Source organism: Podarcis cretensis (assembly GCF_951804945.1).
Source record: "Podarcis cretensis genome assembly, chromosome: 13".
NCBI lineage: Eukaryota > Metazoa > Chordata > Lepidosauria > Squamata > Lacertidae > Podarcis > Podarcis cretensis.
The window spans coordinates 33,611,458-33,682,516 of NC_137182.1; the positions used below are offsets into that span (position 1 = coordinate 33,611,458).

General features: G+C 45.6%; 2 protein-coding genes and 1 long non-coding RNA gene across 12 annotated transcripts in view; 1 reads left to right on the forward strand and 2 right to left on the reverse strand.

The window, feature by feature from the left end:
• Positions 1-1,223: 1,223 nt before the first annotated feature.
• NDRG2 (NDRG family member 2) lies at positions 1,224-41,043 on the reverse strand. 7 transcript variants are annotated; one of them, XM_079951265.1, is made up of 17 exons: positions 40,907-41,043; positions 32,043-32,125; positions 29,787-29,831; positions 23,348-23,453; positions 20,579-20,699; positions 20,412-20,474; positions 19,667-19,727; positions 18,645-18,731; positions 16,767-16,823; positions 14,441-14,544; positions 10,921-10,965; positions 7,171-7,222; positions 6,954-7,001; positions 5,697-5,732; positions 4,912-4,963; positions 4,435-4,468; positions 1,224-3,256 (listed from the first exon to the last, which is right to left on the reverse strand). In XM_079951265.1, the coding sequence occupies exons 2-17, from the start codon at positions 32,118-32,120 to the stop codon at positions 3,058-3,060; spliced, it is 1,188 nt and encodes a 395-aa protein (XP_079807391.1). In that variant the 5' UTR covers positions 32,121-32,125; positions 40,907-41,043; the 3' UTR covers positions 1,224-3,057. The 7 variants fall into 7 exon arrangements, with proteins under 7 accessions (XP_079807391.1, XP_079807393.1, XP_079807392.1 ...); XM_079951267.1 differs by having other exon boundaries at positions 4,430-4,468; XM_079951266.1 differs by having other exon boundaries at positions 40,903-41,032.
• A 55-nt stretch (positions 41,044-41,098) lies between these two features.
• Positions 41,099-50,951, forward strand: LOC307201454. 3 transcript variants are annotated; one of them, XR_013832717.1, is made up of 4 exons: positions 41,099-41,772; positions 41,998-42,198; positions 44,286-44,393; positions 48,744-50,951. It is a non-coding gene; the product is annotated as an uncharacterized lncRNA (long non-coding RNA). The 3 variants fall into 3 exon arrangements; XR_013832715.1 differs by having other exon boundaries at positions 41,099-42,198; XR_013832716.1 differs by having other exon boundaries at positions 41,099-42,198; positions 49,236-50,951.
• Positions 50,952-65,931: 14,980 nt separating this feature from the next.
• LOC307201440 (von Willebrand factor A domain-containing protein 5A-like) overlaps positions 65,932-71,059 on the reverse strand; it is a 21,247-nt gene continuing 16,119 nt past the window's right edge. For both annotated transcript variants that reach the window (XM_079950659.1, XM_079950658.1), the window contains exons 15-18: positions 70,465-70,620; positions 67,701-67,852; positions 67,060-67,183; positions 65,932-66,584 (exon numbers count right to left, since the gene is read on the reverse strand). In XM_079950659.1, coding sequence (XP_079806785.1) covers positions 66,505-66,584; positions 67,060-67,183; positions 67,701-67,852; positions 70,465-70,620 — 512 coding nt within the window. In that variant the 3' untranslated portion in view covers positions 65,932-66,504. The remainder of the gene's footprint in view (positions 66,585-67,059; positions 67,184-67,700; positions 67,853-70,464; positions 70,621-71,059) is intronic.

A 71,059-nucleotide genomic window follows, 5' to 3' on the forward strand; every position in this document is an offset into this window, starting at 1 on the left:
CTGCCTTTCAGAGCACCAGATGCCAGTGCTGAAAGCAAAATAAAATGAATTATCTAAGCATGACATGCAGATCATTGGCTTGTGGTCTTCCTTGATGCATCACATCTGGCTTGGCCACCAATTCTATGTAGCATGTACACCAGGCACAGGGAGCCTTTTGCCCTCCAGATGTTGCTGGAACTACAAATCCCATCAGCTCCAGCTAGCAATACCAATGGTCAAAGATGATGGGAACTGTAGTCCAACAGCACCTGAAGGGCCATTGGTTCCTCACCCATGATGCAGACTGTGAAGATGAGCTTCAGTTTTGATGGGAAAACATAGGGGAGTGGATTTCCCCAGCCTTTCAAGGCAAAGTGGAGGTTCTAATCACCACTGAGGGTTGTGAGCAATGATCAGTTTTAGATTATTTGGTCTGGGACCAAAGTATTTCCTGCCCCCTCCCAGCATATGATCTCAAAGCCATAAGGAGGGCAGCAGAAACTTTTTGAGTTCTGTGGAAAGAAAAATGGATCTGGGGTTTCTATAGAGTCATGGGTAAATGTGGGCAGGCAAGTCTTACCCTACACATCAGTTTTCTACATGGCCTTACCTCTCTGCCTCCCTCCCACAATATGGAGGTAATAATATAGAAGAACTACCTTAGAGACTGTTGTGAAGATAACTGAATGTGTACAAGCTAAGTCTCATAGGTGGCACCTGCGATGAAATGTTAGAGTGCGCATCCTTACCTCCCAGCCCAAGAGCTCCTGTTCAAAGTTCAGGTCAACTAAGTATTCCTTTAGGATATGGTAAACTGTAAGAGGCTCCATGCTTCCACCCAATTTCCCTTTTCCATTTGACATTCAATATTTCCGGGCTACCAAGCATCCTCAATCTTCAGTGGGCTGGGTTGCCTGCTAATGGGGTTTTGTTTATAGTGTACTTCTGCAAACCTCAGGAAGCATGCTTGTTTGGGACTACAAAGCCAGTAGCACTTACCACCAGATTCACTACTAGGAGATGTGAATTGCTTGTGCATTTCCCCGAGGCATCCGATTGGCCAGTGCAAGATGGCGGCATGGTGAGGCTGAGCCTCAGTCTCTGTCTCCGACCCACCCTACCTGGCAACTTTGGTGTTTCATTTTCATCACAGTGTGCTGTGAACTTCCCTGTTCTGCAGAAAATGGCCCTGGCTTGTTGCATGAATGGGCCACCTTGGCCATAAGAAAAGAAGCAAAAACTCATTCCTCTAGAGACTTTATTGTTAAGAGTCAGAATTCACCATCAATGGCTCTGGGGGAGAAAAAAAAAACACAGAGCCCACACATTCTCAAATACAACAGGATCCCATTACATGATGGAGTTTAAATTCCAGCTGGAATCCATTTCAAACAATGCCCGTATATACAGGCAGCTGAACTGTTAACCCCCAGTGCCTATTCAGGTTTGTGGAATAGGTAAGGTGACTTTCTAACTGGACCATTGTCTTTTGGGTTCACAAACAACTCTTTATTCTGGGTTTCGACGAAGCGTTCTGTGCCACTCAGAAGTTTACATACTGGATACCCTCACCTACAACTGATTCCAAGAAAATATTTTACCTTATTTGTTTTGGATTCCTTATTCTGTGAGATCAACATGGCAAACACTATCGATACATTTAGGTTTGTTGTTGTTTTTTTTTTAATACAGCTGATAACATTCAGAGAACTGATACAGTTGGAATCCCATTACAGAGTTAAGCTGACGCAAAGTTTGCCCTCCACGGCACCACAAGAGCCCTGCTCAAAGCCAGCACCCAGAACCCACTACAGTCAGCCCTTGTTGCAATAATAATAATAATAATAATAATAATCACAGCCGTTAACAGTCGGGAGTCTCCTCCACTCATCTCATTACACAAAGCCAGTATAACTGTAGCCTGTTGACATCTGTGCCTGGCACAGTCACAACAAAGCAATCCGGCTCAAGCCTCCAGCAAGTCTCCCCTCCCAGCATCCCCCCTGAAACATCCTGAAAAAGGAACAACCCCACCCTCCCCAACCCCTAATTTTAGCTTTGCCCAGCCTCCCAAAATGCCCCTAACTGCCCAAATCACTCGCTGTCTTAGCAGGAACCATACATGCACATCACAACGCAGCTACCATCTACAAGGGGTTTCAGGTGGGAAAGAGAATGGCTAAGGTGAGGTGTCTGCATGGGACGGGCAAGGGGAAGATGAGAAACGAAAGCGAGAGAGATGATGGGCAAGGAGGAGCGGCTGAGGGCTCCGTTTCTATTGAAGTGATAATGGGGAAGAATAGAAGTTGTCTAGGCCCTGGAGAAGGAGCTCTAACCTCCCAAGACAGACGGAATGGACAGAAATCTCAGGAGATGAGGCGGGTAAGGAGGGCAGGGGGTGATGGGGGGTGGGGTGAAGCAATTGCCACGCTGGGGGGCACTACGTCAGCATGACAGGAGCATGACAAGTCCTTCTAAGGGGGCTTGTGCGTCTCTCTTGTGAGGTCCTGCTTTTTTTGCCTACGTACACTCCGGAGGGGACAAAGAGAGAGAGAGCTAGCAAGGCAATCTGTTGCCCATCCAGGCTACTCCAAGAACGAATCACTCAGAAATCAGGGGGAGGAGGAACCATGGTTAGTTATGATCTAGACAGGAGAGAAGGAAAGAAAAAAAGAAACCCAACGCTAATCCAGACTTCCCTTATTAAGGAACCTAAGTGTGCAAAAGAAGGGAGGATCGAGGAGAAATTCAGAACAGGTGCAGGATGATCTAACAGTTTAGAAAATGTATAGTATTCCATCCATACCTCCCTAGGTGCCGAGGGGGGTCACTAAGGGAACCGGGATGGGGGGCCGACACTAGTCTTGAGGTTACGGGAGAGAAGAGGGCAGGGTTGGCGAGGGAGGGTGTGTATGTGTTGGGTGAGAAGGAAGGGTCAAGGGGAGTTAATGTTTGTTTTAAAAAGAGTACAATTGCATCCCATCTGGGCCTCCCTGGACGTTTAGTACCGTTAGGGGAGATCGTCACATGGCCCAGTGGCCGGAGTGCATTGTGGGATAGCAGAAGAAGTCCTGTTTAGAGGTGGGAGGCGGCCTCGTCCCCTGGCCCGGCGCTCAGCAGGACACCTCCATGGTGGGGGCTGGCGGCTGAGGTGCCCCCGCCTCGCTGCTCTGGGACAGCGTGCGCGAGCGGGAGCGGTTCCCGTCCCCTGAGGCGGCACTGGACAGAGAGGCGGTGCGCGAGCGGGAGAGGCGCGTCATGCAGGACGAAGCCACTGTGGGGAGGAGAAAAGAGAAACGGGCAGAGTCAGACAAAGCTCCTGCACGTAGCCAGACATAGGTCGCTCCTCCCAGGTCTTGCTCCTCCAAGGCAGGGTGAGCAATCAGTGCAAGGTCAGCATAGTCTTCACATGGCCACTGCAGCTTCTAAGACACATTTGGGACTGAGCACCTTTGGGTGTGAAATACGGATCTGGAACTACCAGGGAATTGTGCAATACTTGCTGGTTTTATATATGTGTATAAGCTCAGCTTTCTTCAAATTCCCAGCACCTGTGTGCACTGAGACCCACAGAGCAAGTTAAGGGCTGACTAGGGCAGTGGGAAGTGAGAAGCATAGGCACCATCTCTGGGGGACCCTGGGTTCTGGGGCACCCACAAAATTTTCACTGTGGTTGCCCGTTGGGCCTTTTGGGGCCTATCGCAGCCACAGCAGGGTGTGATGGGGCCCGTTGAGTCATGTACGCCTCACAATGTGTGATGTCACACACGTGACATCACGCACGCACACCAGGCACCCCGAATGTGAGGCAGAACCCACTGCAACTGGGCGGGGGAAGGGAGAAGGACCTTAAGGCAGACTCCTCTGGAGAAGGCTCATGCAGCAGATTTCAGATCATGTGAATAACTTGCATAGTCATCAACAAGGCCTGTGGTCCTGCTCCCTCCATCACTTATTGCCATTTTGCATTTTATCCCTTCTCCAAAACAAAGCCATGCATCATCACCACTTTCTTTCCCCCACCCCCAAATATTTTGCACAGTCAAAGCCCAGATTGGGGTGCAAATTGATCGAATTTGTACATAATTAGGTCATTTGCATAACATGTTGATAATGTGAGCAATTTTGTTTTGGAATGCAAACTTAGGGTTTGCATGGTGCAGAACTGCGGCAGTCCTTGTTGTCTGATAGTGTCATACAGCGTACGACATTATACAAAGGCACATCACCAGCCTTATTGACTTAGGTGCATGACAGAAATCTAAATAAACTAAATTTTGCTTTCTCATCGTCACAGCAAACAGTGTGTCCTAACTGGAGGTGGTGTAAGTGTGAGTTTTAGAGAACACGGGAGTGAGGAAGTCACAAGGGAGGGTGTGCAGGCAAGTTGGGGAGAGAGTGTGTCAAAGGGTTATAGGTGGTTGGGTGGAAATACCATAGAAGGTACCTGACCCCTGACTCAGTTTCTTGTCCAGTACATAAGGGACTGAGGAGAAACAGGAAAATATACCTCAGTCTACAAAGAAAAGAACCTCCCCCCCCCCCGGGACAAGAATTCACCGCTGGCCACTTTTCAAGGGTTTTGGTCAGAACTGGCACTGGCTTCAGTTTCCGGACACCCCTAGTTCCCAGGCAACTTAATCTAAGAGGCCCCCAGGAATGTCACAAGAAGGAGAATGTCAGCTGGGGGAAGGATGGAGGGAACATGGTGCTTGGAAAGAGACAGATCCCTTTGTTGTTGCAAGGAGCTATGGGGAGCACTGTAACTGGGTGCAGGGCCCAGTCAAGGTGGAGACAGTGAACTGGGTCTTCAGATGCTCACAAAGGAATTCTGAGAAATCTCTGCTCTGGCTCAAACATTCCCAGTAATGCATGCCCTCTGAGGGATGTATGGGGGAGGGGGCAGAAGGTCTAGGATCCAATACTCACTGTATCCCATGCCTTGTACGAAGTACTTGAAAGCCTCAGTCAGTTTACCAGGCTGAAGGACGGAAGAGAGGGAAGAGAGAGAGCGCCAAGGAAAACATCAGAGGTGTGCTAACATCAAGGTGGAAACATAACCAGCCAATCCTTTTTTGCATCATATTTGTAATCTTGCCTCCCTCTTTATAAGGTAACCACTCCACACCAATGCTTGGGGTTGGAGGCAGAAGAACCCACAATAAGTTGGAAAATGTCTGGCATGTTAACCTCTTCAAGTTAAAAGCAAAAATTGGACATAAGTTTAGTCACATTTTGGGAAGGGGTCTATGCCCAGTTTCAGGACAAAGACAATTTTTCTATGAATGTTGAATTTTATTTTTTCTTATCCCCAAAAGTCTGATATTCTGGGGAAGCAGGTTTCTTGTACAAGATCTGCCAATCAATTGTAATTGATTGATCCTACTAGAAAACAGCAACAGTCCAGAAGCACCCACAGGTATATATTTGCAAATTATTGGGACCTTGAAAACTTTTGTGAGATGCATTTGGAACTGGAGAAACAGCAGCAGGGAAGGAGAAATTAAGTGCTTGCTCTCCTATCTCTAAACCACCCCTTCCCAAAGTGACTTTTCTATTTAAATCAAAGAAGTGTGCACAAACTTTTGAAGCATGTCCTAGCAGAAGGTACAATGCACTGAGGAACATTAGGGATGGTTTAACTAAGTGCAGCAGAATGGACAGAATCCAGTCCTGCCCCCGACCCTCCCACCAGTCGTGCCAGCCTGTCTCACCTGGGTCAGCTGTGGTTGTCCTCCAGAATCTGCCATCTGAAAGAAACAAAGAGAAACCTAAATGGGGAGCAACTGTCTACAGGCTGGAGAATATGCAAGACTAAGGAGGAAGACCTGGCCATCTTTCTTAAGTGGCTGCCTCCCACTCTCAACGATTCCCTCTGCAAAGCACAGGTTGTTGTTCAGTGACAGCAGAGGATGAGGAAAAGTTGAATTTGGTTTGTATGTGTGCGTGGGAACCTGAGCTGATTTCTGTATAAACATGAATAGACACACCAAAGCTTTGACACCAGTCACAATCTACCAAGAATACTCCTGTGCCCTACCTCCTAGCACAGAGAATCTGTGTTCAGAAAAATCCTGCCCCTCCCCAAAAGGAAACCTTAAGAAAGCATTTATGCATTCATCCTTCAAAGTTTTAAAGTTATATAAACAAAGAAGTAGCTGTGGTGTGTGGTGTGTGGGAGGCAGCAAAAAAGATTTAGGCAAACTTTAGGAATCTCAAATGTGATGTTATGGGGATGGTAGACCAGCCCTGAAAGACAGAGATAGAGGAAGTGGGAGGTGTGGGGAGACAAAATGGTCATAGAAGAAACATGGAGCAACCAGGTTTTTAGCACTGAATTTCATGGGTATTCTTAATAGATTAAATTGCTTTATGTAAGATGCTTAGAGGCTTTTGTTGGTGATTGTATATAAGTCTAGCCTAATAAAATAACAAATGGGAGAAGAGATGATAGAATATTTGATTTCTGCACTTCTTGCCTGTAAAATCTATGAAGACGACCAAATCGGATTGGCGACTTGTATTATCTGAAAATTTCCAGGCAGGACTTCTGAATGGTAACTGGCCTACCTTTTGGCAGATTCAAACAAGTTATTAACAGAGATTGTGGCTAACTTTCTCTTTCTGACTACAAAGCATGAAAGGAAATCTTTCCTGATCAAACCTATCCTGTATGGCTGTTCTCATGCGTTACAGTTTTTAATCTGGTTATGTTATTTATTTTGTTCGGCTCACGTTTAAGCTCCATATTTTAAGGTATCATGTTGTAGATCTCATTTTAGACATTCCTGCTATTTTATATCCTTTGTGCATTGCAACCCATTGTAATGTATTTTGAATGTTATGCTATGTATCGCTGTTGGCTTAATTTTGTTCAGGTCTACGAAATAACAAAGGTACAGCAGCAAAGTTAATGGAAGCCGAAAGCTAGACTGGCATTCTCTGCAGTAGCCTTGAGAGGCATTGCTTACCTTAAGGAAAGAGGTCTGGGTAGGGTCCAGTTTGGAATTGCACTCCACCTGGCAGGAGAGATAATGGCAGAGTGAGCATAAAGAGCAGAGCCAAAGTGAGACAATAGGTATCTTAGTTCCTGTCAAAACCAGAAAGTAGAGGATGGGCGGAAGGTCCAATGGCTCCATAGTCTTTTGCTGTGGAATTTTTGAGAAGATATTTGGCACTATCACTCACCACTGCATCTTCATGAGGGGCCTGGTCTCCCACCACCAGCATCACAGGACACCTGGCAATGTGAAGAAGAAGAAAAATGTGTCAGAAAGTTAAAGCTGCTGTAAAGGCTGCAACTCAGCTTACTTGGGTCTTGCAAACAGGTGAACAGCTTTTGAGTTGGGGCATCAAGAGCCCTACTCTATGTTTCATGAAAAGCTAGACAGCAAGCTTTTGAGTTTTCCACCAATCTTGAGCAAGCTAAGCAGGATGGGGGAGCAAAGAAGACAAGAAATGTTTGCAGGTTGAAACAGTCTGAAGATGGGAATCCAGGAATCTGGGCCCTTGCAGACTCCTGCTATTTTCAGGTGGGATGCAGTCACAGAGTGGCAAATTCAGGTTGTGCAATCAAAGCCAATAGGGCACTTTTTTTGCACAACGAACTCCGGGATGGGAAAATAGACTTGAAGTATCAGATCACATTTGCTTCCTGCAACACCACACCCCATAATGTCCCCACAAACAAATAAAAACGGATGGTCATTAAGCAGGCTGCCCAGAAGCGGCCTACAGGCTACAACAGCCTCCTGCAGCCTAGTGATCTCCAGATGTCTTGGATGGCTGCGCTGGCTGGGGCTGATGGGAATTGTAGTCCAAAACATCTGAAGGGCTCCTGAGGTCTCTGGGTTGGGAAGGGCTGTGTTATACTGACCACAGGAGAGCAGCTGTACTGCCGGAGAACTCTGAAAACTCCTCTCTTCCACACAGGCAGAAAAAGGCAGAGGACAGAAACTGCAGTGATGGAGTAGCTGTTGGCTGCCTCCCCCCCCCCCCTTGCCCCAAGTGACTAATTTTTCCCAGGCACTCAGGAAGAGAAGTCGGGGAAGTTAGCTGTTAAGAAAGAAAAACAAATAAGAGGAGATAAACAAGAGGGGGGGAACAGCCAATGATTCCTCCTCCACTACAATTGATCTCTATCACTTCCCACTCTCTCTGACTCTTGGTGCAGGAGCCATTAGAAATCACAACAAACAGATCTCATGTGGTCAATGTAACATGTAGTTATGCTCTCAGGTACTGCTGGTGATATGTCAGGCCTTTCTGGGTGGTGGGGACAGCAGGAATCCTTGCCTTGGTGTCAGTCCAGGGCATGTCTATCCTGGAAGCTTGTGGAAAAGGAGACCTGGCAATCAGCTACACACTCTTGCACACTGCATCAGCTCAGACCCAGCCATTTTGTTTGGGGTGCAGAGGTGCTTCCTAAGGTTGCTTAGCAACCACAGTACACTACTGATACCCTCCTGTCTCAGGGTCAGCTCAGCCCTAAAGGCCATACAGACCATTTTGGGTGGGTGGAGAGTGGTGTCAAACTTCGAGAGCCACAGTTTTACTGTCAAAAACCCTCAAGGGAGGAGCACACTACCCGCCACCCTGCGAACATTTGAGGAAGCAGGGCAGCCGCCATTTTCCCAGTAGCAGCTCCATCTCCTCACTCCATCCAGTTGTGAACCAGGGGCACAAGACTGCAATTGGGAAGACCCTTAAGGAAGGACCGTAATCTCCCTGCATATAAGGTGTCAATATTGGGAACAGCAAAATTATAATTACTGATTATTATTCATTATTGTTGTACTATGTATTTTGGGTCTACAGACTGCAATAAGGCTGTGTGTGAATTTTTCTTTTGCCTGGAGAAGCAATATAGCTTGAGCCAGCCCAGGCCCCTCATGAAACCTGGCACAAGAACCAAGGCCTATATCCAAATTCCACAGAGATGGAAGCCCTCCTTCCCATTAACTTCCCATTCCAGCAGAGTTTTGCTGTTATAAAATGGTGTGCAGCTGAATTTTGTGTCAATTCAGGGCGTTGGTTTCTTTTTGAAAATAAAATAGCTCAACCAAAAGAACAGCTCGTGGTTCCTCAAAGGAGCAAGTGTACAAGAATGGGAAACTCATGAAGATGAGCACACACACAAAAAAAATCAGGGTTATAAACAGCTTTTTCTGGGTCCCTCAGAAGAACATAGTCAGGGACCCTCCTTTTTATTGTGAATTCATGATGATGGTGGGGAAGTTATATGTGATTCCATTTTCAATACTGTTTGTGCCTACAAGTTGCAAGGTGGACATACTGCTTCATTTCCAATTGGTGCATGCCCTGTGACTTCCTGCTGAAATCCTTTAACTTTTTATACTCAGATTTTCCACTTTATTCCCCCCCCCCTTCACTGCCCTATAGCACAAGAGTGCCCCTCCAAACGGCAATGCCATAACATTGGAGAAGCACTGCAGAATAACTTATCAATGTGTGGACCTCTGGTATATATTCACCACTATTGCACTATTATTGTGCCAATGACATACAGAAATTTAGGAAGCTTCCTTGTACTGAGTCAGACCATTGACCCATCTAGTTCAATCCTGTCTACACTGACTGGAAGTGCTTGTCTAGCCCTACCAGGAGATGCCAGGGACTGAACTTAGGATTTTATGCATGCAAGACTTTACCACTGAGTTATAGCCCTTCCCAGTGGCAAAATGCACCTCGGGGAATCTGGAGGCGCCCCCCAGTGGCCCTTCTGTGTAGCCCCTGCTTGATGCCTGCAGAATTGGCTCCATTTTCCTCACTGGTGTGCCCAGAAAGCTGGCAAGTGAGCACGTGACAGTAGCGAGGATTTTTGGGGTGGCTGTTACTGGGGTCTTGACAGATACCCATGGACGCTGACCCACTAAGTTGGGATCAGTGAAAACAAGAAGGAACAAAAACTGCAATGCAAGATTGCCTTCGTTCAGACACAACGTAAGAAATTGCTATTTTTAGCATCTCTCTTTCCACATCCCTCTTGCCACCCCTGGGAGTTATTCACAAGGTCACACCTTTTATTTTCGATTAATTAATCATGCAAGCCAGTCCCTGAAGTTTCAGAGTGAAGAAAATAAAAGAATTGCTGGGAAAACAGAGCAAGCTTGTTACTAATTAATCTAAAATAAGATTAATGAGGATGAGAAGCAATGTAGGAATAGGTGGGAAGGCACTGACGCATCTTAAAAAATTATGCTCTTACAGCTTTTCCTCCTAGAGATTCTAAAGTACTTATATATGTTTGAATGCAGAAGTGCTTTAAAAGCACAGTCATACCTTGTTTTGCGACCGGGATCCATTCTGGAGCCCCGGCCGCTAGCCGAAAAGGACGCAGGGCAAAGCGCCGCGTCTACGTGCGCACGCGGAGCGGTTTGGGCTTCTGCGCATGCGTGAAGCGCAATTTATCGCTTCTGCACATGCACGAGCAGCAAACCTGGAAGCAACCCGTTCTGGTACTTCCGGGTTTGTAGCAGACATTCGCCGGAATGGACGCTAGACGAGACGGATGTTCGCGGAGGTATTACTGTATATAAATAATTGCTAATTTTTCAACTTGCCACTGTTCCTATGCCTTTAAGCAATGCTTAATCTGCAGGCTTTAGGTAATAAATTTCATATCCAGTTTCATGAATAGCTGCACTGCTAGCACCTCAAGCCGCTGTTCAAAGGCACAAGAGCAGGCCAGACCAGTTTTCCTGTTCGGCTGGCAACCCTCTTAATGTGCATCTTTTTCAGTGCTGTGTTAGGATGAACTGTGCATCAAGTGTCAACCCAAGCCTCTAATCTGTTTTAAAAAACCAATTTTAAAAAACCAGTTTGCTACTGACAGCATGTGATCCCTCCCAGAAGCAAAGGTGGCAACTTGAGGACACAAATGTGTGAAAGAAAATGCAGGTGCTGGCTGGCACTCACTTGAAAGTGATGTCTCCTCCGCGCTCCAAGCTCAGGTCTCTGCGGCTGTAAGGGGGGAAAGAAGGGAATTGTAAGCTTATTTTTTTTCCAGCCTCCTAAACAAAGACCTCCTTATGCAACCCGCTCCCTGCCCCTGCATACCAATACCATCACCAGGCTCTCCATATGTTGGTCTCCCTTGTTATATAATTCTAGGTCTAAGAGTTGCCAACCCCTAACACTTCAAAAAAGTGCTCCTCTGTCTTGATCACTGTGGCCACTCCAAACATCTCCTCTCCATACAATTGTTGAAGGCACATAAATATCCTTCTAACCCAGAGGTTGGCAACCTTGCCAACTTTCAGGACCAAGCGTACTGGTCAAATACAAAGAAAACAAAACAATCCCAGCACAATCAGTCTGAATTCTTCAGTCAATCTACATCCTACACCAAGCAGAGCATAATTCTCTAACCTGATGACAATTTGCATCATCCTCTTATTTTGCATTGTTCAGTCACAACTCTTTTAAAAAGTTTGCATCATTGAGGATATGAGCCTGATGTTTACTTCTGGGGAGGAAGGGGCAAGGAGAATCACAACTACTTGCCTTTTCCATCTCCTTCTGCCAGTGGAGAGGAACACTGCTCTCAGTAGAAGCCCTGAGCTTTGCTCAACGGGTGGGAAGTTGCCACTGGGGCATTTTGGGGTGGCATGCTGAAGCCTTGACTCTCATGTCACATTCACATCATGCATTCAAAATACATTTAAAGTGAATGGTTCCCCCCAAAGAATCCTGGGAACTTTAGTTCACATCTCACAAAGATACAATTTCCAGCACCCTTAACCATCTACAGTTCCCACGATTCTTTAGTGGAAGCCATGTGTTTTAAAACAGGGTTGCCAAGTGTCCTCTTTTCCCAGGACACACCTTCTTTTTCAGGGGTAAGATCTGGGACAAATTGCATTCATTTGCTTTGAATGTCTGTCATAGGATCCTCTTTTTTGCTCTTCAAAATATGCCATCCCTAATATATACTATATTGGACCCCTCAGCTGCATTCGCCTGGAGCTAGCCCATGGGAAAGAAAAAATAATAATTCCCACCTTATATCCTGGCTTGCAGGGCTTTAGAAGTGGGATTGCTTTGCCTTTCTGTTTTTACTAGTCATATGACGAAGCAAAGAAGTATGCAAGCCATACCCTAATGTCTGGAAATCTTATTCTGCCACTCATCCAGCACCTGAGATTTCTCTTTGGCATTGCCAACAGACCTTCCAACATTTTCTTGCAGCCATGAGGCCTGGAAACTTGCTTTTTCCTTTTTCTTTTTATAAATAAAGTTAAGATTCTCTGAAGATTGAATTCGACCACCAATATAACATCCTGCATTTCCCCCCCCTTGGAACTGCTGCAGAATCCCAGCACACACACACACACACACACACACACACACACACACACACACAATCCTCCCTGTGTCTCATCCCTTTCTCTGGGCCAACCAAATGGTGCAGTGACTAAACAACTGCAGTTATTATTTATCATTATCCCATCTTTTCACAACCACGCACAAGGCAGCTTACGTATGATTGAAATAATACAAAGGCTTCAGTCATCTGCCTTTTAACTTGAACAGTCCATCAGTTCATTGATTTATGTTTAAATAACACACACCAGCATATTGTCAAAACCTTTAAACAGAGCAGCCTTTCTGAGAAGCATGAGGTTAAATTTATGAGTGAGCAAAAAAAAAAACACACACAAAAAGCAGCAAATTCATTAGAATGGCAACTCCTTAAACTGTGTTCTATGAGAAGAAATGAGGATTGAAGGAAATTAATAAGGGCTTTCGTGAACCTAAACCATCTACCCAGGCCCAGGTTCAGCAAGTGGCTCCTTTCAGCTCTGGTACACCAGCAGAACACAACTTACATTTAAATTAAAACATGTGAGTTCCCTCAAAGAACCCTGAGAACTATAGTTTTTTGAGGGTGCTGGGAACTGTAGTTCTGTGCAGGGTAAATTACAGTTTGCAGGATTCTTTGGGTAAAACCACATGCTTGATATATGCTGTTAAGTGTATGGTGTGTACACAACATCACTGTGGGTGCCTGTTTTTAGCCCTCTTTAGACTAACACTCATATTGACACCAGACGGTGGCTGTGTTTTTTTCAAACTCTTTTTACAGTGCCCTGGAAGTTAAGTTATGGTGAAATAAAAAACAGGGTCGTTATCCAGAACTACAAAATTAGCCACACAGAGGGCCTATCCCCAAGACCCTGTAGGAGTGGAACGGGTCCAGATGGCACTTCTCCAAGGGCTCATTCAACTTTGGAAACAGCCACCCCTTTCCAATCCATTTCAGCTGGAGACGGGCGATTCTACTGTGATTCTGCATTGAGTCTGAATGGATGTTCGGCTATTCCCCAAAGGAGAGATGCAGCAGAACCACCCATTTCATCCTTGCATGAGTCACACTGCCCTGGGCTTGCTGCCTTCCAGTCAGGAGACATCCTCAGAGCAGTGAGCCATGCGGTAACACACAGGGTGTGCTTCTCTAAAGGCAAGTAGTTCTTTCAATAGAAAAAGCAAGCAGTTAATACAGAACAGAAAACCCGTAGCTGTCAGAAGTCCGAGGAAAGCCTGTGTGGGAATCAAAGAGCGTTTCAGTCACAGGGGGCCTTGCCATTAGGCAGAATGAGGCAATTGCCTCAGGCGGTAAGTGCTGGTGGGGGAGAATTATCATTCTGAGCATCCCCTGGTTGTACCCTTCTGTCACTTGCTATGCAGCCAGTGCTGTGCAGCCACAATGAGCCTGCTGTCCTCAGTCCTTAGCACTGTTAGAAGTGCTAAGCAAAATTGAACTGCCAGCCCAGTCAACCTCTGTATGTGGAATTGTGTGTGCATGCAAATGTCTTGTGCCAGTCCTGGTTCCAGTTATTTTTTTAGATACCTTAATATTTATATCCCTGCCAACTACCTAACATTGCTAAACTCTAGTCTGCTGGAGAACTAGAGGCCACCAGGTCTTGAGCAGGGAATCTGCACCTATGTTATTGTTATTATTATCATCTACAACTTTGTTGTTGTTGTTGATTTCATTTCTATGCTACTTTATATTTTTAAGAAAAACACCACAAAGCGCTTTACAACCCAAATTAAAACATCGCATGAAACATTCCAAAATCAAGCATTACATAAGAAGATAAAATATAGAATAGATGTTCAAAGCAACATAATTGACAAGAAAATAAAATGTCTCTTAAAATTCAAAAGAAGACATTACAGAGGGAACATATTCCTGCGCAGTAAAATCTTATTGGTGTCTGGACCAGCCCTGCCTACCCAGGCTGGCCACTGGATGTACCTAGACAGGAAGAGGTCTAATAAAAGACTTCCTGCTTAGTCTGGATCTGTTTCTTGCACAACAACTATCTTTCTTGCTCTGGCTTGCTGCTGCCAACACAACCTTGTCATGCCCTCACGCTGGTCTTTGATGCTGTGTCCCCACCCAGGTAAGTCCTGCCCACACACACACCTGTTGTAGCTGCTCCAGTAGAGCTGGATATTGGGCAAATTGGTTGCATGACTCAGGACATGCCGCTGTTGTTGCACCAGCTCAGTGTTCTTGGACAGTTCCTCCTGTGGAAGAACATAAACGGGGTGTTAATGCAATATCCTAATCCCACTCAATTAAGACATGCCGTAATTAGTACATGGAAATGCTTATTTCTGTGCTATGAAAAGCTCTGCTATCTGATTTCCACAGATCCGAACAGTAACAAGAACAGGCCAAGATATTTTCTTCTGCAAGTTTGGCAACCCCAATCACTTCTCTCAAATGTAAATTACATTATTATTATTATTTTGCAAAAATGCAAAGAATGCCAAACATCCCCTCCCCCTAAAAATACACTGGCCTGTCATCAAATCCCCACTATTTTTTTTTAAGATGCATAATTGGATACCAACTCCAGCCATCCCTTGTTTAGAGAAAGCAAAACCATCTTCATTCATTTTCATCAAATTTGCAAAACAGGCCGTGCTCTGGCCCTCGAGTTTAGATGGTGATTGTTGAGGTAACCAAAGCTGACATTGTGATGTGTCTCTCTTCTTCCCCTTGTTCTCCAGTCATGATTCTGAACATCCAAGGTTGCTAATCCTGGCAAAACTGAGAAATGTGTGTGTCTCACTCACAGGGCTAGCCATTGCTGAATCCCAGTTCAGTTGGGACTGCTGTGACATGGATAACACAGAGCCCCTCAGTTCTTCACTCAAACAAGGGAACTATACTGGCATTTCCCCACATAGTGGCTCAATATTATTATTCTCTATTATATTTAAATCCTGCCCTCTTTCCCGAAGGAGCCCAGGATGGCAAACAATAAGTGACAAAACAAGAAAAATGTCTTTAAAAGCATCTTAAGAAATCATGAGGTAAAGTGAAGTGGTAGCCAGATGGCTTTTGGAGACAGCTTATCCACTGAGGCAGGGTCAAGTGGGAAGTTCTCCCGAGCAAGCCCTATTGAGAAGAGTGGGGGCTACCCAAGAGGGCCCACCCTTCATTTGAATGGATCTTTTTCAGAAGAAGAGAGGACATTCCATATTTTCTATCCCTTCTGCACACTTATGTCCAGGCAGAAGCTATTCTCTTTCTACAGTTTTGTGTACCCTTTCCATCTTTCTTTCCTCTGTTGTTTTCTCCACATTTTAGAAATTTAGATTTTACTTAGTTCCAGGTTTTTGGTCATAATGCTTAAAAAAAAACCCCATTTGATAGCATTGATTCCCCACCCCCAACTGTAGAATTATTACCAATATACCAGTCAACCTGAATACAAATGGAGTGGTGGTGGTACCTAACATTTACATGTTGGAACAAAATAAATATATGTTGGCCTTAGGTTCACTGAATAGGTCTGGCAAGGCTATTTTTTTAAAAAAAAGATGGAGATTTCTTCTTTTGTTTTATTACTCTGTAAAGTGACATGCACAACAGTTATACGTGCAATTACTTTTGTTATTAAAATAAACACACCTGCATAAAACTCACAAATATTACAGTCAGTGAGGGTAACTGGGGAAATGCAAGCACTATAGAAAAATTACATAGTTTGGAATAAGGTGTAGGGTAAAGCACAACCATATAATTTCCTGGTAATTTTGCAAAAGAGAGAGAAAATAGTTGGATAGATAATGTTGGAACACTGACGATGGAATACCTTCTGTACTGATGTGTGACTGTTGCTGACATGATTTACAGTGCCAGGTTGAAATTTTATTTTATTTGCCCAGCCATTTTAACAGTTCACATTGATTAGTCTGCCTTATTGTTTTAGCTGCTTCTATATTGACTCCATGAAGATGTCTTGTTGTTTTATTTATGTTATAAAGGTGGCCAATTTTAACCATGCTTATTATATACTGATAAAGAGCTATCTATACAAATACCGGTACGTGGTAATGTACATATAGCAAAAAGTGGGGGTGGGGAAGTATGAAGTAAAGATAAAAAAGACAGTGTTTTTTAAATCAATAATAATAATAAATCCATAAAGTTCTAAATCCATGAATTTTAAAGAATGGTTTCAGCTTGGTCCCACACCAACCTTCACCAATCTGCTGAGCTCCAAAGGTTTTGGGCTACAGGTCCAATCCACCCCAGTCAGCATGATTATGCTGACTGAGGCTGATAGGACTTGCAGTTCAAATAATCTGGACGGTACCAGGTTGGCGAAGGCTCTCACATCACTAGAGAGCACCTTCTCAGATGGGGGGGGGGGTATCCCTGGTCCATTCTATCTCCGACACACCGCTCCATGCACCAACTACTGTCGCCCTTCTCCCCTCTTGCAAATGCTTACCTGGCTGAAGAGATGTTGCAGAATCATCTCAGAGTTGGAGGATGTGAGGCCAGTCAGCTGAAGAGAGAAACAGAATGAGATCAGAGGAGATGCAAAAGTAGACACTGGTTTGAATGGGCCAGATTGGCACCTGCATGAGAATTATGGGGATTGGCTTATTCCCCAGAGGGAAAGCAGAGATCTCTGAGAATCTATTGCCTTCCAGAGCACAGCCTGTACTCAAACGCTAAAATCTCATTTCAGTACCAGGGCTTCATCCTGGAACATGCAAAGAAATCAGAATTAAGTGCTTCTGAGAATATGCAGAATGCATTTTATTCCACTGCTGAATTACTGTATCCCACCTCTAAAAGACATCAAGATAATGTGAGATGTGTTATGTATTCAGTGGTCTGTGTTTGCCTGAGCTTGAGTCTGGACTAAGGATTCTGAGCTCCTGTGTTCTGATTCGATACATGATGTCTAATCATAGAACATTTCAGGATTTGGGCCTCTGCCATTGGCCCTTGAACTCTGAGTCATGATTTGCAGCTTGGAAGTTTAGACAGCCAATCACGTTGGGAGTGGAAGTGGCCCAGACTATCAGGAATGTACATAAGCAGTTGCTTTGCCCGTTTCCCAGTTATGTAGTTCAATAAAGGTTCTTGCTGTTTTCGCTGTGTCTTGCCTCATGGGAAGCCACCTACACATCAAGAGGGATAGCTTTTATGTAAGTCACAGCCCTTGAATTTTTTTCCTTCAGAAATTGGCCTTTACCCTTCCTATCTCCTAAGTTCCCAGAGCCAAAAATTGGGAAAGAGGAGGCTCACTAGAAAGCTTAGCCAGGTGGTGCTACCTGGCCACAATTGTCTAAGCATCCCGCCCTTTAGGTTGTTTGGGGGAGTAGGTTGCACATCTGAGTCTTCGATAAACTTGGGAGGAATATGGAGGAAAAGTCGGGGGGGGGGGGAGTAAAGCGTTTGGTGAAAGTGGGCGAAGAAAAAGTTGAAGAGAAACCAGAGGGGGAAAAAGAGGGAGACAGAAATGTAAGCAGATGAAACAGGGCAGCAGACAGAGGAAGAAGAGTAAAATGGAGGTTGCTTTCAGACAACCTGTTTATGGAGCACTCATCTTGGTTTCTTTGAACAAGGTTTGTGGGGAAGAGATTAGATGTCAAGCAACTATTGAGCATTCATTTGTTTGTGGGGAGATTATACACCCCATCTAGTAACTGTTATCCTCCACTTTCAGTTACAACATCTCGCCACTTTCTTTTTTTAAAAAAATCAAATTAGTTTTCCAGTATACCCCAATAATAGCTAAATTATAACAATGAATTAAGCCTCTCATCACTTTCTTTAGCACAAAACGTATCTCCCCCCCCTCCCCCCTGGAAATAGGCTTGTTGTGCAGAAGTGCCACTTTAATTGTATGACCTCAATTTGCTGGTATGTGGTTGAATCCCATCCGCAAAAGTGCAACAGTCTAGAAGTGCCTGCAGCTGAGAGGTTGATAGACTGAAAGGAATTTCTGCTATCTCGATAGTGATGGGTAACTGGCACCAACACCAAAGTTTATGGGCTTTTTTTGTTTTTGTTTTTGTCATTATAAACAGGCAAAGAATAGGTTGTGTTAGCTGTTTAAATTTGTAGAAATAAGAACAATGATTCAAGCGCCCATTGGAGCAGCCTGCCACAACTGTGAGCCTTCCGAATGTTTAGACTACAACTCCCATCATCCCAGCCAGCATGGCAATGGTCAGGAATGATGGGAGCTGCAATCCAAAATATCTGGAGGACACCAAGTGAGCAAAGGCTGCATCAGACCCCTTCACTTCATCTGCAATTGATTACTAGGCGCATTAGACAGTGGTAAGCCCCTTCACTTTCCCAGTCTCACCTTGTGAGCAGCCCAGTCCATCCAGCCCTTGGCATTGGGGTCAATGTTGACCAGAACCAACCCCTCCACGGTGTCTGCATGAGAGAGCTGTGGAAAATCATAATAACATTCATGACTAGCGGATAAAATGTTCGCATGGCGCTCACCATACTGCTTATGTATAATTTCAGGGACATAAAACAGAGGCTTCTCAGTGCCTCATAGGCAGCTGGCTGGCCAGGGAAGGAAATAAGATGTGGCAATTGCAGAATCCTTGGCCTGATCCAACAGGCTCTGCTTATGCTAAACTTTTTCCCCCTTCTGGTTCTGGCTGAAGTGAGATCTGAACCAGAGCATTGCTTGTCCTCTCCTCCTCGTTGTCACACTAGCTCTCATAAATAGCTTTTGACACATATTCAAGTTGCTCTGTGTACATTATTGCAGCAATCCCTACTGAAACCAGAGAGATAGGGTGGTGCGTTTGGAGCATCAAGCTAAGCCTGAGGTTCAAATCCCTGCTCAGCCATGAAGTTCACTGGGTGACTTTGGGACATGTACTCCCTCTCAGTCTAATCTACCTCACAGGTTGGTGTGAAGATAAATATATATATATATATATTTTAAAAAAAGGGAGCAGGGAGCACACATGCAGATCTGGCGTCTCTGAAACAAATCAATCGATAACATCAGAACGAAGTTTCTCCATTCATCCTGTGGCAAAGTCTTGGCCTCTAAGAGAGAGCCACTTATGTAATTTCACCACACGCGTTCATGCCTCCCCTGAGATTTGAAACAGGAATTTCCTGTCTCTCAACTAATTCTCTTAATTACTGCAGCACATCACACTTGCTGGAATCAAATGTTGGGCCCATCCTTCCTCTGTACTTCAGCTCAGGAAACAACCGAAACGCTGCTCTGTGGTTGTTAATAGGAACACAGATGTCAGCTACTCTGCAGCCCTGCTGCTTTTGGAGAGGTTCAAACTGGGCACGGAGAACATTTACTTAATCCGACCACCACTCATGGGTCCCCCACCCACTTACGCTGTAGCGTGCCAGGATGTAGGCACCGGCTCCGACTCCAATTCCGATGATGCTGGTGAAGCTAAAGGAGGAAGAAAGAGGCCAGTTTCAAAATACGCAAAGGAGCAGGAGCTGCCTGGCACCTTTTTGGCACTTGGGAGCAGAAGTGGGCTCCAGCCATTTGCTTATCTTGTGCCTTTGGAATTTTCTCTAAAGTGAACACTTTGAAATGGCACAGACTGAGTGCCTCATGTTTTCATGGCCCCCCCCCCCGGCTCCAATTCCCTTCCCCCTCTCTTTCTCTTTCTCCCACGTGTTAAGTGTGTGTTCAGCTATCTATCTATATTTATCTGTGTGTGTGTGTGTGTGTGTGTGTGTGTGTGTGTGTGTGTGTGTAATCTGCCAAACCGAATATAACACTTCATGATGAAAAGGCGGGAAGCCTAGGCCACAATTACTCTGTTAGTGTTTAAGATGCCAAAAGACACTTGCATTTCCTGTAACAGACACACACGGCTGGCTATCCCACTGGAAGAATGATAATAATGGGAAATACCCAAGAAGGAATCTTACTTTGGTAGGTTACCTTGGGTCCCCAGATGTTGTTTCTGTGCTTTGTTTTGTTTGATTGATGTGAATGAAAGGCTGTGCCTTTTCTGATTTTACACTCCAGGGCAAAGAACCCTTGTTTGAGAAGGCTGGCAGGTGACCCCGTCGCAGGTTGTTGTCGCAACCCACCCACCCGTGTGATCTCGCCCCAACTCACTTCACATATTGCAAGATGCAGGGGATCATGTCAGCCAGCTGGTCCAGCGAGGGATACTGATACCTAGGAAGAGAGCAGAGAGCAGGGGCTGTGTTAGACTGCTAGGCTGTTGTCCCCATCACACCCAACGATGCGGGTGGGGCAGGAATGGAGGCTGCAAGGCTCACCCCAGAGGGAAGGCCGGGGCCCCCTCCTCCATGCCAGGCGCGTCCACATGTATCACCACGAAGTTCTTTATGATCTCTTGCATGTCCTCAAAGTGGAAGAGGGTGTCGAAGCACGAAAGATCTGGGGTGGGGGTGGGGAGACAGAAGAAGTGGGTGTCAGGCTGCAGAAGGCCAAGCGGTAGTGCCGTCGAGACTGGCGAGCTGCAAATCAAGACAGCGGCTGCCGTCTTGCTCCAGGAGTCAGTAAACAGGGCAGCAAACTGACTGTTGTTGTTGTTTTACACTGGAAGGTGCTATTTGGATTCCTCGCTTTACCATGCAAGCCTATGCAAGTTTACAGTCGTACCTTGGTTGTCGAACGCCTTGGTACTCGGGACGTTTTGGCTCCCGAATGTCGCAAACCCAGAAGTGAGTGTTCCGGTTTGCGAACTTTTTTTGGAAGCTGAATGTCTGAAGCGGCTTCCGATTGAGTGCAGGAAGCTCCTGCAGCCAATCGAAAGCTGCACCTTGGTTTTTGAACCGTTACGGGAGTCGAATGGACTCCCGGAACGGATTAAGTTCGACAACCAAGGTACCACTGTACTCAGAAGTGAAACCCACTGTGTTCAGTGAGGCTTTTCCCCCAGGTAAGTATCCTAAGGGCTGCAGTCTAAGGGATCAAAATGTCTTCAGCTGGCCTGGCAAAAGAGCAAGAGATGGGGGCATTCAGATAAGCAAGCAACCTTGAATAGGAGAGAGCTCCTATGTTCTCCTTAACAAGGGTGAAAGCTTTTGAAGAGAAGAAGAGCCTTCTAGGCCAGGCTTCTCCAACCTGGTGCCCTCCAGATGTTTTGGACTACAACTCCCATCAGCACAGCCATGGAAGCACAGCCATGCTGGCTGGGGCTGATGGGAGTTGCAGGAAGGCACCATGATGGGAAAGGATGCTTTCAAAACCAGGAGATGATTGGCCTCAAGGGATGGTGGGGAATTCTGGAACAGAGTGCAGATAACTTGGGAAACATTAACGATAAATAGGACAATGTTTAAAATTTCAAATTAAAGTTTTAGAATGGAATCTGGTGATTCTAACATCAAGGTATGAATCCCCCCCCTTTTTTTAAAGAGTTAGGGAATAAAAAGCAGGCCTTTTGGGGGTATGAGAAAGTAGACCAGAGTGCACCAAAATGCAAAGGTGCATGACTGAAAGCTTTCCTCAAGTTTTCTTCTTCTTCTTAGCAGTGATCGTTTAAATGGTCCCTTGGCTGTGGAAAGAATGCAAGACAACCCATGTTTCGTTCACTTTCACAACCCAGTGAGGAAGACCGCTATCATACCTGTTTTCTAGGACGGGAACTAAGGACTTGGCTAGACATTACACTCACTCTGAGAGAGCAGGCTCCACCATTCCATGGGGAATTTTGGAGACTCCCTCACAGACCAGCATAAATGGTTAGAGGGAATAAAAATGTCACACGTGCTGGAGGAGGCGCTGCTGGCTGCATTTCTCTGCCCCTTGTTTATCTCCCCTACTTGGTGGTTATTTTTCTCTAGGAGTTGGAAGGGAGAGTAGTAGGGGAAATTAGCTGCTAAAGATAAGGTTGAGATAAACAACCAAGTAAGAACGAAAGCCAGCAGTTCCTCCTCCCCTGGATGAGTGTTTTTTCTCTCTCCTCCAGCTTTCAATGCCTGTTGCAGAAGGCAGAAGGCAGGCAGGCAGGCAGGTGGGTGGGTGGGAAACTTCAGAGACAGCAGGAGTCAGATGCCTACAGACAGACTCTGAGGCAGAGCAACCGACTTGCTTGAGAGTCGACCACAACGTAAACTCGAGCATCCTCAAAGGCCACAAAGATCTGGTATTCTAGAACAGGAGAGTGGAAACATGCTCACAGACGCCTCTCCCCACACCTCCGCCCTCAAGCAACCCAAAGGCATGATCAGAGTTCAGGGACATATTCCAGCCAGGCAACAACTCTCAAGGACAGTGGTGAGGGGAGTGGCCAAAGAGAGGTGTGGTCCGAGGAGAGTCCTGAGGGGCTGTATTTGCCCCTCCCTCCTCTACATTGTTAGGAAGTGTTGGTTCTTCGTCCTCAAGCAGCTATGGTAGGATTGATTGTGATGGGTGGGGTAGAGTGCATCCCCAGGGGGCGGGCAGATCAAGGCAAATTAGGATCCACCAGTAGATCGCAGGATGATTTGCAATCAGAAAGCAAAGGCTTTTGATTCCCCATTGTTCAAGAATAGTGTCCACAAATGGCTCTCCTTCCCTACATTAATCTGTTAGAATTTCTGATCCACACAAACTTAGATGTAGGTTTGTGCTCATACATGCAGGTCTTCCCAATGTTTTGTTCATGGGGGGCAGCAGGTACCTGGCTCCAGCCTCCAAATAGGCCTTGACATCTGTTTATAGTATTCTCCAAATAGGCCCTTGTATTTTGCACCTGACTGGTGGATCTTGGGGTTGTAGCCTGAAGTTTGCCCACACCAATGGTATAGTATCAAGGAACCTCCACACAATAGGAGACCCAGTGTGTGTGTGTGTGTGTGTGTGTGTGTGTGTGTGTGTGTGTGTGTGTTGCATAGGTGTGAATATGTGCTGGGACTTCCTGACCCCACCAAAACAAAAAATTCTTGGGGTTCTTCCAGAATGGCAAGATCCTTGATGCAAACGTTCTACGAACTGGACTGTAGGGCAAATTGCCAAGTTCTCTCTTGGGGTTGCACCGCTTGGAAAGCCCCCAATCTCCCCTCCCTCCTGCCCCAACCAAGTGGGTGCTCCAGTCTTACGGTTTTGTCCCACATCATGGTAGGTGAGGATGGCTGGACGTTTGGGCTTGGGTGTCCCATGGATGGTGATTGTCACAACCCCATAAGGTGTCTCCACTGTGTGTTTCTGTAGAAGGGGGAAAAGAGAGAGAGATAGAAAGAAAGAAGGGTGAGCAAATGTGACATCACAGGGCTAGACCATAACCCAGTGCAGACAGCCATAACCAGACTTATGCTGAGGGCATGGAGGGAGAAGTCGGGTCATAAGTGGTGGTGGCCCCATCTCTGACTTCTGTGCTTAGATGGTTCCTTGTAACCCGTAAACTGATTGTATATGTGTGGGCTTCCTCTGTGAAATCTGGGATCCAGCTAAATGCAGGTGTTGCACATCACATGGCCATAAAGATTTTGCATGCATAGATTCTATGTACAATGCACAATCAACATGGGCATGGGGAAGGAGCTGGTTGCTGTGATCCTAGTCCCCCTCCCCTTCCAGGCTTCCAGTGTATGCTGATCATAGCAGCTGTCTGCACAGAAAACATACAGTGCATGAGTAAAGACGTAGGTTCAATCCTAGTTTGTTTGCACTTTTGAAATTAGGGTACCTCAAGGGACAGGGCTGAGACTGGGTTCAGAGACGGCAGCGAAATGGGCCAAGTCAAAAGACCACTCAGGGCCCAGTCAGTTGTTGCTTTCCCATACATCTGAGGCTGTGTGTGGTGCATGGTTAAAAACAAGGAGTGGGAAATGAAAATTACATGCGCGCACACAAAACTGGATATTTTCACTTATTTTGCACAGTTTATTCTACTTATGCTAGTTATGGGGTGGTGAAAACTACTATGCATGTACCATGGCCCATCCCGGCTGCTAGAACTTCTGCTCAGAACTTGAGTCCCCAGCATTGCCAACAATGCACAGCAATACATAATCACCAGGTGGACCTTATCACAGTACGGAGATAAAATATTATCCCCCTTCTATTATCTGCACATCATGATACTGTTAAAGACCCAGTTACCAGTGTGATTAAAAATTGATAATATTCTTCTCTTCTATTCCACCACCCTCAGCTTCTGATTTTCTGACCCTTCTATTTTCATGCCTATCTTCACAGCCTTGAGGACTAGAACCTTGGTGTTTTGTTTTAAAGAAGACTCTGATTCATGGGATGCTCACTTTTGTTCCCCTGCCCAAGTACCCGCCAAGACCATCAAGATCACTAGTTGCTTACTTTGTCCCTACAACTACTTCAACTCTATGTTTTTTGACCTGTAGATTAAAATCAGCATCCCTTCCAAGGCTCTCAGGGTAAAATTGAGAATAGTAGCCAAACCATGGTTTAAATATGAGTTAGGAATCAAACCCAGAACATGTTGTTTATATGGTAAAGTCCAGTCCAGGAATATGCCAAGTAAGATAGATTAGCTTTGAGTATACAGGGTTCATTTTCTTCTCATCCCAATTTGGAATTTTATGAAATGCCATATATTATAATCCGCTTTCCTCTGTGCTTTTTCCTAATGTACAAATCATCTCCAAGCCATGTTGTAATCTTGAAATACATCTGAAGCGTGTGCAAGGTCAGGCGGTATGACTCATAAGTGAAGACTATGCTGGCACTCGCTGCCTTAAAAACGAAACACTGCCCACAACATTCCAGAACAAGTGCAGAATTCAGTGTCAGAGGACTGATCGTCTCCACCTTATCATTCCCATGATACACTGGGAGAAACCTGGGCCAATATTCAAAACAATCACATTTCTTCTCTCTCCCTCTCTCTTTTTAAAGTTCCTTGTTTGTTCTACAAGCCCTTCCTGCTAAGGCTTTCTCTTATAGCACACAAGGGAACTCAATGTATTCAAAAGCAATTGGACACTCAGAGAAAGGTTGAGTGATTTGGCACCGGCAGATACTCCTTTCCAGAAAGGCAATAACACAGGCGTGAAAAGGGTAAAAGGTGGAGATGAAAGAAACAGTTCAGAAGAGAGGCAAGCGACCGCGAGCCTAGATTTAAGACTTGCTGGCAAGGCTGCCACCAGCCCAAAGCGGGAAGCAGTGACTAATGGTTACAGATGATAGTCCGGGACAGCACCCACTGAGCCAAACAGAGGCCACCAGCCAGGCATTGTGGCTTGCCAGGAAGGTTGTTTGCTGAACCCTGAGTACTGTATTCAGGTCCTACACAAGACCTATTCAGGCGTTCTCCTTGTCCTGAGCCCACATGCACTGGGGAAGAAGAGTGCTAGTTCCCTCAACCCGTCCCATGGGGGTCAAGTGAGACAGAAGCAAAGAGTTAGTTGGAGGGTTAACTTTTGAAGCAGGAAGTCTTCTCTGCTCATGCACCGTTCCTGGCATACAGCCCATGACATCAGGTTCTGTATCCCGAAGAGAAGCTATACCTCCAACTCATGGAGAATGACAGGTATGGCAATGGGGGGTGGAGGAGCTGTCCCTGCCTTTCCCCCTCTCACACAACGATTAAACACAACAGGAGAATGCCTGCATGAAGCCCCTGTTGGTGTACAAACTATGGGAGGCAACTAACAGGCATTTCTAATGGGGTCATATACAGCTTCCTGGTAGGACTCTTAATACAGTCCTGCAGCAGGGTTTCTACTAAGGCAGGGGTGAGGAACTTATTTTAGCCTGAGAGTCACATTCCCTTCTAGGAAACATCAGGTGGTAGTGGCAGTGCAGGCAAAAGTGGGCAGGATGACAAATGTTAACTTACTCTCACACCCCTCTCCATCCTCCACCCAGGCATGGGAAAGGAGGATTATAAGAGTTTGGGGACACGTTCTAGCCAGGCAAAAACATTCAAGTAAAGGAGCCAGCGAAACATGGCCTGTGAGGAACAAGAGTCCCAAAAGTCAAACAGAAAGACCTGGAGGCGATTCCTGGACCTGAGGCTTCCCATTCCTATCCTATGCCAAGGGAACATGGCAGAATGGAAGTCTGGCTTATACTAAAGGGTACAACTTGTAGAGAATGGACTGTGCCTAAACACAACATACTTGGCAGCTTCTGTAGTTTTGCAAACCCAGGCAGGAAGTCAAAAGAGGAAATCCCTTGTGGGCTGCTGCTGCTGCTGCAGAAAAGTGTTGGGCTGTGTTTGGCTTGGTGGGTTTTCAGTCATGGTACAAAGGCAGACATTGCTCCCATGTCTTTAACAGCTGTGTAGGGGTGGCGAATAATGCCAGTGCAGGAGTGCACAACATGGTACCAGCTGACCATACACAGAGGCCTCTTCCCTTTTTGCATCTGGTCACTCAACTAGCCATAAACCCCTTGGGAGGTTTTTGCTTCATCCATGTCGGCACACCAGCTACTGTTGTTTATTGCAGCCTAATCTAATCTTACGTTTTCTTATCTACTCTCCTGCATTCTGATTTGTTTTATGGGTTGTAGTTTTATTGCTTTTGTGTTGACTTTGGATGATTTGGCACCTGTGTGCATGTTTGTGTTCCCAAAAACATTTCAATAGAAATATTGTGATTAATGCAGCAGTGTGGTGGAACAGAGAGGGGCAGGGATGTTGGCGTCATCTCGGCGGGGGGGGGGGGGGGCATTACTTGCCAATTCTTTATGTGCCAAATAATTAAGCTTAACTCAAAGAGAAACCCACCAAATAAACTAAACAGAGGAAGAGGGAGGTAGCCTTAGCAAGCATAGCTAAGAGGTTAAAACCGGCAGTTTCCTTTCTGAAATAATCCCAGATCCCTACATCATGACCAACCAAAATGTCACAAAATACTGACCAAGACTTTGAGCCCACCCAAACTGTTCAAAGTGGGGGATGGGTTGAAGGGAAAAAATGCTGTCAAAGGTTTTTCTTCTTCTTTTGTATAGGCTTAGGAGGGGCTTGGCTATCAGGCCTGTCATGAAGAAGGCACGAACATCAGCATTTACCCACTACACCACTGAATGAATGATCAAATGAATAAACAAAGTGGAATTGCAAAAAATTTTTGCAGTACATCCTCCCCCTGACTGCTTGGGCTGGTGGTTTTTTGTGGTGTGTTTTTGGTCCATCTAGGTTGTCTTTTTCTCTCTCTGTTTGGTCCAACTGGGTTTTATTTCATTCCTTTAAAATATATTTTTGGACTTGGGAAAACATCAGGGCTACCAATACTGCCCCTCCTGTTACTCAGCAACCTCATTTTGGCTCCATTTTTCTTGGCACACCCCACCTCCGTTCGCTCTTAGAGGGAGCAATAAATAAAGCTAAACTTGTCACCCACCAAGTGCAGCTCAGAATCCTAACAGCTGGTAAGGTCTGGAAGCCAAGCCTCCAGGAGTCTGCCTCTAGCTCTGGGATGAAATGCAAATATAGTTTAAGAATCTGACCTGCCCAGGGCTTGACCTGGACAGATCCCTGTCATGCTGGGTGGTCTTGGAGAGACCTAAGTTTCCTGATCTTTAGTTCCTCGTTTGGAAAATGGGCACAAGAATGACTTACCTTGCGTGTGGGTGGACTGGTGCAATAAGATTTTTGCAATCAGGAAGAGCAGCTATTATTTAGCATTTCCATTATATAAAGGGTTGCCTCTTTCCGTTTACACCTGCTGTGTCACTAAACCTCGTAACAACCCTATAATTATATTGTCCTATTTTACCAAATGGGACTTTGCCTTGCCTAAGGTTGGTCAATGAGGTCATGACTAAACAGAGAAGAGTTGCCACCTTTTTAGGTGCAGGGATTTCAACAGGTGCAGCTTTCCTCAACATAGTGGTGGTGACAGAACTTGTCCTGGCTGCTCCTGCATTTTTGAAAGCAGCTTGATTTACAGAAGTCAGCAGGAAAAGCTTTTCATAACATAAGGGATGAGCACGGCTGGACTTGCTCGTTAAAGGCACAGGAGCAGGGATATTTCTAAGACCTGGCAACCCAAGTGATGGAATAAGCTGCAGATGTTGAGGTTCTGCACATCCTACAGCCATTTAAGGCCAGAGAGTGGAAGCAAGGATGGTAGAAGCTTTAATTCAAGCCCATCAAGGTCCTGGCACTGACCAAGGAATTGACTGGTAGATGGCAAGGAAGAATAGTGTTAGCCTGCTGGAGTTGGCAAAGGTGCCTCCTATATATCTCGAAGACAAGAAACAAGAAACAGGCTGGGCCAGAGCCAAGATTCCATGGGAGAGCTGTTATGCCTTTAATGATTATACAATGGAGAAATTAAAGGTGGCTCATTGCGAGATCTTGTGCAAGAGGTCTTTTGAATCTCCAAGTAAGGCTAGGAAAGACCCCTGCCTGAAACCCTGCAGAGTATAGACAAGAGCATAGTCAGCAAGCATAGGCAATAAGAAAGCTAGATAGACCAGTGGTCTGACACACCCTAAGGCAGTGCTCTGTTTCAGTTTGACAGAGGCAACTTTTCTCAGCATACAGAGAAAGGTGGCAACCCCAGAAGTGCCCTCAGCTCCTGCTCACAAGGCCTTAAGTTGGTTACACAGAAGTCATGACTCTATTATCTGCTTATGTTAGATTTGGGGAAACTTTGTCCCTCCAGATGTTATGGAACGACAACTCCTGTCTTCTCTGGCCATTGGCTATGCATGCTGGGGCTGATGGGAGTTGTAATTCTGAAACATCTGGAGGGCCAAATGTTCCCAACACCTGGCTAACACTGACTTGATAAATAAACCGTGGGGATGTGGACCCTCCAGAAGGACTCCAACTCCCACCAGCCATGACCAGCATGGCCAGTGGTGATGGGAGTTGGGGGTCCAACAACAACTGGAAGGCCACAACTTCTCCATCCCTGTGCTGAAAGCTCACTCTTCCTTCACAGACTGGGGTTGCTGCTTCTCCCTCAAGAAGCACTCAGTGTCTTATCCCAGAGTCGCAAATCAACAGGAGTTGTTGGCAGAAATTCAACAGGAGCAGAACCAGGGGCGCCAACAAAAACTTTGTTGTGGGTGCTCAGCACCCACACTGCAGAGCCCCCAGTGCAACTTCTGGTGCCTTGAAAGCACCAGAAGTCATGTCCAAGGTCTTGTGAGACCTCAGTGATGCTGTCCAAGGCCTTGCGAGACCTTGGTACCTGAATTCTGGTGGCAGTGGAAGTCGGGTTCCGAGACCTCGCGAGTCCTCAGACAGCGTCCCTGAGGCCTTGCCACCAGAAGTCAGGTTCCAAGGCCAGGGCACACGTGACGTCATGACGTCATGGGCACCCATAACTTTAGGCCCAAGTTGGCTCCCCTGGGTAGAACTCTGAAACTCCAGGCTGAGGGAAAGGTGCACTTGCAAGATTTCTGCTCAATCAATCAGGCAGCAACTGCAATGCTTGGATGTACAGTATACCCAGCGTGGATGGAACAAGGAGAGAAGGAACGAACATTGAGGGGTTAACACAGCTTCTTTCTGTTTGGCATTTTTGGCATGGGGGCATTCTGAGGGTTCGGGGAACCAGTTCTGTCCCCGTGAACAAGAGGGGAAGGGGTGGTGATTACCTGGCCTTGTTCCTGCAGAAGTTTGGCTGCTATCAGTTCAGCATCCTAGAACACAGAGAGAGAGAAAGAGAAAGGAGGGGGGAAGACAGACAGACAGACGGAGAATGCAGGGTGGGAAGTAAGTGAGGAAAAAGAATCAGAGTTATGGGAATAGGGAAGGGGAGCGGAAATCAAGGGGGTGCAGAGACTTCCTGCTATAGATAGGGGCCCTTTTTACCAGCACGGGCAATGAGCAGACATTGAGCAAAACTGGACTCCCCAGAAAGCTAACTGCACTCTAGAGCTGTAACGCTAAGGGTTCAACCTGCTTTCTTACATGCTTTCTGTTAAATGATGCATTGCTTAGCTGAGGTCATACTGTGTCTTTGGGGGAAAGCAAAGGCCTGCTCCCTACCCATGCTTCCCCAAAGAAACTAGCCATTTAGACTGTATAGTTCACCAGAGCAGTCCCAGCAACCTGTGTCCAATGGTAAGGACAACTGGGCTAAAAGCACACCTGTGCCAGATGTTTTCCCTGCCACATATCCTAGGACTTCTATGATTAAGAATATGACTTCCTGGGAACATTTGCACACACCCACACCTTACTTAACCCAGGCGATTTCACAGTTTTGAGATCAGTTGCCGGGAAGTGATTAGCACCTGAGTAAAAAGGAATTAACTTGACTGCACTGTCCCTTGCAAGGGCTGAGCTGCTTTCGCATGGAACACAAGCTTGGGGGGCGGGGAGATCCTTTGTTGACAGCACCCCTAAGTATTGAGTACGACAAAGCAGATAGCACCAAGGCATTTAGATACAAAGCAACCTGTTGATCGTATAAATCAATGGTTTGATTTCTATCCAAATACAGTCTGTGGTTTATTAAAACAGATACCACATCATCTCTTCGGTCAGGTCAAACTCTGTTGCCTCCGTAAATTAAAATAAGTAGTCTAGGGGCTCCAGTCACCTAACTTTTACTCAAAAGGAGACCCACTGAAATTAATGTACCTACGTTAGCCATTTTAATGGGTCTACTCTGAGTATGACTAACACTGGGTACAGTTCATAATGTCTGTGGATTTGCAGTGCAGCTCCAGAAACACAACAACAGGCTGGACAAGTCTGGACCTAAATCTCCTCCAGCAGCATGACTGCAAAGGATTCTAAGTGCAACATTTCTGCAAGTGTTTTTTTGCTGTTTTATTTACTGCATTCATTCATATTTCAGCGTTTACATCTGGAAGCTCAAGGCTCTACTGGGTATCCAAGAACAGGCCAGCTTTGGCAATCCTGATAATGCCCTGGACCTGGTATGTGATTCTCCGGTCAACCAGTTTATATAAATGTCTCACTTCATCATCAATGGAAGGCAAAACAAGTCCTCTGCATAGACCAAGGGAGGATAAGGGTTTATACCACTATTCATAGAGTTAAAGCTCTCAAATAGCAACTCCCAGTGAAGGGCTGCAGCGCAGTGGTTGAGCATGAGTTTCTGAATTTCCCCCCTCCTCAATAGAGATGGTCCAGCTGTTGCATCCCTGTCCTGCAGTGCTTTGAAAGAGACATGCTTCATCTTTCAGTAGAGCTCTGTCACCTCTATGGATGTGGCCAGCAGAATTGGTGGATTGGAAGAGGTTGAAATTTTTAGGTATCTGGAGGGGCCATGGATTGGTGGTAGAGTCAGTGGCGGTGGCTGCCCATTGGGATTGGTAGGGTGGAAGGCAGGGAGGCCACCAGTAGGTGGAGCCAAAGCCAGGCACAGCCAACTACCATAATTCTGGTTTTGTCCTCCTCCTGCTCCCTGTTGCATTCTGCAAGGGCAACACTTGAGATTGAGGGGGGAAGAAACTGACACCCAGAGCTGCCCCCTGGACTGGATGTAAGGAAGAAGGCAGGCAGGTAAGGTTGGTGGGGCATTTGCGATAAGGGACCAGCCTCCAATGGGTAGAGCACATATTTTGCACATGAAAGAGCCCAAGTTCATTTGCCAGCCTCTCCAGCTACAAGGATATAGCAACAGTGTGATGTGGGAAAAACGAAAACAAAACTTCTGCCTGAAGCACTGGGCCCTTCCGCCATTGGGCCAGATGGACTAACTACTGAGCTCAGCGTAAGGGAGAATTTTTATGCGTCTGCTTTGCCAATCTGCTTCAGACGGGAAAGAGCAAGGAGAGAAACAGGCAAGACTGGACAGCTTTGGGTACACTGGTGAGAAGGAGAAAGAGGGATGGCAGGGAAAGGGAGAGTCAGGGGAATCCTGTCCTTTTGCTGACCTTGCCCGGATCAGGTGCTCCTGGAGCTCGCAGAAGCGGCTTCTCCTCAGTTATCTGCACTTCCTGAAGCTCCGTCATGGCTCCTGAAGCAAAATATAAGAGACACAGACATCAAGCAGTGTATTAGCTGGGGCACAGCCACATGCATCCGATAAGTCACTGGTTGAGGATGGGGCTCCTGTCAGGACTCTGCGTCATGGCAGAGCCAGATTTTGGGCGGTACAAGCAGTTCCCCTGCACAGAATGCAGAGCCAAGGGGGCACAAAATGATGATAATAACCACCTATATTATATGGATACCTACTGAGAAGATTGAAAAAGCAATAGTACCAAAAGGAATTATTGTGAAAATAATAAATATTTAGGGTCTGTGTGTGTGCCAGATTTTGTCCTTGCTCAGGGCGCTGTATTACCAAAGTACACCGCTGATCATGGTTTTCCTCAAAGCTGGCTTTCTGCTGTATCTTAGTGATGGCTCACACAGGAAGAGTCCTCATCTGATGGCTATTCTATCATGCAGGGATGGCAGATGTGAATCAGTCATCCTGGACCAAATGCTAGCCAATGGAACTAGAATATTATCCAGGTTGAGCTCAACTGTGATGCTTTCCAATGTGGCATCACTTTACAGTGACACATTTATCTGCTGGCCATTAAGTGAAGAGGTCAAGAAATGTATCTGTGCACCAACCCAGAGTCTTGGCCTTACTTTAACAAAGAGATGAACCTCATTGTCCATCAAAGAGTGCTTTTGCACACCACACATAAAACTGCCCATACTGTGGATCTCCGGCAGGTTGTATTGATTTTATTGTATATCAATTGATTGCATGTGTATTATTTCTGCTGGACACTTTTGAGACCATTCCTCAGAAAGGCAAGATACAAATTTAAATAAGAAATAATTGAAAACAAATGTGTGCCAAGTTGTGAGTGTGGGATTGAAAGTGGAACAGAGAACATATGAGGTAGGTGTCACTTTAAAATTACTGATGCAGGTGATGCAAAATAAATTTTAAAATCTCAAACACTCTGAATCTTGATTACTTGTGAAAATAACTGAAGCCTATAAGGATGCTATTATTTTGGTTTAACTATCACGGAGGCAGCTGCAAAGACAAAGTGTAAGAATGGAGGACATAACACAAGTTGTAAAAATATCATACCTAAAATGGTGTTCTGTGTTTTGTTGTTGTGGTTGAAATAATATCTTTTAAAAGTCTGCGGGTATGTGTGATATTTTGCGGCACCGTGCTGTTGTTTAATCTGTGGAATTTATGTGACTGTGTTTTGACCAATGGTCCTATGCCTAATGCAACAAACCTCCCATTTTGCAGGTTGGGGGACTGAGGGAGAGAGACTTGTCTAAGGGTACACAGGGGGTCCTGGACAGAGCTGAAGAAGTGAACCCAGCTGTCCTAGATCCAAATCCTCTGGTTATGTAATGGAGTGTAACTTTATATAAAGGACCATTCCTTGGCAGGGGCCCAGGGTCAGCCTGACATCAAAAACAACCCAAGTGGTATCGCTCAGCTTAAGGGTTCCAATTAAAAAACAGTGCTCTGAGACGTGTACCCCAGAATCTTTTGCAATATCCCAATGGGTGTCAGGATGCAATTCTGATGAACGCCATTGCACCCTATAATTCTCGGCAAAGGAGCAAGAGATTGTGGGGAGGCACTTCTTGAACTGTGCCATGCTGTTGCTTCCTGTGGCAGCGGAACCCCTTGGCTAAGCCCTGCAGCTGGCACAGCACCAGCCCTGCTCATACATGATCAAGCGCTACAGTAGTTAACGAGAGCCGCTGTGACATGTGGAGCAGAGTGGTACACCAGCAGACACAGCATCAAACCATTGGTGCACCCAGCTCAGTATTACCTGCACTGACTGGCAGAGGCTCCCCAGGGTGTTGGGAAAGCCCTACACGGAGATGGCAGGGATTGAATCTGTGACCTTCTGCATGCAAAGCCAATGTTACAAGCATGCATACACTGAAGGTGTATGCGCCATGGTACTATCCTCCCCAATCCAAATTCTGCACCGAGGGAACCAAATCTCTATACACAACACAACTGTGATCTTTCCAATCATACAAAAAAGAAATCTATACTTATATTTCACAATTTATTTTCTTTTTTAGTAACTACCTGGAGGGGCCAGAAGTAAAAAACTTAAAAGCCTAGCTGAAAGATTAGCTCTCCAGCCCCATGCATATCCGCACCCTAAATCCTGAGGTTTCCTCAAGCCCACGTCATCCTTTTCCCAATTCCTACCTTCCCCCTTCTCTGGACTGGTATGTTCAGTGGCTAGACTATTCCCTGTTCAGTTGATGCGGAAAGCTACCCCCCTTCAGGATAAATAAAAATCAGTGTGATTGTTTTTAAAATTGACTTTTTAACAAAACATTTCAAAATACATCATAGGTCTCCCCCAACCCCCAAGCAACCCATCTAAAGTAACACCTGAATGGGACAGGTTCCAGTTCATACTGCCAAACTCTTAAAACTGAATCACAGCCATCTATCAAACAGATTACTGTATAAAGTCTGGTCTGTTTAAAAAAAGCTCTGGTGGGCAGAGGGCGCTTGACTGCTGAGGTTAAGCATCATAACGATGCATAAGTTTTGAGTATCCTGTTTATTGCCAAGGGCTTCCTAATGCACCTGGTGCCTGTGGACACTAGGATACAGATGTGCTCTCCTACACGCCACTAGGATCATCCACATTGGTGATCTTGGGCTCTTTTATAGTGTGCGCTATCAAAGCTCTTCAGTGCGTCCCAGTTCTTAAATTATGAATATTTGTGCATCGGCCTCCACAAATCCACTTGCCAGCTCACCTGGGACGAGCGCCCTCCGTCCTCTAGCAAACAGGACATTCAGCACCTGACAAAGGTTCAATTGCCAGTGCAGTTTTTGAGCAGGTAAGAAACAGCAGGAGTACCTTCCAATCAGCATGAGACTTGAGCTGTTTCCTGTCCTCTCCATGCCAGGCACAGACAACAGATGATCCTGCATTGGACTAGATGAGCCTTGGGGTCCCTTCCAACTCTACAATTCTATGATTCTGTGACCCTGCCTCTCCCAAAGCCCTCTGTGCATGCCAGAGGAGTTAAGGAAGGGAATAGGTGGTGACTGCATATAATAGTTGACTAGTAAGACACTTGTTTTTGAACCTACTAAACAAACTACGTGGAGATTTATTTTCCATCTGATGGGCAAACAGTGTTTTGCCCAGCAATGACTAACCTATGTTTACAGAAAGCTCTGGACATTTACAGCCCAGTCCTATGCTTGTTTACTGGAAGTATATCCCACTTTGTTCAACAGGACTTAGCTCCAAATAAATATGCACATGACTGCAACCTTAACTTCCAAGTAAGTGATCTTGCTTAGTATTCTCACATAGCACAGAGAGAGCCCAAAAGAAATTTATCTTCTAACAGATGTAGTTGTGAATACCATGGCCACACATTTTGGATCATGTTCCTAGCTGATATTAAGACTTCATTTAGTTTCAAACCAGCAGGTTAGATCCAGACTAAGTCGACCAAAGTTAGGCTGCAGCCCTATGCACATTTACTTGGGAGAAAGTCTCACTGACTTCAGCAGGGCTTACTTCTGGGAATATGCATATATGATTGCAGAGTTAGTTGCCACTGAAATCAATGGGAGAAGTTAGTTGTGACTTAAATTAAGCCTCACTGATTTCAGTGGGAATTAAGGGTGCCAAATGGCAACCTATTTGAGCATTCCTCCTGATTCATTTGCAGGAAAATCAGACAACGTGGGCCATTTAATAAGCATTCGTACATACTAATTTGTTTGCAGAGAAAGCTTCCCAGTGCATTTTTTAAAAAATTGCAGAAAGTCCAACCATTGGGGGAGGAAGTGTTTGTTGCGCAAGCTCTCCCAATCAACTCTAATTGCACTACCCAAATTTGCCAGTACGCGACTGAATTCCACTTGAGAATAGCAACAGCCTGGAAGTGCCCAGAGTGCAACTGACTTGAGCCTGGATGCAAGCCAATGTTTGAATTGTGCTACAGCAATTCGCCAGCTTGCTCATGCCTGTTCAGGAAATATGTGAATTTCAAAATGTAGAAGTTGATTTATTTAAGTCAATGATCTAAGCCTATCTTCTTCTTTTCTCATCCTGGCTGTGCCTAGGAAAAAAATGCTGTATGGGAAATAGCCCTGAGCTACTACAAAGTTCACTGGGTGGTCTTGGGCAAATCTCTCTCCCAGGGCTGATTCACACATGCAGGTGTATCAGAATTTCTCTCTGTGCCTGCAACACGACATAATGCATTTTAGTCCCACTATGGGGGTAGTTCAGTAATACAGGGACAGCCAAGGTAGACTACAACTCCCATCACTCCTGATGGTCATGGTGGCTGGGACTGAAAGGAGCTGGAAGTCCAACAACATTGGCCATCATGGTACACGTGTTGAGGACTGCAGCCTTTATTACTGTTCATGTGGTGACTGTCATGTGAACATGCACACTACAGTGGTACCTTGGGTTACAAACACTTCGGGATACAAACTCCGCTAACCTGGAGGTAGTACCTTGGGTTGAGAACTTGCCCCAGGATGAGAACGGAAATCGTGCACCGGTGGCACAGCAGCAGCAGGAGGCCCCATTAGTGAAAGTGCGCCTCAGGTTAAGAATGGTTTCGGGTTTAGAACGGACCTCCAGAACGAATTAAGTTCATAACCAGAGGTACCACTGTACTGAGGAAGACAATCCCTAAAGGAAGTTAGAACCATGGCAGCTCATTCAAACATGCAAGTCTACCCTTGATGGTGCAGACATCCCTTTGAGGAGTAGCCCATGGGGCTGTTGGAAGGATTACAAAGAAGAAGAAGAAAGGCAGGAACTGTGAAGCTCTTTGGACCATTCTGGAACATGCAGTAATGAACTGTGCTTGTAAGGGGTGTGTCTGCATACAGTCTGCCAACACTCACATATTTTGATGCATCTGAAAAATGGAACCATCCTCCCTCCTGCCCCAGGGCACTCTGGAGAAGGGGAAAGTACGTGTGCGGGTGTCTGTGTGTGCATGCCCCCCCCCACAGTGTCCAAGAGCACGCCAAACAACCACCACGAACACATAGACCCCCTAGAACCATGGAAGGAGCCATTATCTGGCAGCTAACCAAAGACACAGGAACCTGTGACCCAAACTAGGGGTTTTTATCCAAACTGGGGCAACATCTATCTCCTCTCTTCTCCCTGGTAGATACCTTCAAGCAAGCCTTACCTACTGAGGGTTTGTTTGTTTTGTTTATTTTGCACTGGAGTTAAATTTTATGAACAGAAAAAAGAGAGGAGCAACGAGGGAGCAGGATGGCTAGGCATCCTCTTTCCCGGACCTCTTTTGCTCTTTCAAACTAGGCTACTTTCCCCTTGCTGAGCTGTGAACCTTCCTTACTTCCCTCCCTCCTTCCCACCACCAGGTGCCACTCCATTGCTGGCACAAGCAGAGGGGCGGCCAGGAGCCCCATAAAAGCAGGAGGTCCCCCCTTTTCCCAGGCTCCGTCTTCTCCTCCTCCTCCTCTCTTTCCCTCTTCTTCTCCCTCCCAGGTGCTGTGGCTGGTTTCCACTCTGGCCTCCATCCAAGGATCCCCCTCCTGGGCCATAAATAGCTGTTTTGATCACCCTGGCACGGGCAGCGATCCAGTTCCCCCGGGGTGCTCCTTGTCACTCTGGGGCCCTTAACGGGGCCTGGAAGGAACAGGCATCCAGAAGAGAATTCTTCCAGCCAACCACTGAAGCAGCAGCTGCACACAGAGATCTTCCCAGGGCAGAGAAGGCCAGGCCGAAGTGGGGGAAGCCAGGATCTCCCCGGTCCCTGGCTAGGAAGGTACAAAGGGGAGAATGAGGTTTGCAGAGAGAACGGCGGCCGATCTGCTGGCACAGAATGCAATAAAGTACTTTTGGGGGCTAGGTATTCTACTCCTGACAAGCCATAAATTTAAAGCACATATCCCCCTTCCCCCAAGAATCCTGGGAATTGTAGTTTGTTAAGGGTGCTGGGAACTGTAGCCCTGCAAGGGGTGAACTATCATTCCCAGGATTCTTGGGTGGGTGGGTGCTTTAGATTTATGCTGCATTCACAGATTTTGTCTCACTTGCTGTATAGTCCTTTCTACAGTCACTGTTTTGTTGTTGTTGTTGTTGTTGCTATTTTTCTTCACCTTGGTAGGTCTCCAGTGTTTTCAGGTGCTGAATGGTAAGCCAAAAAATCGGACTGCTCTGCTGGAAGGAAAGCCCCACCTGTTGAATGTACGCCTGCTGCACAGCTGTTAAAGACACAGCCCTGCCAGGAAGGTTTCCATTCACCAAGCCAATGCTGCACAGAACCTCAGAAGCCGTGGTTAAAAGGCTCCTTAGCTGGGTGGGGGTATCCCCTCTCCCACCCACCCCTTTCTCTTTTTCTCTCTCTCACTCACTCACTTACTCACACAGCCAGGTTTGATCCAGGGCTGAATAAGCCTGAGAATCTCCCTCCCTCCCTGTCCCTGCTTTCACAACCAGCCTTTTGGAAAAGTAAAGAGTGCCTCTGAGCACGTGCAGTGATTTTTCTACCCCACTTCCCCCACTTTACCAAAAGCAGATCTGAACCCTGGCAACACCTATTTTAGAAAGGAAGTGCTACAAAGGGGTGGAGGTTTATTCAGCCTTCTCATGTGCTTGCCAACCCCCTCCCCATTTTGGAGGTCCCAAGACAGCAGCAAAACTAGGTTTACTGAGCCCATCGTGGGTTGTGTACTTTGTTTTGCGGCTCAGAGGCCTAGGCTATGCACATATCATCCCCAGACCCCAACAAACAGGTGCTCCAATTTTAAAACAACAACAACAACAATAATAGCTACTTGTGTATACCAGGACATGTGTGTTTGTGTGTGGAGAGTCTTAATGTCCATGCATGTGAGACATTTCGACTAAAACTGGTCTGTTTTCCCTTCACTGCTTGCTCCGAATAAACCCAATTACTCCCAGACCTTCTGTCTGGAAAGTGGGCAATGGGGGTTCCTAGATGTGCTCACATCTAGTACAGTCAATAGGTTATGTGTGAGGAGGTGCTACATGTGGGAAAGATCCCTGGTGTCTTCAGCAGTAGAACCCAAGCACATGGCAAGGGGGAGGAGACTGTGCTGCTGCTGCTCTGCTGAAGACTGTGGAAAGCTGAAAGTTAGCTCCAGGTAATGTAGGCTGCCTCAGAGCTTCCAGGTACCCACAGATGCCAACACAGGGAGGGCCTACGTGTCAGGCGGCCTTGGCACTCACACCAGAGGAGCTGGAAACACAGGCACACACCTGCAGCTGAGGCCACGTGAAGCCCCACCAGGCTTGGGGGCTGGGAACATGCAGCAAAAAAAGGAAAAAAGCCCAAACCCAGTCACCCTCCTTGCTCCAAAGGGGATGAACGGCTTCCAATCTCTTTGGGCCCTGACCCCGTGAGATCAGGCTCCCTTCCCAGAGCCAGGAATAAAAAATCCAGGCATCCCAGCCTTGGACTTCGAACTCTCTGGCTCTTCTCTCCAACAAGCCAGGAGCCTCGGCTGAACTCCCAGCACACGGTTTTGACAGCACAGTATGCCTCTGGAAGTCTTCTTCTGCACAGCCAGGGCAGAATCTGGATGCCTCCTCTCCCAGGCAACCCTGGGTTTTATGGTCCTTAACATTGGATCCCAGAGAGCCCAAGGCAGCAACATCCACCTACTCTCACCTGATCACACACCTCCCAGAGAACCCAGGAGTGCTGACTCCACCACCGACTGCTCTCCAACCTGCCAAGCCTTGCAGAGAGAGCCCCAGAGCTCCTTCAGAGGACCTAGGAGTGCTGCCTCCCAGATCCATCCCCCTTGCAACCCACTAGCATCCTGGCCCCCTCACCTGGAAGCCTGACCTCCTAGCCCCACCCCCTTGCTTCTACCCACTGGGGCTTACTGCTCACTCCCAGAAATAGGACCAAGCTGCCGGCGGATTTGGGACACGCACATACAGACGCCAGTTTCACCTCTCCTCGCTTCCAGCAGAGCTCAGGGACCCTGCAGCTTGCAAATCCTCCTCTGGTTGCAACCCACTTAATCCTCCGAGCGACCCCCCCCCTTTCCTTCTGCCTCCAGCAGAAGGCAAAAATCCCTCAGCCACCCCCCCGCCGTCTTTCCCGATTCCATCCTGACAGACCCCCCTCTCACATGGAGACCAGGGGGGCAACCCGCCTCTCCTTCTTCTCTCTTTACCCCCCTCCCCAATACGCATAAGCAATCTGGCCCTTCGAGGGCTGGGGGGGGGGAGGGAGGGGTGCCTCCCATCCGGAGTGTTTTTCCATTTGACATTTGAGTCTGTTGATCGTGTCAATCGCAAAGCGAATCGAGGAAGCGGGCAGGAAATCAAATCAAAGCAGCTCATGGCGCGGGCGAGGAGGATGAGAAGGGAGGGGGCTCCTACACATACAAGACATTTCCCCGAAAATACTCACAGCAATAGCAACGAAAAGCAACAGAGGACTCTTCTGGTTTTGGTTGTGTGTTTTTTTTAAGAGGCGGGGGGCGGGAGGCGGCTTTTGTATAGTTAGCTCTAGGGAGGTTAGGCACCCGATTTAGGGGTGTGCGCGGGGGGAGGGAAGCGGGAGATTCTGCCTGCAGGGGCATTTAATCTCCTATAAAACTAGGCAACATCTGGCAACAGATTTCTCCTCCCTCCCTTTCGGGGTGCTCGCAAGGGATCGGGGGAGGTCAGAGGCGAAGAAGAAGAAGGAGCAGGGGATAGGAAAAAAGGACAGCCGCGCTTTGCAGACTGGCAGCCCCTCCCACCCACAAAATGTCACCCCCTGTTTTTCTGGTACCCACTGTCCGCGCGTCTGTCTGTCTGTCTGCCTGCCTCCCTCTCGTCCGCGGCGGCTGCGCTCGGTCGCTCCGTCTGTCTTTCCACCTTCACTTGCCTTTGACTCTCTGACTGCAAACACCACCTCCCCCCACCCCCAGGGAGAGACCCCTCCCCCCAGATCCCCTCCCCCCAGCTCCGCCTCTGCCAATCCAGATTGCCAACAAGGAAGGGAAAGGGGGTGGGGGGAGGAAATCAGGGGAGGGGAAGAAGGAGGGGGAGGAGAGACCGTCAACCATTTTCCCCCAGATCCTTGGTAACAAAGGGGGATCCCTACAAAGGCAAAGAAAGACCCCCCTCTCCTCTCGGGGTGACCCGAGCACTTCGCTCCCCGCAGACAGCCAGATTCGCTTCGAGCGCAGTATACTTTTTAAAAAAATATACGTGCAAATGCAAAATGGGGGGAAACAATGTGTGGGGAGCGGAGACCCTGCGCCCCCTACAGGGCAAAGGTCCTCGAATCCCCCCCTCCCCACCGCAACCTATGGCCAGCCCTAGGGGGCGTTCCCGAAAGCAGCGAACAGCCAAAACAAAACCTGTAGTAGTTAATCCGGAACTAATAATGAAATAAAATAATAATCGCTCAGTCGCACAACCGATCCCGTCTCCCCTTGCAGTAATCTCAGCGAGGATTACAGAGCTCCAGTTAAGCGCCAGGCTCAGCTCAGGCACAGAAGAAGCAGCTATTTTGGAATGGGAGCCCCGGAAAACGTGGAAGAGGCGGCACCGCCGAGCATGTGCAAAATGCATTTCCGCTCAGCGGTTAGCAACCGGAGCCCATATTCACAAACCTTGAGATTAGGTAGCAGGCAGCGCTTGATCTTTAAAATAGGTGATTCTTCAAAATCTATATTGAAGTTGCACCCCCTGCATTTGTCAGATATATGTTGTTTGCGGGGGGGGGGGCTGCCCAGGATTCCTCTCTAGGTTTCAGGAAACACTCTGCACATGCTCTTAGGTGCTCTCAGATAAAAAGGGTTCCAGGAGAGAAGGTTAGATTTCCTAGCAGGCTTGGCGTCTTGGTATAACTCTTCTTCCTCCTCTTGCTTTTTCAAAGTTAACTACAGGGTACCAATTATCCCCCCTATGATGAACCTGGGTCAACATAAAAGATCCAGAGTCAGATTTCAACTTAACCATCAACTCGCTGAATGCTGCCAAGCATGTCTCTCTGGTCTGCAGCTTCAGTCTGCCCATCAAAACTTGCAATCAGGTGAGACAAGAAAAATCCCTCTTTGCAATGCATATTAATTCAGAGGTAAGTTCCACGACTGACTCCCAGTAAAGGATTTTGAAGCTTTAAAATCCACACGTGCCTTCAAACAAACAGCGATTTCATGGTGGTCGATTCCCAGCTCTAAAACTCTCTTCCTCTTGGAAGTTCACCAAATGTTGAGCCTGAGCATTTTAGGATTCTGATGTTGGTGTCAGAGATGGATCTGAAATGAAATGTTGTTCTGTTTCAACATTTGGAAAAAATACACCTGTGTTTAATTTTTCTTTTGAAAAGGGGGGGGGGGGCAAATGCAACAGAGCTTGTTTTGCACATGTTGAAGTGGGTTGAAGTAATATACATTATGATCTATAGAACTCTTCTCCATAAGACCATCAACACTCAGAGCCTAAAATTACTTAACTGCGTCTTAAAGCAACCATCTTGCCAAATTCAGTTGGTCTTCCCCCACCCTGTTGCGTTCGCAAAGTAAAGGACCTGATCACTACATCTCTGGATAGTTGCACACCTACACACCCTGCTGGGTTCACCCCAAGCCATATATTCAACAGCATCCATAACCATGGACATAGCTGGGGGGGGCAATCAAATCAAAATCAATGCAAATCTGAGGTTCTGCCCCACTAACAAAAGCCTCCCCCCAAAAAAAATTCCTCACTTCGCCCATGTCTATAACTGGGAAGACGAAAGCCTTTCAAAGCAGGAGAGTATACATTTTAATTTTTGAAAGCAAATACAGGAATTTAGGAAGCTGTGCATTGTTTGCACGAAATAATCAAATTATTATTAATAATAAACCATGGTTTTGCTTACTGTTAGATGCAAAGGGGTTCTCAGGCAAACTCTCCTGTTTCATGGGGAAGGATATTAGCTCAGAGGCAGAACATCTGCTATGAATGTAGAAGATCTCAGGTTCAACCCCGGCTTTTCCATTTAGGGCTGGGAATGTCCCTGTCTGGAATCTTGGAGATCCCTTTCTAGTCAGTGCAGAAATTGTTCAGCTTGATAGACCAATAATTTTACAGAGGGTCCCCCTCTTTTTTTTTAAAAAATGCCAAGGTCCTGTATACCTGAAGGAGCGTCTCCAGCCCCATCGTTCAGCTGAGATCCAGCTCCGAGGGCCTTCTGGCGGTTCCCTCATTGCAAGAAGTAAGGTTACAGGGAACCAGGCAGAGGACCTTCTCGGTAGTGGCGCCTGCCCTGTGGAACGCCCTCCCAGCAGATGTCAAGGCAATAAACAACTATTTAACTTTTAAAAGACAACTGAAGGCAGCCCTCTTTAGGGAAGTTTTTAATGTCTGATGCTGTATTGTTTTTAATCTCCAGTTGGAAGCTGCCCAGAGTGGTTGGGGAAATCCAGTCAGATGGGCAGGGTATAAATAATAAATAATAAATTATTATTATTATTAATTACACCAGTGTAGTTACATTCACAGGCCAGAATACTGGGAGATAGGAGCAGGGTTTTTTTTTTTTTTTTAAATGAGCAACTGTGTAGCAGGGTGCCTGTATCTTTCCCCTTATCTACCTTGGTTAGTTCTGTTGCAATAATTTTGAGGTTAAGCATGTTTCTGAGCCAGATTGACTAACCTTACGGGGGGGGGGGGGGACAGTTCCCAGCATTTGGTTGCAAAAAGGCATGCTCAAAACACAGAACCTGGGATGCAGCCTTGATTTTTAATGTCTGGAGTCACCAAAGGCATGGGGTAAGTTCAGTTCACATCTCAAAGGAGCCACATCTCAAAGGGTCTCCTTTATTTTGCACCACATAAATCTATGAGCTCCATTCAGCTCTGTGGGGAAAAGACCTGCATTTTAGGGACAATGTTGCAGTGCAGGCAAAAGCTGCATCCAAGCAGTGGATGGATGGACCAGCTATCCGGAAGGATGAACACCCATCATCTATCACCCAGTGGTTTGAAGATCTCACCGCCCTTTCTTACAATCACCCCAGTTTCATTTAGGCACCTGTTTGGACTGCTTATATTAATGTATACGTTTAAATTGATGGGATATTCTTATTTTCCACATCAGCTGGCAAAGGACTCCCTCTTTTTAAAATTTTTAACATTGGCTTGTATTTTTCCTTCCTCTTTTCTTTTGCATATTAGGGAAGGAGGCAGAGATTGAGGGAGAGAACTGAAAAGCCAAGGCCCAGAATATCCTGGGCAGGGAGGCAGTTCTCTGGGGAGACCCATCCCTTTGGCTTTCCAAAGGAGGTTTGTTTGGACCCTTCTTTTCTTGATGCTTAGTGGGACTCTTTTTGAGGTTGTTCTGTTTTATAAATTAGAGCCTCTGTTTTAGTGCTGTTTTATTACTGCTATGGATTTGTTGCTGTTGCTTTTGAACTGTAGTTTTGTATGTGTTATATATACAAAACTAGTCTTGTATGTGTTTGTGTATGTGTCTGTCTGTCTCTATCTATTTGTCTCCGCCTTGAGTATTCCTTGAGTGTGTGTGTGTGTGTGTGTGTGTACACACACACACACACACACACACACACACACACACACACAACTACCTTGAGTAGCAGGATATAAATACCATAAATAAATATTATGAAGGAAATTCCTTGTTCTTTCGCAAAGCTTACAGGTGGGCCATGGGCCAGTCACTTTCTTTCAACTTAACCTTGCTCACAGGACTATTGTAAGGACAGAAGATGGGGGCAGGACTGCACATACTGCCTTGAGTGTCGTGTAACCAAAACGAAAACTGCTATGTGGCCTTGTACGCACATTTTCCACAATCCTGCCCTAGGATAAAACACTCAAGCCAATAGCCAGGGTCTCCCCAGTGATCCGTGTCACTGCTCTTAATAGAGCCCCACTTTATTGTCATCTATCAGGTGCTAGTTGACATCTGCCCCAGTTTTTGCACTCCTGTAAATGCAGTGAAAACAACAGGATGCTGGAATCTTTTACTACCCCAGTAGGTTGCTGCCACTACAGCACGGCTGTGCACGGTTGTTGCGATAAGAGAGACGCTATGCCTCTCTTGTGCCCACGTAAAGCAGCACACAGAGTGAACTCTGTGTGACTACGTTTCGAAGCATAACCTCTTCTCCGCAGCCGTGAGTGTCAGAGAGCTGCTTCTCTCCCAGCTTCCTAACTTTTCTCAGTTCACAGCTAGTGGCTGCGTCCTGTTCCTAACCCACCCACTTAAATGTTGCTTTTTCTGGCAGGGCTGGGTGGGACTGTTTTGCCTGGCACATTCTTTGGGCAAGTCTAGCTGGTCAAACCAGTTGGGCCCTGTACTGCTTGCATCCTGGACTAATCCTAGTGAAGGATCACAAGACACACACACACACACACACACACACACACACACACGGGGGGGAGCGCTGCTATACATAGCTGCTACTAACTCTCTGGTGTTGGTGCAACCCGACATCCAGCACCCTTTACAAACTTTTCTATTTCCCTGCTGAAATACTTTGCTTAGCAACCTAAGAATGGCATTGGTTGACTGTTGGTATTGAGCCCCTAACCCATACCACCCCAACTTGCTATCAATGTGGAGCTGAAATATGAATTGAGGTCCACACTGTAGCCACAGCAGACATTTAAAGCCCATGACTTTCTCCAAAGAATCTTGTGATCTGGGCTTTGTTAAGGGTGCTGGATATTGTAGCTCTGTGAGGGGTAAACTACAGTTCCCAGGTTTTTTTTTGGAGAAGCCATTTGCTTTAAATGAGTGGTATGGATGTGACTCCAATGTGAAGTTAAACGCATCAGGGCATCCAAAATACAGGGTTCTCTCATATATGTCTGTCTGTCTGTCTGTCTGTCTGTCTGTCTATCTATCTATCTATCTATCTATCTAGTGCAAATAACATCAGCTGGAGAGCGACTCAGATTAATGGAATCAGAACAGGCATGGAGGAGGGCCTTTAACCCTTTAACACCTTCAGAACACAGAGGGTGCCAACCCCCCAGTTCTCTCTCCCCTTCCTGCCAGTGTCCGAACCCAGTAGCTCCCCTGCTGTGGTCTAAAGCAACACCCCTCTTCCAAAGTTGATACTTGCTTTGGGTCGCTTCCAGACAACCTCTTTAATGAGCCTTCATCCTGATTTGTTTTAGGAGAGATTAGGCAGCCTTGCATCATCAAGCAAAGTGTTGCATCACACTTTCCAGGGCATTTTCCCTTCCGTTCTGCAAAAAAAATCAGTTGTTTGGGAGAAACGAGTTTGTTTCACAAGAGCCCCAAATCAGCTAGAATTGGGCGGCTTGCTGGGATGTGATGGGATACCATTTGAAAATAGTGACTGGAAGCCCCTTTTGGTGATATTAGTGGGGCAAATCCTCCAATTCATTGATATTTGCTTTGGGGCGCTTCCTATTAGTCGCTGTTTTCGGGCGGGATTCCATCCTACACTGGCAAATTCAGGTTGTGCTATTACAGTTTATTTGGGACTCCTGCACAACCAAGTCACTTCCCCTATAGATCAGGCTTCTTTGCAATAAGGAAAATGACAAAAAAAAGGTGTGAGATCGCACTTGTTTTGACAGAATGTCACCCACTCTCTCCACATAAAGGATGAATAGCCAACATGTCATCTAATCTCCCTGCAAACATATCAGGGTGAATTCTCAATACACAGTTTGTCTCGAAGCACCCTTGGTGATCCTTCAGAGGATGGGTTTTCTTCAGGGTTGTGTTAGCAGGGAAGGAAAGTGTCAAATTTGCTTTCTCGTATGCCTGCTCTGATCCAGGTAATTCTCATGTGCACAGAGCTGATACAATTTGCCTTTTAAACAAACCTTAAAGGCATAATAATAATAATAATAATAATAATAATAATAATAATAATTTATTACAGTGGTACCTCGGGTTACAAACACCTCGGGTTACAAACACTTCAGGTTACAGACTCCGCTAACCTGGAAGTAGTACATCGAGTTAAGAATTTTACCTCAGAATGAGAACAGAAATCGCGCGGCGGCAGCAGGAGGCCCCATTAGCTAAAGTGGTACCTCAGGTAAAGAACGGTTTCAGGTTAAGAACAGACCTCCGGAACGAATTAAGTTCGTAACCAGAGGTACCACTGTATTTATACCCCACCCATCTGGTTGGGTTTCCCCAGCCACTCTGGGCAGCTTCCAACAAGAGATTAAAAATACATTAAAACATCAATCATTAAAAACTTCCCTAAACAGGGCTGCCTTCAGATGTCTTCTAAACATCAGATAGTTGTTTATTTCTTTGACATCTGATGGGACGGTGTTCCACAGGGCGGGTACCACTACCGAGAAGGCCCTCTGCCTGGTTCCCTGTAACTTGGCTTCTCACAGTGAGGGAACCGGCAGAAGGCCCTCGGTGCTAGACCTCAGTGTCCAGGCTGAATGATGTGGGTGGAGATGCTCCTTCAAGTATACTGGGCCAAGGCTATTTAGGGCTTTAAAGGTCAGCACCAACACTTTGAATTGTGCTCAGAAACATACTGGGGGCCAATGTACATCTTTCAAGATCTTGGTCTTGGTAGCTGCTCCCAGTCACCAGTCTGGCTGCCGCATTCTGGATTAGTTGTAGTTTCCGGATCACCTTCAAAGGTAGCCCCATGTAGAGCATGTTGCAGTAGTCCAAGCGGGAGATAACTGGAGCATGCACCGCTCTGGCGAGACAGTCCGCGGGCAGGTAGGGTCTCAGCCTGTGTACCAGATGGAGCTGGTAGACAGCTGCCCTGGACACAGAATTGACCTGCGCCTCCATGGACAGCTGTGAGTCCAAAATGACTCCCAGGCTGCACACCAGCTCCTTCAGGGGCACAGTTGCTCCATTCAGGACCAGGGAGTCCCCCCCCCCGCCCCACCCCCCCAAAACAGTACTTCTGTCTTGTCAGGATTAAACTTCAATCCGTTATCCGCCATTCATCCTGCAGCCACCTCCAGGCACTCAAACAGGACCTTCATCGCCTTCACTGGTTCTGATTGAAAGAGAGGTAGAGCTGGGTATCATTTGCATACTGATGAACACCCAGCCCATACACCCTGATGATCTCTCCCAGTGGCTTCATGTAGATGTTAAAAAGCATGGGGGAGAGGATGGAACCCTGAGACACCCCACAAGTGAGAGCCCAGGGGTCTGAACACTCATCCCCCAACACCACTTTCTGGACACGGCCCAGGAGAAAAGAGCGGAACCACTGTATAACAGTGCCCCCAGCTCCCAGCCCCTCAAGACAGTCCAGAAGGATGTTATGGTCGATGGTGTCAAAGGCCGCTGTTGCAAAGACACATTTAAAGTCCAGTGGAGTTTAGCCCCAAATCATGTCACATCTTGACTGCAGCATGGGATCAGGCCTGGCCTACGTGATTTCATAGGTATTATCCCTGAGCACGCGAAAAATGCTTTCCCTTCACTAGTGAGTAACTAGGACCAGCTCCCTCTTCACCCCTGCTTCACATATCTGAGATTGCAGGCAGTAGGTTTTTGAGGGCAGCTGTGGAGCCTCAGCGTCACTCGCATTGGGAACTTAGCACAAAGAGTGTATCGTCTGTAGCGAATTCTTTTTAAAGCGAGAAAAAACAAATGTATACCTCATTTTTTCATTCTTTTTTATTTGCAAGGTTTATTACCACAAAAAAGAGATCAAGATGACATGAACAAAAGTCCAATGAAGCAACCATATTAAAAGCCCATTTGAAGCATTCTGAGGATTGGTAGCAGTGGCGTCATGGTGCAAATTATGTATTTAAAAGTTTAGAATTCAAATGATTCAGCCTTATATTCCTTTCAGTCAGGTTTATGGAACAATGCAGATCTCAGCCTCAGAGGACACCAGACACCGGGACAAGACAGCCTGACTTTAGCAGCAGAGTTCTGGGTACCATAAAAGGGCAGGGAATTGTTAGTTATTTAGTTTAGATTTTTACCATCTTGGGGTCTTCCTGCATCTGGCACCAAAGCATCTAGAAATACACAAATACGGATATAGATATATCTGGCAGTGGGCAAGTTCACAAAGAGCTGTTTTACACTTGAGGGATGCAGTATCTGGTATGAAAACACCTGGGATGTGGTCCCATTCTTTTTCTCTTGCCCATATCTCCACCAAACAGAAGGCCCCATCGCTGAAAGAAGTGAGGACTGGAACATCACAGTAGTGGCCTCATGGAATTCACTTCCTCCTGAGGTGAGCAAATACTCTTCACTGTTGTTCCTCAGAAAACAATGTAAGGCTTTATACCTTTCAGCAGGCTTTTTAGCAAGCCAGCAATTTCCTGAGAGCTGAGGAGAACACTTTTCTACCTGAATTGAAATAAGCACATTCCACTATTGTACCCGAGAAAAGTTTGGTTTTTAAGAGGGAGAGTGAACTACTCGTAGCAGAGAGCACCCCTGTGATTCTGTATCAGTCCCTTTTATGAGCAAGTTTTCTGATTGGAAGGCTCAGAGCACTGTGTTACACAGAAACACACCAGGCAGCTTCCTCTAATTTTGTTGCATCTGTCCACAAGGGAGTACACCTTCCGATGCAGAGGTGCAGCAGAATTTATTGTTCCAGCCCTGACTCCTTTTCATGAGAAGCTGATTTAAAGAAGGCAAGGCCAGAGCAGTAAATCATACAGAGAGACAGTGGGCAGCCTCCCCTGTGAAGGAGTGTTTTAGGCTCATAAAAAGTCCCTCATTATTTAATAATTATCACTGTGGCAGTTGTTTCATGGCACACAGTCTGTGAATTACTACACTGAGCCAGTAAGCTATGGTGGGTTGGAACTTGGTTCTTAAGCCAGGGAGTTTGTGCTTATTCTTCTGAAGTTTTATTTTGTGCTATAATTTTTAAGGAAGATTTTTCTTCACCGTAAGTCGCTATGAGCTGAAGTAGTCAATGTAAAAATTCCTCATTAATAAGCCTTCATCGTCTCTCCATTACAGAAAGAGGTTGCCTACACCAGACACTCTTTGAACCAAACACTTTTCAGTGTAGGCAGTTCACACAATCAGCGCTGTGCTGCTGAGTTGCCATGACTGGTTTCTCAGTGCTCACTCAGTAACAAAGTATAAACGCAGGTGACCCTCATGTCTCCCAGTCCATCACTCAATGATTCTGAGAGGTGTGAATGCACACAATATTTGGATTTTTTTTTTTCTGAAGGAAGTGGATGTTTATTTTTATTTATTTGAATGTTTGTAAATGACACATTCATATAAAATACCACAGGATGAGATGAGACCTAAAAAACAATATAAAACATGTCAAGCACTTAAACAAAAGCTGGTTTGCAAATGAACACCCCTAGCAATGGGAGCAGGGCTGGAATTATTGGTGGTGGGGAAGTTGGACTTGATGAAATCCACAAGGCCCACCCTTTGATTTCCCTTTAATTTTATCTGAATCAAGCACTCCCATAGTTTTACAGAAGTGTCACTAAGGGGGCTACCACAAAAATACCCCTCCATCCCTTCTGTAATTTGAACGCTGGACTAGAGGCCATCTAGATATTTTGGCACTTGAGTTAGAAAACCCAAATGGCATCACCCAGCCAGCGGGGAATAAATCCTTGGCCATGTGTCCGATAAGCCTAGTAGTAGGCCTCTCATTGTCAACATCCGATTTTGGAGTTGGAATCTGGACCTTCGTGTCTCTTCTCGGAAACACCAACCTAGACTTTGGAGAGAATTCCTCGCTCTTCTTTCTCTCTTCCTCACACCCTTCCACCCCACTTTTCTCTCTTCTTCTTGGACTCACTTCTGGGACATTTTGTTCCTGGCCTGCAATGCAACAGAAGCCCGCCTCAGCTGGACTCTGCTCTTTTCTCCTCCTCCTCCTCCTCCTCCTCCTCCTCCTCCTCTTGCTCTTTAGCTCCAAAGGGGAGCACCCGAAGAAAAGAGAAGGCCTCTGGTTTCTACAGGACACACAACAATACATGGTTTGTGGTGGAACCTCCTCCCTGGCGGATTTGAAAGGAAGCGGGGCATGCAAGCAGTCCTTAGTAAAGAGTAAGTGGCTTGGGCTACATTTGGAAAAGAGGGAGCAGCCAAGGGCTATCTGGGGAATGGGCTGTGTGTGCAATAGACCCAGCCCTCGAGGTGGACTTTCTGGCAGTTGGCCAGTGTGGCAGGGACACGTGGAGGGTGGGATGCAGAGACATGGAGATGGAGGGGGCAGCGTTAAGGTGGGTAATGCGGTTGGCACTGGCCTCTCCCACCCCCTTGGCTCAGGCTCAGAGAGGCTGGCAGGGGAAGCTGCAAAACAAGTCGAGGGGGGTCGGATCGGAGACAAGGAGCGTCTCTAAAAATAGGACACTTGGCAGAGCATGTGAGGCAAACAAGGATTGATTTAAAGAGACACCAGAGCAGGCATGGGGCGTGGGAGACACCAGCCCTTTAAAATGGGGCCCCAAACACACTTAACCCCCCACGCAGGGCAATGGGCAGAGCTAATCCCTCCTCTGGTCTACATGAGCCCATCTGTTCCCAAGGCATAAAAAGGGGCATTTTTATTGGAGGAAGAGTGGGAGGCAGCGAGATGCTTGAAACTCCCCTGGGCACTTGGATGAAACAGGAGGAAGTGTGGTCAACAGAAGGAAAGATGGGAAATTCATCCCTTGAGTTCCCTGGGATGGGAGAGTGTGACCTAGTGGGTAGTGCAGGTGTTTGTGTGTGTGTGTGTGTGTGTGTGTGTGTGTGTGGACTCCAGGGCTCTATTCCAAGCTTGGATTGGTAACGTTGGGCTTAGCTATGCATCATGGTGGGTGGTTTGGCAGCCAAGGGGTACACAGTGTAACACCAAGATACTGGACATGGATTAGATTTCGGCTCCTCTTAATCACTTTGCTGTGGGTGTATTCTTCCCCAACCCTTCCACTGTGTTCCTATAAAGTGAGGGTCGTATATCCACACAGGGGTGCGTGGTTTGAATATGGCAACAGGTGACAGTAAATTGTTCCAGATTAAATAACGGGCTTATTATTTTAGCATCTGCAGGCTGGAAAGTATGAACTTATCGCAAGGGTGGGAAATCTTCCTTCTATCAAGCCCCATTGGGTTGTATTTCAGTGTGAGGCATAATCAGAAGAGACCCATTAAAATTAATGGGCATGTCTAACTAGGGTTGTCCATTTTTCTTGATTTTACTCTTTTATCTTTTGTAAACCATTTTGACTCTTTTTACAGCCAAGCGGTGTATAAATTTTATGAAATAAGTAAATAACTGAGGTCCATTAGCCTACAAGGTTTAGTGAAGGAAATGAAGGGCTGCGATGGGCAAATCTGCCAATTTCGATTTCTGGCAGTATTTCATTTTTACAATCTTTAAGTTCAGTGCTCCCACATTCCCACATCAGGTTGGTTGTTTTTTTTTAATTCCTCATGAAAATTCACTAGCATTTTACTATGAATTTTTATCCTAATATAATCATTTCTTAATATACACAGAGTGGCTGGGGAAACCCAGCCAGATGGGAGGGATATAAATAATAAAATTATTATTGTTGTTATTATGTTGGGATGCAATTTTGCCAATTATTGCAGAGCAGTTTTCCCCAATCGAATGCATTTTTGATATGTTGTTTTCACCGATCTATTCATTTTTATGCACACTTCGTCCTAGCTGGTCTATGCCTCTTTGGTATACATTACTAGCAGGCACTGCAAAACTTGGAGAAGTGTATGGCTGTTCTTGTGTCCATGCATTTTTTGGGGAAGAGAGAGAATGAGGTAGGAGGTCCTCCTTTAAATGTGAACTAAGTTTATTTTCTCTCTATTCCCAGCGGAGGGTCGAGGTCTTTGACTTGGCACTCCTGAGCTCCATTTAAGCCTGGGCGAGTCTGATGCAAAGGAGAGCAGCGCTCCTACGCTTTTAACAATCACGAAGGAAAGAGGAGCTTTTGCCAGGGGGTGAGAATAAGATGCAGCAGCTGATGTGCCCTGTTCTCAACAAGCATTTACAAGATGCCCGTTAATTATTTGAAGAGTGAAACTGTCTGGGAGCCAGGACTCTGTGTTAAGTGATTTTAAGATCCCGTCCCAATGAACCACTCCTGAATACCTTTTAAGCACTCTTTAATAGTGAAAGAGGGATAGAAAGCAGCTCTTTCAAACTTTGGCAATTAACTCCTGCATAGGTGAATTCTAATCCTTATTAATAACTGAAAGCACAGACCCGGCAAGTGGTAGCTGTACTCTAACACAGAGTACAGGAATGTGCTTATTTATACATAATTCTTGCTCTCTTGGTGTTCCGTCCACAACAGACATGCTTCCTTGAGTGAAAATATGTTGAAGAAGCAGAGTGCCCCAAGGGATATTCTAGATCCAAATATTTAACAGAGAGCATAATCACTTAGGGAGTCACTGGATAATATCTTGCCTTATGCAGTGCAGGTAATGTGGAGGCCTTTCCCCTAACCCAGGCATAGGCAAACTCGGCCCTCCAGATGTTTTGGGCCTACAACTCCCATAATCCCTAGCTAACAGGACCAGTGGTCAGGGATGATGGGAATTGTAGTCCCAAAACATCTGGAGGGCCAAGTTTGCCTATGCCTGCACCCTTATGAGATCCTCTGTTTTTGCTGGGCACGGGAAGGCTCTCTTTGAGGAGTAATGCTTTAATGCTTGGGGGGGGGGTGAGGAGGCAAATCTCTCTATGCCTTGAACAGCCAAGCCCTTAAGAGGTAGCAAATCAACAGGTGCATTCTTGAGGAAAACTTCACCTGTTGAGCTTCTGCTTTTGAACCTCTCTCAACAGACACAGCAAGGCAAGGGCTGGCTCTCAACGGAAGGAACAGTTAGCAGCTGCCCTTGCAAAGATCCTCCGTTCCCGACTTCCTCCCACCCGTGTGAGGCTTTGGCTGGTCACCGAGCCAGGGCTCTGGGTAAGGCGACTTTTCCCAGTGAAGAGAACAAAAGATCTGATGCCAAGCGCTATGAAGGGGTGTGTGTGCGCGCAGGAGAGCGAGCGAAAAGACTTCTCAATGCCCTATTGTACGCCAGGGCTGGCCTGCCAAGGCGTGGGGCTGGCAGGCTCGACAAACAGCAGCCCCCTTATCCTATTCTTTTCAGCTTAGGTCTGGCCCTGGGGCTTTCCAGCGACTTGTCAAGGGGGTCCTCCGCTGAGGGAAGGGCTCTCATGTGGGGACAGGGTGGGGGAGAGAGAACCTTTCGAAAGGGTGGATGAGGAAGGGAATCTGGATAGGCCTCGCTGTGGGGATGGTTTCCATGGCAATTTGGGGAAGGGGGTGGTGGTGTATGAGTCCAAAAGGAACTGGCTTTGAGCCTGGAAACGTGTTGGCACCAAGTGGCAAGCAGCCAGGAACAGCAGACCAGAGCCGGATCTATTCCACTTCTCTTGCACCCTCGGGCCACCCCAGGATCAAAGCTGATGGGGGGGGGGTGGAGCCCTTTGGAGTGCTCACCTTGCTCCGATCTGGGAACGGGTGGATGGCGTGGGGTGGAAAGGGTTGTGTGTGTGTGTACGTGCATGCATGCACACAGTGGTTGCTTAGTTCCTTCACCAGCTTCCTCCTGTGCCTGCCAGACTTTTAAGCCCAGGTGGGAGCGTTTGCCAGAGGTGGATGAAATCCTCCCTCGCTTGAAACATCCGGTTTTGCACGAGGGAGGAATTAACTCTTGCTGCCTGCTGCGGCGGCCTAACTCGGGGTCATGGAGTCACTCACCACTAAGCCAGAGGGGCTTGCCAACTGTACCAATCTCATAAGCTGCCAGCCTCCTGCAAGATTCAGGTCGCACGGTTACAAATATTGTTGTGTATTTATTTGCTTATTATCAGTGTCAGAGTTAAATCGTTTTAAAAGCGGGCAGCTGACCATATGGAACAACCTGTTTATACATAATGAGGGTTTGACGGAGGAGCAGTCATACCAGCAGGGCCCTGCAACAAAATGTTGTGGCGTATCCCTGATGTGTGTATGTTACCAGACCCAGACGCTGAGGGATTTGAAAAATAAGAGTATACGCGATAGCATTCCTGCTCTAACTTGGAGTCTTACTTGAGGTACCCTTTTTTGGAAATATGCCCAGGTGCAATCAGTCTGTATGCAAGTCTATGGAGTCTCCATGAAACTGATTGCTGGGTTGCTGGGGAGGATATTTGAGGGTGCAATTGAAGTAACCCCTCCTCTAGCCTGGAAAAACACATTGCAGGGCTTATAAAAGCTACTATATTTTGACATAGTATTCTAACGTTCAGCAGGGTTATAGTAGTGAACTACACTGCAGGGGTGTTGTGTTTTTTGGTCTTTATTTGCTGTATTTCTTTGACCAGGCCCAGCTTCAGCTAGGCGGGAGCATATTCAGACCATATATTACTCTTCTCAGCCCAGTCTGTAATATGGGTGCTAAAAGCAATTCATTACAATGCAGAGGTAGGTGTTGGGCTGGAGTACTGTTTATGTTGTTTCGTTGACATGTGTTTCATTTTTTGTTTGCTGTTATTGATATTAAATTTTTGTACCTTTATTTTAGAACTTAGGATTTATGTGGAAATTGTTCAGTCTGGTTTTGCCCTTTTTGATATTTTGTCTGTTGTTTGTGACTACTTTTGTTACATTTGTTATTATGTATTTTTTTATGTTGTAAGCCACCTTGAGCACGATTTTAATTATACAAATAAAAATGATGCGAGTATGTAAGTTGCTCTCCGTTTTCCCAATTTACAAACACGGGGAATAAGGCTGAGAGTCTGGAACTTTCCAAAGGTCCTACACCAGATTCAGCAGTAGAGCTGGGCCTTGATTAGGCTCTTCCAGGCCAAACCAGATACTCATTTAGCGATATTGTTTGTGTGACCTTACCACATTCCCTAAGTGGCAAATGTCTTGTGTGTCTTACCTGTGCCTGTGTAGTACGTAATTTATACCAATAACGTGTGCTTGGAGAACCTCTGACAGCTAAGCAGTACTCAAGCAGTATAGCTTAGCAAAAGATGCTTGTGGACCTTGGCTTTCAAATTCTAAAGTCTTGTTGCCCAGTTCAAAGTTTTTGCAGACTCTCTGTGACATCACAGCAGGTAAGCGAATGGCATTAAAAGAGCAGACAGAGAGAACATAGAGGTTGAGTCAGCCACTGACTATAAAAACACTGCTACTACAGGCTCCAAAGATTGTGTGAATGAGCCCAAATTTAAACTAGTTTCATAGTCACTGGCTCTCAGCTAGGGAACTCACAACCTATCTGTATTCTCACAAAACTGTTGTCTGCAGAATTTTGAGGGGAGAGCAGAACTTTGATCATTGAACAGCTTTAAACTGAAGTATATGGCTATGGTTTAACCATAGAATCACAGAATTGCAGAGTTGGAAGGGACCACGAGGGTCATCTAGTCCAACCACCCTGCAATGCAAGAATCCAGTTGCCCAACATTGCTCATTTAAGAATTGTAGGGCATGAGAAACCAGAGCAAGAGAGAAAGCAAGTACAGGCTTCCTAGCAATTAAACACGTCAGGCTAGACAATGAGAGAAAATCCTTGCCCTAGTCTTGAGCATTAACTTGCTTTTGGCAAGGGGGTTACTGCCTCTTTTCCTTTTGGTGGTTTTAATACCTGCCTGGCACTGAGAAGTTCAACAGATTCAGATTTTTCTTAGGAAAACAGCACTTGTTGAATTCCTCACCACCATGCAGCTGGTAAATGCACAGAAATCTTCATCACGAAATGCACTTCATATTACAAAAAACAACTATGCAAAGCCAATCTAGTTTCTGTCTGCCACAACTGTGTGGGCAAGGATAATGTAATAGATCTTGAGAAAAGCAAGCTGTTTACATGGTTCCACTTGATGTACTTAAGCGTCAACTGAAGGAACACGGTTTGGAAGGTGTTATAATGCAGCTCAGCTGGTTGGAAAGCCACACCCAAACAGGTAATGAATCAGTGTCTGGTTGGGAGGAGTTACCTGGTCCTGAGTCCAATAACTTTCAGCATATCCACTGATGGATGAGCTTCTGAAAGATTGAGAGGGATTTACTCACCCACTTGAATGTGACATAAAACTGTAAACATTTAGAAGACAGGATTAGAATTCAAACCGACCTCACTTATACCAGAGCTTTGGGCAGTAAATCATAAAGGGAAATTTATGGAAGTCAAAAGTGAAGTACACTGCAATATGTGGACATATTTTTCAAAGCCAAAATAAAACTCTCTAGAACCTGTGTCCTCCAGATGTTGTTTGACTACTATCCCCATCACCCCTGGCCATTGGCAGTGCTGGCAGGTGCTGATGGGAGCTGTAGTCCAGGCATAGGCAAGCTCAGCCCTCCAGATGTTTTGAGACTACAATTCCCACCATCCCTGACCACTGGCCCTGTTAGCGAGGGATGATGGGAGTTGTAGTCCCAAAACATCTGGAAGGCAGAGTTTGTCTTTGTCTGCTGTAGGCTAACAAAATCAGGAGGGCCACAGGTCTAAAGACCCAGCCAATGGGATCTTCAGGTAATGCTAATAATAATGAATTAGTGGTATAAGGCAGCAACATGTCACTGTTGTGAAAGGGACAGGTTACTGTCAACAACGCTGTGTACAGGATATGGGATGCAACTGAAATGACTCAAAAATTAAGCTCACTTCTCCCGCATTACCTTAAAAACTAACAGGTCTGTTATGGTATAAGCTTTAGGAGATTCAAGCCCACTTCATCGGATGCATGAACTGAATTCTTAAATGGCAATTCCATTCCTATTAGTGCAGTTGCAAGGCCTTGATTTCTGGTGGGCATCAAGTAGCGGGGATGCTTTGGCACCACAGCACTCCTGCCCCGCTGGTATTCTGTGTCTGCCATCCTAATTCTGCTGAAGGCGACCTTGCCACCAGCTTTTTGGAAAGTGCCATAGCCCAGGGGTAGAATACGTGCTCTGCACGCGAAAGGTCCCAGATTCAACCCCTGGCATCTCAGGTAGATCTGGAGCCCTGGGAAGCTGCTGTCAGTCAAGTGTCAACAGCTAGATGGAGTGGCAGTCTGACTTCAGATAAGGCAGCTTCCTCCGCTGCACTCATGCCAGGCTGAGGCTCTTACTCTTGGCCAGTGGCTGTGAAGGCTGGGCAACTAAAGGACGAAGACAAGGTAACACTAATAAGTGGCCAGGCCAGAAAGAAAACATAAGCCTTTGGTAACTGTTTGCATACTTCCCTAAACAACTTGACTGCGTGCCTATAATCATGCCTTTTCTACTGCTGTATTTTACTGGCATTGGCAAGGAGCCCAGGCATGTGATGATAATCTCAATGTGTCGAAGCCAAGTTTATGTGTACTGTGTAAATTAACCTTCCAAAGAAAAAAGTTTCAAAGGAGACTATTCTTCAGCAGGTCCCTACCTGCTACACTTCAGTATATCTACACAGAAAACAAGAGCCAGAGAGGTGTGGTGCTTTGAGTGATGGACTGTGGCTCAGTGCTAGAGCATCTGCTGCAGGTTCAATCCCCAACATCTCCAGGCCCAGCAGGGAGAGACCTATGCCTGCAACCCTGGAGAGCTGCTCTCAGTCAGAGCTAGATGGAGCAACAGTCTGGTTCGGCATCCTGTGTTCCTATGACCCGCAGGTTCAAATCCTCACTCAACTTCAAAGTTCACTGGGGGACCTTAAGCCAACAAGCACTCTCTCTCATTGTAATCTACCTCATGGGATCGCTCTGTAGATAAAATTGTGGGTAAAAACTCTGCATGCTCCTTGGAGGAAAGCCTGGCTATAAATGGAATAAGTAAATCTATATTTATATGTAGGACACTGATGTTTTCAAAGGGGAAAACAGCAAAACAAGACCCCGTCCTCCTTCCAACTGACACAAACTTTCTGGCCCAGTTGTCTAATGGTAATTCCCACGTGACTAATGTGATAAGCCAAGCAGCCATATTGGATGTAAAAGGCTTGGTGTACAGTGGTACCTCGGGTTAAGTACTGAATTCGTTCCGGAGGCCCGTGCATAACCTGAAATTGTTCTTAACCTGAAGCACCACTTTAACTAATGGGGTCTCCTGCTGCCGCTGTGCCGCTGGAGCACGATTTCTGTTCTCATCCTGAAGCAAAGTTCTTAACCCGAGGTACTATTTCTGGGTTAGCGGAGTGAAACCTGAAGCGTATGTAACCCGAGGTACCACTGTATTTAAAAGCTGTTTGTCTGGTCAAAATGTGACTGGGTGGCAACTTTCAGGATGGACTACTCTGCATTGTCAAGGCCTTAACTGGAACAAACTGGAATATGATGCTAAGTTTTGATTGCCATACTTAAAGGACGACACAGACAACGTGGAGATCTAGAGTGCTTCCAAACAGGAGCCTTATATTACAAGAGCTAAGATCCTAATAATTTATTTTTTCTGGGTGCACACTTGGTATGTTAGAGCACTTTCGGACTGTCAGCATTTTTTTTGGGGGGGGGGGGATTCAGTCACAGACCAGCAAACTCAGGCTGGCAGTTAAAGCTGGAACTCTTGCAAAAGAAACCCGCTTGCCTGAAAGATTGGGCAATGAGGAAAGTGACAGGAAAAACGCACTGGAAAGTGTGGGATAACACGCTTGCTTGACGCATTGTCTAATCTATCCTCAAACAAATCAGGATGAGTGCTCATTAAATAGCTAATTGTCTAATCTGTCTACAAACAAATCAGGATGAATGCTCATTCAACAGGTCTGGAAGTAACCTTAGTTTCCACAAACACTTGATGTCCCCCCACCCCCCAGTCGTGGATATTCAATGCTATTCCATTGCTTGTCATCCACACCTGTGGCCAAACCATGACAGAATGTTACCTGGGTGGTATCATTTGTCCTTCTCATTCACTCATTTCCTGCCCTCTGCTACTTTTTCCCATGCTGAACATGTTCACATGTATTTATGTACCTATGCTTGCACACACTATATATATCTTTATCTATATATAGATATCACAGGAAGTGTACAAAAGCAGGTGTTACTTGCCCTAGTTAGCAAAGTTCACAGTGGCCAAGGAGGAGGCTGGTGGTTTTTGTGGAGAACAATATCCATTTCCTTTAAAAAAAAAATACTGAGGTTTGCACAAGAGCAATATTTACATGAATTATATAAGACTTGTCCAAGAGTGAGAGGTCTTGCATAAGACATCTGTATTAATTTTTTAAAAAAGACTGATCTTGTGCTCGTACGATCACAGTCTCTGAGGTAATCCCTCACATGTGCTTGAGGTAACAGTTTCTACAATCCGAGTTGTTGAAATTTGGATGTGGCTTCAACATTCTGCAGTCAATGTAGATTGACACATGTATACCATTTGGGCCACTGGAAACAAAATGTCTTGCGCTCAGAATCAAACCGAGGAGCAAACAGAAGTAAGGGTTTGAGAGACAAACTGCCCTCCCCCCCAAGATATGTGTTAATGAGCTCCCACGCCAGTATTATCTTTGGATGTATTACAGCTTATTTTTACTTATTGGATTTTCTGCATTAAAGGGAAACAGAGATTAAATGCAAACAAAGTGCATGCTAGCAATTTGATGATGACGTTGTGTGGTTGCTGTGAAAAATATTTGTGCATGAGCGGCACTGATTCCACAATAAATTCCTATCTGGAAGCACCCCTGGTAAGGATGGAGCAGGGTTTGACGCACACACAAAGTGGTTAAAAGGAACCAGGCATATTTAGCTTAAAGAGAAAAGAAAACGAAGCAGGGATAGGACGGCAGTTTTCAAGAATCTGAAAAGCAGGTTGTGTAGCTTTGCATGCCAAGAACGACTAAATCATGTGCCAAGGAAAACTAAGCTAGAAAGCGCATGCTGCATATTAAAGCTCAATTAAACAAAATGTAGGACATTTCCCCTCACCGATCATTCTTAGCACAGTCTTTGAAAAAAAAAAAAAGAGTCAACAAAAAGACGACTGTCATGAAGAGGGTATGTTTGCTACAGCACTGAATAGAGATAGAAAGTCCATTAAAGTGACAGGGGCATTGTGAAGCAGGTTGGGGGAGGGCAAGCAAGAGGTATTTTGAGCCGGGCCCTAGATTTTCTGCTGCTTTCCTTCTCTTTTTAAAACATTTTAAAAAACCAAAAACTTTACTGACAGGGGATCTGGGCTCAGAGTGCTGTTGAGACCACAGCAATGTCTGTGATGACTGACCTTGTTGCCCCTCAAACAGAAGACAAAGTTCACCACCTGCATACTGTGGCCTGGCCAGGAGCCAAATAGATTCATGTGACTTGCAGGCCTGGTCTATGCACAGCTTTTATAAAAGTAGACAAACTTGTCTTTTTTTATTTTTTGAGAGAGGGGAAAACCTGTTTTTGAAAACAGCAAATAAAGAGAGCAATGGTTTCTCAGGGTCACAGACAGAACAAGGATCAGCCGGTCCAACTGACAAGGAAGTAGATCTTTAGGCTGCAAGTTGGGTCACACTCACTTGGAAAGAGGTCCCATGGAACTGGGTGAGACTCTGAGGAAACATACATAGGCGCAGGCCTTGAAAACTGGGACGGCTGAAGTCTGGGGAGGCCCATTATTGAATACATGTGGAGCAGATAACTCTTGAAAGTATAGATCCTTGGTATTTAAGACAAGAGGTGCCAGAGTCTTCCGAGCAATTCTCTGTAACATGCCATGTAACATCCCTCTGCAAAAAAACTCCCCGGCCTCCTAGGAACTAGCAAAAGCAATCACTTCATGTGAAGAGCTTTGGATAGGCCTTCAGCCTTCAACTGATGTGCTGAGATTTACTACTGGGCTGCAGTCTGGTGGGGAGAGGCTGTAGCTCAATGGCAGACCATCTGCTTTGCCTGCCTGCAGAAGGTTTCAAATTCAATCTCCAGGGAGAGCTGGGAGAATCCTGTCTGAAACCCAAGAGAGCCACCAGGAGTGTAGATATTACAGTACTGAGCTAGACAGACCAATTGTCTGACTCAGCGCAAGACAGCTTGCTGTGTTTCTCGGTACCAAAGTCATCAACATCACCATGGGGGGACGGGACCATACAATATGTATGTTGTGGTTAAAGCTAGACTGAAGACTGCTGAAGGAAGCCCACCAGAATGCAGAACTGAGGAAACCACTGGGCAGCTTAGGATTTTCACGAGGCATCCTCACTAATAAAATATTCCAGGCGTGTGCACTTGAAGGGTGTCCAACTCCTGTTTTGCACTGTGCCTTTCAGCCATGAGCCATAAATAAGGCCAAGGAAAATCACTCTGCCTGTGACACTGAGCAGCTCAGATGGTCCATGTAGGATAGCTATGTGGTCCTACTTAACAAAGGACCTCTATTTCAGTGTTTCCCAACCTTGGGTCTCCAGCTGTTTTTGGACTACGGTTACCATCATCCCTCACCACTGGTCTTGCCAGCTAGGGATGATGGGAGTTGTAGTCCAAAAACAGCTGGAGACCCAAGGTTGGGAAACACTGCTCTATTTGAAAGGGTGCCTGGTCAAAGTCTGGTATAAAGATACACAAACCATGTGGAGATCTTGAAGTTGCCAATCAACAATTAGCTCCTGAGTAGCAGAAACGAGGCCACCTGGTCAGTCATCTGTATTTCTATTTGAATTATAGTAATTCTTTATAAATCTGCCTTCTCTATTTATATTTATGCAAATATTTTCCTTTTATTACTGATGCATTTTCACTTTTCTGGAGAGGTACAAGTGGCCACCCTTGTAGGTTGGCTGCATACAGCAGAGAACAGAATTCCCACACCTTAATAACCATTGTGCAGGAGAGGGGATTTAAACAGGAGTCGCTGGCATGATAAACTACATTTGCTGAAATTCCCTCTCCTACCCACTATAAAAGGAGCAGGAGGCCTGCCTTCTGCATTTAGCCACCTTAGGGTATAACTACATTAAGTGGGCTCACAAGTTATTGAAATTATCTTGTCCTCAGGGAAGGCATTTTATTTGATCTCCCACACTCAAATTCTTTGACCAGCTTAAGCGAGCTTTGGCAAAGTTTGCCTCCTATCAGCTGTGTGGAGGAACTGCCCGTGAAATGTGGCACCCAATTGCAGTAGGAGTTTCAGGTAGGAATCCCATTCTGGTTGCCTTCACAGTTGTTTGATTAGGAAATCAGCCCTGAGTGCACACTGGAAGGACAGATCGTGAAGCTGAGGCTCCAATACTTTGGCCACCTCATGAGAAGAGAAGACTCCCTGGAAAAGACCCTGATGTTGGGAAAGATTGAGGGCACAAGGAGAAGGGGACAGAGGACAAGATGGTTGGATAGTGTTCTCGAAGCTACCAGCATGAGTTTGACCAAACTGCGGGAGGCAGTGGAAGACAGAAGTGCCTGGCGTGCTCTGGTCCATGGGGTCATGAAGAGTCGGACATGACTAAATGACTAAACAACAACAACAACAACAACAATTGTGGAGGAACAGAAGAGGGAACACAAGGGGATATAGAATATATAGATCTTAAGGAACTTGGAGAAGGGTGGGAGGAATGGGGTGCAAAGAAAGCTAACACATAAACTTCCCATTCAGCCTGCTGAGTACTGGACCACGCTGGCTGTATGCACAAATGGTTGGGCTTGTTTTTCTCTTAAGTTCTGGTATCTCAAGAGTTGGTTATGCAAAGTATTCCTGTTCATGCCCAGGACACTGTAACAGCTACATCTTTCTATCTTCATATACTTGTGATCCCCGTGTTCTCCAGGCACAGAGTGCCATCTGGTGGTCCAAGCAATGCTTGCCTGCTTGGCATACAATTTCTTCTAGCCCGATCAATTCAGCAGTCTCTGTGCGGAAAAAGTTTGCTTGACAAAAAAGCATAAGAGGAAGTTATACCTTTCAATATGACCCAGTTCCATTCCTTGGTAAGAGTAAAATTAGAACAAAATACCATCACAGGTTGATGGCGAGACTTTGCTCTGTCTGAATGCATCTCAATTTACAGACAGGGTCATGCTACAGCTACACCATCTATTACAAACCAGCCCCATTCAGCAAAACAGCTCTGCTCAGCTGAAAAGATACAAAGTATCTGCTTATCTGTAAATCACACTACAGGATTTGTCAATTGCTGGCAGATACTTTCAATCAGTTCCTTTTCCCTCAATGAAAGCTTTGTTGGGCTGAGTTTCACTGCATATAATGCTTTGAAAGAAAATGTTATGAAAATGATATATAGATGGTACATGACCCCAGTCAAACTTGCAAAAATATACTACTTGTCTGATAATAAGTGTTGGAAATGTAAAGAAAACGAAGGAACTTTCTTTCACCTCTGGTGGACCTGCCCTAGGGTGAAGGCTTTCTGGGAAATGATATATAATGAGCTGAAAAAGGTATTTAAGTATACCTTCCCTAAGAAACCAGAGGCCTTCCTTCTGGGTATTGTTGGCCAGAGGGTGTTAAAGAAGGACCAAACATTATTTATGTATGCAACAACAGCAGCAAGGATACTCGTTGCCAAGCATTGGAAAACCCAAGATTTACCCACACTGGAAGAATGGCAGATGCAACTGATAGATTATATGGAACTGGCTGAGATGACTGGCAGAATCCGAGACCTGGGAGAGGAGACGGCAGAAGAAGACTGGAAGGAATTCAAGACCTATCTACAGAAACATTGTAAATTGTATGAATGTTAAGAAGGATGATAGATTATAAATAACTTGGCACCATTAAGCTAGATGAAGTGAAATATGAAGATAAGTTAAATTGAAGAAAAGATAAATTTTGGATAATTATTAGGCTAAATTTAATTTTTTCAGGTTTGAATAAACGATATCTAAAATTAGAGATAAAATATTGGAAAAATAGATAACAAGAATGGAAATAAGGGGATAAATTGCTGGTTAGATATTTATAAATCAGGAACGCAGGAGCGGGAGATGTGAGGGAGTCCAAAGAAGTAATTATGTTATGATATGTGTTATTTTGTTTCTTTTTTCATTTGTATGGTAATTAAAAAAACCTTCAATAAATATTTATATATATATATATAAAAGAAAGCTTTGTCTGTTGACAGCAGACATTGAACATGGGAATACCTGCATCACTGGGCAATTACCCTTTCCCCAATTTGCAAACTTAAAATTGAAAGGTTACAAAATGCAGATCAAAAACTCAAAACTCAAAAGACTGTAACAGCACAAGAAAACATTATAGGTGTCAAAAAGACCATAATGCAAATGGTAGGCAAATCCCTCGGAGGACACTTCATAATCAGGGCATCACCACTGAAAAGGCTCTCTCTGGCCATCATCTGTCTTGCCTCATTAGGTGGGGAAACCTGGAGAAAGGGTTCTCTGATGACCTTAAGGACTAGGCACATGGAGCTACAGAAGACAGTCCTTCAGGTAACCTGGCCCAAATCCATTTGGGGCTTTAAAAGTTAATGACAGCACTTTAATTGGGCTTGGAAACTGACTGAGCTGCTTCATATGTAACACTAAGTCGAACTATGGCTGGCCATGAGGATTTCTGGGGAGATGGCAGCTGCTGCTCTGTCCTGCTGCTGGGAGCTAAGTAATGGTTTGGGGCTCAGCAGGTCATTCAAACATGCTGCTGTGAATTAAGCCATGGTTTAGGTCAGTGGGTTGTTCAAATGTGGCCCCATGGTTTGTCTTGCCCCAGACCAACCACAAGCTGTTAATCTAAGATTGATCTCAGTTTAGTAGCTCTTGGTTTGTTTGAAGAAGAGAGACTATGTGCTAGGGCTTGGACAACACACTAAGCCAAATCAGAACTCAGAACAGTGTAGCAGCAGCAGCAGCAGCAGGAGTGTAGCAGCCACAATTTCCTCTCCAGGAACTCTCACATTTCCACTTACATGTTGAAGAGAATTGTTGCTTCCACAGTGAATGACTTTCAGCACCCACCTATACAACATTCATTCTCTTTTTTTAAATTAATTTTTATTGAGTTTTCCATATTTATCATAATCACATTTTGTTACATACAACAATACCCTTAAACATTGCTCAAATGAGCACAGACTTCCTTCCCTCCCTCTTTCTGACTTCCGAACATCTTTATTAAATTCTTAGCATCTCTATAACCCCCTTTTTACTTTCTGACTTCCTATTAACATTTCATCTCATTATATGTAAATCAGGTCCTTATGTTCACATTACAAAACATTTCAGTATACAACATTCATTCTCAACACATCCGACCCTCTCCTCTGCTGTGTACCCTCTCCCCTTCTTAAGGCAAAAAGACCTTTAATTAATTAATACATTACATTATATTATATTACATTACATTAATGTAAGGCAGCTCCAGAGGAAGGAAACTCCAGTGCTTTTTGCAGCGAAGCTATGGCAGCATCAGAAGCAAGCACACAGCTTGGGACTGATGACACCCTAGTGGGAATACAGCTGGGTACACTTGGAGGGGGAAAAAAGAAGAGTGAAGCAGAAACTTCAGTTTTAAAAGGCACAGAGAGAAAATTGCAGAGAAAAACTCAGATTTCAAAAACGTCCGGGCTCACACCGCTTCCAAGCATTGCATTGCCGGCCTTTACACACTCAGCCAGCTGAGGCCCTGCAGACAAACAAATAAGCAGAGTTAGCTAGGATTTATCAGTGCCACTCACCTCACTGCAGCCTGTGCACAAGTAGCTTTCAAACAGGCCTGTTCTTTTTTCTCCATTCTATGCCCTCCCCATGATGGAAAAATGGGGACATCCACCTCTGAGTTGGAGATGAAGAGTGTGTGCCTTCTGCATTAGCATTTGTTTGGAGAAAATCTCTATGGCGGGAGCTAGGGAGTAGCAAGCTATGCTGCCCAGACTGGAGCTCTAGTGGTGGGGCAAGATTTTTTCTTTTTAGTGTGGATGCTAAATTCACAAGAAAGAGGATTGGGCTGGACCCAAGCAGGGATCAAATAAAAGTTTAAATGAAGCATTGGTTGGACTGGGGAACAGAAGTGCTGTCTCATCTTCAAGCTTCAGCCTCTCCATCATTCTTCCTCACACCATCCTAAGCCCACCCACATCCCACTGCCCACAACAACTCACCTGTGGTTGCATGGAGCCAGCTGAGAGCTTTAGCTTCCAGTAACTCCCACTCATCCTTCTGCTCCATGGCATTGATGTGGAGCCATAGGATGGCCAGCACTGTTGCCCATGCGTTTGGGGCCACCTGGTAGCGAGAATCAGGAGTCAAAAGAGAGACACATTGGACCCTGGTCACTCACTGGTCCTGCACATGCATGGCAATGCTTAAGCAAAATAAAACCATGGTTGAGTGTGACATGTTGGAACTATGGTTACAATTTAGCGACAACCCAGGTTATGAAGCCATGGTTTGAAGCAGGTTTGAAAACCATCGTTTACCTTACTGCTCATTCAAACATCATTTCTATGGAGGAAGCCATAGTTAAGGCAGTTTCTCCAACCTTTCTGCTTATAAAATGAGAAATAAGCCTCTCCTGCATCTCATTCTACATGATCTCTATAGAGGGGCTTTTGCCTGGCAATCTAAACCCTATGGCTTCATATGTATGTATATATGGCAGAAAATTATGGTTAGTGCTACCACATCCTCTTGTTATACGCCCCAAAATCATGGGTGGCCATTTATATCCACAGACATCCAGTCAGATTGCTGTTGCCACTCTGCTCCCAGTAGATGCCACTGGTTCTGCCACAAAACCTACCTGGGCAGGTGATTTGCTTGAGATCTCAGCCTCACTCAGGCCTAGGATGCTGGCCAGGTCAGAATCAAGTGGCCAGGAGCCATCAGCATTCTGCAGAGATACCAGGTTCAAGAAAGGAGATTCCTCTTTCTTGGGGGTGGGCTCAACGTCCTCTGCAAAAGAGCCATTAAAAATATGATCAACTTTAAGGCAGCTGGTTTCAAAGTGAGTCAGCTGAAAGCAATCTCCCTTGAACAGCTAATAAAGGACAAGGGAGCTCCATTGCACTCGGTACCCAGTTTGAAAGTTTTGTGAAACTCTCTGGCTGGAAGCAGAATGCTGGACCTTTCATCTGACACAGAAGTGTACTTCATATATTCTAAGGGCTTGATGGGTTGACCACTTGGGCAAGCATGCTTGCTGGAACAAGCACAGTTGCAGTATACTATGTTCTCATTATGTCCAGTTTCTATCAAAAGATGGGAGGAGGTATTCTGTACCAGCTGAAGCTTCTCAGCTCCTGTACAAAAGGCAGCCCCACACTGTGTAGAGAAGGCTTCAATCTCAAGGTTGCTGAGAAAAGCATGGATGGAACTTCCTTCATTGCACTGGCAGGACAAGTGCATTCCTTTCCATTAGTATACATAGGACAATAGCTGAGCCAATAGGCATATTGTTTCTGAGAGCTCATCCACACCTTGTTCTCCTTGCTGCTTTCCTCTGGGAAAACCCATGGCTTAGTACTGAATCAGAACAAATGGAAACTGAGTTTTCCATGGATTGCTGTTTGTTCCAACTTACCACTAGAGAGTGGGTTTTCTGGGGAAAAGTGGCAGAACTGTTGCCTTTGTAGGAAGCACAGGACAAGCAGAAAACCGCTCAGACTCATGTTTTCCAGGCAGGGGGCAAGCAGGAGTGTGGATGAGCACTGACTCTCCCTCCTAACTGGACACCTTATCACCACCTGGCAGAGAAGCCCTCATCCTGTGTTTAAGGAAATTCACCAACATTGACACTTCTGATATGTGGGTACATTCTTTCACCTTTGGTGGACATGACCAAGGATTAAGATTTTCTGGGAGATGATCTATAATGAAATGAAAAAGGTATTTAAATATACCTTTCTGAAGAAACCAGAGGCCTTTCTCCTGGGCATGGTCGGCCAATTGGTGCCAAAGAAGGATAGAACTTTCTTTATGTATGCTACAACAGCAGCAAGAATACTTACTGCAAAGTACTGGAAGACACAAGATCTACCCACCCGGGAAGAATGGCAGATGAAGGTGATGGACTACATGGAACTGGCGGAAATGACTGGCAGAATCCGAGACCAGGGAGAAGAGTCGGTGGAGGAAGATTGGAAGAAATTTAAAGACTATTTACAGAAACATTGTAAAATTAATGAATGTTAGAAGGATGTTGGAATGATGTTATGTGGTTTTAGCAGAAATGTTATAAAGGATTAGGAAAAAGTAAAGTTACATTATATTAAGGTAAATTACAGGACAAAAATTTGAAAAGATGGGAAGACACAAGATTTGCCCACCTTGGAAGAGTGGCAGATGCAAGTAACAGACTACATGGAAATGGCAGAAATGACTGGCAGAATCCGAGACCTGGGAGAAGAAGCGGTGGAAGAGGACTGGAAAAAGTTTAAAGACTATTTGCAGAAATACTGTAAGGTTTATGAATGCTAAAATGATGCGGGATTTAAAAATAATACGGCATTAGTGATACAGGTTTTAGAGCTATGTAAAAATGTAATTGAAAAAAGGTGAAAGACTAAAGTTATATTATGTCAAAAGTAAATAATACGTTAAAGGTGTTTAAACATAAGGAGGAAGGATTGGAGACATAATAGAATGATTTTAATAATCAGAAATGAGTTTTGAAAGAGGGTAAGGATTTGCTGTATCTGATTGGGTAAAGAGGAACACAAAAAAGGGAGGCGTGAGGAAGTCAGGAAAGAAAATTTTGTAAACATGAATTTAAAAGTCGGAATTTTTCATTTTTAATTTTTTCTCCTTGTTCTTTGATGGATGGAATTTCTTTGGAGTTTTTGTATTTTATTTTTTTTTTATTTTTTTTCTTAACTGTTATATTGTCTTATGTGACTGGTTTTGTTTTCCTTACTGTTGTGGTTGTTATGTTTTCTCTTTTCTGTAAATGCAAATAAATATATTTTTTTTAAATTTTTTTTTTGAAAAGATGGAAAGGATTTGCTGAAACAGATAATCGAACTAGAATACAAAAAAGGGAGGTGTGAGGTCAAGGAAATAAGCTAATGAAAGATAAGTTATGGGAAGATTCGCTGTATTTTTTTTGTTTTTTTTTAATGGATTTTATTTTTCTGTTTTTTCTTTCTTTTTCTCATTCTTGTTTTTTCCTTATTGTGATGCGTTGTTTTTGCTTAAAATTGTGTTTTTTACTTTTTCTTTCTGTAACCTTTAAAACTTTAATAAATATTATTTTTTTAAAAAAAGACACTTCTGATATGTGTTGCCACATATCCAGATTTTCCCGACTTTCAAGCGATTCCTGTCCAGTCACTGCTTTTGACGGCCAAATCCCTGCAATGTTCAGGAGAGGGGGCAGGGCTGGGTGCTCTTAGGCAAAAGCAAAGGGAAATGAGCCCGCGATCGACAGCCATCAACTGCAACCTCCTTGGGGTCGACCAGTCGATCCCGATCGATCTGTTGGACATCCCTGGTCTATTAGTTTGACACATGTTTCTAGTTTCCACTGTTTCCAGTATCTGCCCTGCATCCATTCCATGAGGACTGACCGCAAAGAGACTCATTATCTTCATCAGAAGCTCCATAGCAAGCAAGGCCAGGACTTGCCATACTGCACATCATAGCCATAGGTGCTGGTGCTGATCGTTTCATGCCAAATGCTTGCATCACAGCAGGTCCACCAAGTGCTGAACAGGAAAATAGATCTAGCAGAAAGAGAAAAGCCATAGCTCATATGATTTTTTTTGGTTGCTACCTTCCAGGATATAGCAAGTTTATTTGTAACCTTCCAGTCCTCCAATGAGCTCAGGGTTGTCTAGACCTTGACAGCAACTGCAATGAAAGCCCACCTCTCTTACAGCAAGTGTGCGGTGGGGAAGCTGGAAAAAGTTCCAAAAGAATTGTCTAGACTTCACAACAAAATATTTGTCGTCTATCTACTCCTATCTTTACATTGGCCTAGGAGCACACTCCTCCATCTCTTGAACATCCATATCTTACTATCTGCATTAAAATGTAAGGCTGTCACCATGCAGTCCCCATTAGAGGATTTGCAGTGCCTCATCACAATCCTGGATTTGCATGGAGTCAGGGTGGGGTAGGGGAACAAAGGAGAGGACAGGATAAGCAACACCAGTGGCTATT

Coding starts and splice junctions, on each gene's coding strand:
- NDRG2 (XM_079951265.1), bottom strand. CDS start 32,120: ATGACGGAGCTTCAGGAAGTGCAGATAACTGAGGAGAAGCCGCTTCTG. Junction 20,475..20,578: donor GCCCCGGCCTTCCCTCTGGG/GTGAGCCTTGCA, acceptor CTCTCTTCCTAG/GTATCAGTATCCCTCGCTGG. Junction 4,964..5,696: donor GACAACCACAGCTGACCCAG/GTGAGACAGGCT, acceptor TCCGTCCTTCAG/CCTGGTAAACTGACTGAGGC.